Here is a 72,089-nt window from a genome sequence, read left to right as displayed (position 1 = left end):
AGAAGTAGATTGGAATTGCATTTTAAGCACAGGAAATGCGGCCCAATTTTGACAAGGATGCACTTGGCCAAAAATGGCATATGTGGTTTCCCGCAATATATTCAAGGAAACACGCATATACCCTTTTTGGCCAACCAAGCAAGTGGGAAAAGCAAATCCTTACTACAAAGCAGTCTGATTTCCTACCGGTTAAACAGAACATCCAAAAGAATTGTAAAAACTAGAAAGGCAGCACAGATGTGTGGAACAGGGAGTCTTTTGACAATGATGTGCGGGATGTAAATTGACAAGAGCCACTCTGGAGAAGTCCATGGTGTTTCCAGAAACATCTAAAAACAGAGCTACAGAGCCTAGGGTACTTCCACTCATGGGCTAATACATTGGGCAAACAGAAAATCAACGAGAAACAGCAACACCAATGTTTAGGGTGGCTCCATTTATAAGAAAAATGACTTCAGTAAACCTTAAATATCCCAGGAAAGAAAAAAGTTGTGGTACTTATATACTATGGGAAATCCCTCAGCCATGGAATCAATGTCATAAAGCCAGTAGCAGCATAATGACTGGATTTAGGTACAATGTTTCTAAGTGAAATAAGTAACACAGAAAAAGGAACTTATCATAAGATATCACTTATAAAGGGAATGTAAACATGTCTACACATGATCTGAATTAGAAAACAGAACAGAGTCTCACATTTAGAAAAAAAAAACTCTTATATCTGCTAAAAGTGAAAGGTGAGGTGGGGTGATGCAAAACATCCGAGTTTGATATTAGCACACGTACAGTTCCATAAACCAAACGTGTAATAGACAAGACCTACTCCTTGCTCAGTGAACTGGACTCAACATCCCCTTTTCCCTGCAGAGGAATATATCTGACTAGTATGAAGTTTAATTCCTATGTATTCAAATATGTCCGTAAGGGAATCAAACGTGTATAGAATAGCATAAACACGGCAGGGAAAATCAGCTCAACCCCATTATAAAAATTAATTTCAAAAACAATACACAAAAACCACAAAATTCTTACGAAATTCATTCAGGAGCTCTGAAGCAACCTGGATTGACCACATCTACACCCACAGGGGGATGAGACATAACGTTGGACACTTGGGGTTGAGAGCATTGGTGAGATTGTGAGCAAATGCAGACCATTTAAAGCAATAATGCATGCAACCCATTCCAAGGGTCACAACACTCTAGATTCAAGGGAATCTTATGACAGCTAAAACACGCATGGGAAACCCAGCGGATGGGACAGCATGTGATCCGGACAGCTTTCTAAAACGCTTCTCCTTTTTTGTCTCCTTGTGCTCGGGTTTGCCATTCCACTCACTTTACTATAAATCTCCCGTCTTGGAGAATGAGCACATTTAACCTCATGTTTCACACTGTTCACAAATTGTGTGGAGAATGAATGGGAAGAGGTGAAAGTAATAAGAGATTTGCTGTAAGCATTTGGACGGGCACATGGCACTCTAATTTCCCATCACGAAGAAGAGTTAACCCAAACCTCATTCTGCCACCCCAGAAACCAGAGAAGGCCTAAAGCAACCCTCCGGGTCTGTGGCAAGCTCAGAAAAAAAGCGAGTTATAAAATGGAGCTCAGGGTCTCAGGAACTCACAAACTTTCCGAGTTATAATGGACAACTATCATCCAAAAATCTGTAGAGGGAGGGAAACGAGGAGGACCAGAAATTGAGGCAGGACTGCAGGAATCATATTTGAACAGGTAAATAGGAATCACCTTTTAAGCACAGGAAATGTGGCACAACTTCGACAATGATGCCCTTGGCCAAAAGAGCGGATGCGTTTTTTCCTCAATATATTCAAGAAAACACGCATACGCACTTTTGGACCAACGAATCAAGTGGGCAATGCAAAGCCGGACTACAAATAAGTCTCATTTGCCAATGGTGAAACAGAACATCCAAAAAAAAATGTAAAATCTAGAAATACAGCAGAGCCGTGTGGAACAGTGAGCCTTGTTACGCTGATAGGAGGGATGTAAATTGCCAAGAGCCACTCTGGAGAAGTCCACTGTGTTTCCTTAAACATCTGAAAACTGAGCTAAAGAGTTTATGGTACTTCCACTCATGGGCGTATACATTGGGAAAACTGAAAATCAACAAGAAACAGCCACCCCAAAGTTTAGGGCTGCTTTGCTTACAATAAAAAGCACTTCAGTACACCACAAATATCCCAGGAAAGACAAAAGTGGATAATGAAGTTGTGGTACTTAGGTACTATGGGATATCCCTCAGCCATGGAATCAATGTCATAAAGTCAGTAGCAGCATAATGACTGGAGTAAGGTACGATGATTCTAAGGGAAAAAAGTTACACAGAAAAAGAAACTTATCATAAGATATCACTTATGAAGGGAATGTAAACATGGCTACACATGAGCTGAATTAGAAAATAGAACAGAGTCTCACATTTAGAAAAAAAAATAAAACACACTTATGCCTGCTTAAGGGGAAAGGTGAGGTGGGTTAATGCATAAAACCAGAGTTTGATATTAGCACAGGTAGCGTTCCATAAAACACATGTGTAGTAGACAAGACCTACTCCTTGCTCAGTGAACTGAACTCAACATCCCCTATTCCCTGCAGATTAATATTTCTGACTAGTAAGAATCTTAATACCTATGTATTGATATGTCTCCATAAGGGAATCAAGAGTGTATAGAGGGGCTTAAACACGGCAGTGAAAATCAGCTCAACCCAATTATAAAAATAAATTTCAAACTAAAATGCAAAAACAGCGAAGTCCTTACAGAATTTGTTAAGGGACTCTGATGCAATTGGGACTGACCACATCTACACCCACAGCTGGATGAGACATAAGGCTGGACACTTGGGGCTGAGAGGATTGGTGAGGTTGTGTGAGCAAATGCAGACCTTTTTAAGCAATAGTGTGTGAAATACATTCCTTGGGTGCCACCTGTCTGGGGTCCAGGGAATCTTATTACAGCTAAAACATGCATGGGAAACCCAGAGGATGGGACAACGTGTGACCTGGAGAGCTTTCTACAATACACCTCTTTTATCTCTCCTTGTGCTCGGGTTCACCATTCCAGCCACTTTCCTATAAATCTCCCCACTTAGAGAGTCAGTGTATATAACCTCCTGTTTCACACAGTTTGCAATTTGTGTGGAGATTAAAAGGGAATAGGGGGAACCAATGAGAGACATGCTGTAAGCATTTGGATGGGCACACGCCCCTCTAATTTCCCATCACGAAGAATATTTAACCAAATGCTCAGCCTGCTGCAGCAGAAGACGGATATGGCCTGATGCAATCCAGCGTGGTTGTGGCCAGCTCACAAACAAAGCGAGTTGAAAAACTGAGCTCAGGTTCTCTGGAATTCACAAACCAGCAGAGTTATAATGGAAAACTATCGTCCAAAAATCTGTAGATGGAAAGAAACGAGGAAGACTATAATTCGAGGCAGGATTACAGGAAACATATTTCAAGATGTAGATTGGAATCGCATTTTAAGCATAGGAAATGCGGCCCAATTTTGAAAATGATGCCCTTGGCCAAAAATGGCGTATGTGGTTTCCCGCAATATATTCAAGGAAACACGCATATGCACTTTTTGGCCAACCAAGCAAGTGGGCAATGCAAATCTTCACTACAAAGTAGTCTCATTTCCAACCGGTTAAACAGAACATCCATAAGAATTGTAAAAACTAGAAAGGCAGCACAGATGTGTGGAACAGGGAGTCATTTGACAATGATGAGAGGGATGTAAATTTACAAGAGACACTCTGGAGAAGTCCATCGTGTTTCCTGAAACATCTCAAAACAGAGCTACAGAGCCTAGGGTACTTCCACTCATAGGCAAATACATTGGGCAAACAGAAAATCAACAAGAAACAGCAACACCAATGTTTAGGGCTGCTCCGTTTATAAGAAAAATGATTTCAGTTCACCTTAAATATCCCAGGAAAGAAAAAAGTTGTGGTACTTATATACTATGGGATATCCCTCAGCCATGGAATCAATGTCATAAAGCCAGTAGCAGCATAATGACTGTATTTAGGTATGATGTTTCTAAGTGAAATAAGTAACACAGAAAAAGAAACTTATCATAAGATATCACTTATGAAGGGAATGCAAACATGGCTACACATGAGCTGAATTAGAAAACAGAACAGAGTCTCACATTTAGAAAAAAAATAAAGCACACTTATGCCTGCTTAAGGGGAAAGGTGAGGTGGGTTGATGCATAAAACCAGAGTTTGATATTAGCACAGGTAGCGTTCCATAAAACACATGTGTAGTAGACAAGACCTACTCCTTGCTCAGTGAACTGAACTCAACATCCCCTATTCCCTGCAGATTAATATATCTGACTAGTAAGAATCTTAATACCTATGTATTGATATGTCGCCATAAGGGAATCAAGAGTATATAGAGTGGCTTAAAAATGGCAGTGAAAATCAGCTCAACCACAATATAAAAATAAATTTCAAATTAAAACACAAAAACAGCGAAATCCTTACAGAATTTGTTAAGGGCCTCTGATGCAATTGGGACTGACCACATCTACACCCACAGCTGGATGAGACATAAGGCTGGACACTTGGGGCTGAGATGATTGGTGAGGTTGTGTGAGCAAATGCAGACCATTTAAAGCAATAATGTGTGCAACCTATTCCATGAGTCCCAACTCTCTGGGGTCCAGGGAATCTTATTACAGCTAAAACATGCATGGGAAACCCAGAGGATGGGACAACATGGGACCCCTACATCTTTCTAAAATACACCTCCTTTATCCTCTCCTTGTGCTCGGGTTCACCATTCCAGGCACTTAACTATAAATCTGCCTGCTTAGAGAGTCAGTGCCTTTAACCTCCTGTTTCACACAGTTTGCAAGTTGTGTGGAGATTAAAAGGGAATAGGGGAACCAATTAGAGACATGCTGTAAGCATTTGGATGGGCACACGCCCCTCTAATTTCCCATCATGAAGAATATTTAACCAAATGCTCAGCCTGCTGCAGCAGAACACGGATATGGCCTGACACAATCCTGTGGGTTTGTGGCCAGCTCACAAACAAAGCGAGTTGAAAAACTGAGCTCAGGTTCTCTGGAATTCACAAACCTGCAGAGTTATAATGGACAACTATCGTCCAAAAATCTGTAGATGGAAGGAAACGAGGAAGACTTAAATTCGAGGTAGGATTACATCAAACATATTTCAAGAAGTAGATTGGAATTGCATTTTAAGCACAGGAAATGCGGCCCAATTTTGACAAGGATGCACTTGGCCAAAAATGGCATATGTGGTTTCCCGCAATATATTCAAGGAAACACGCATATACCCTTTTTGGCCAACCAAGCAAGTGGGCAAAGCAAATCCTCACTACAAAGCAGTCTGATTTCCTACCGGTTAAACAGAACATCCAAAAGAATTGTAAAAACTAGAAAGGCAGCACAGATGTGTGGAACAGGGAGTCTTTTGACAATGATGTGCGGGATGTAAATTGACAAGAGCCACTCTGGAGAAGTCCATGGTGTTTCCAGAAACATCTAAAAACAGAGCTACAGAGCCTAGGGTACTTCCACTCATGGGCTAATACATTGGGCAAACAGAAAATCAACAAGAAACAGCAACACCAATGTTTAGGGCGGCTCCGTTTATAAGAAAAATGACTTCAGTAAACCTTAAATATCCCAGGAAAAAAAAAGTTGTGGTACTTATATACTATGGGAAATCCCTCAGCCATGGAATCAATGTCATAAAGCCAGTAGCAGCATAATGACTGGATTTAGGTACGATGTTTCTAAGTGAAATAAGTAACACAGAAAAAGGAACTTATCATAAGATATCACTTATAAAGGGAATGTAAACATGTCTACGCATGAGCTGAATTAGAAAACAGAACAGAGTCTCACATTTAGAAAAAAAAAACTCTTATATCTGCTAAAAGTGAAAGGTGAGGTGGGGTGATGCAAAACACCCGAGTTTGATATTAGCACACGTACAGTTCCATAAACCAAACGTATAATAGACAAGACCTACTCCTTGCTCAGTGAACTGGACTCAACATCCCCTTTTCCCTGCAGAGGAATATATCTGACTAGTATGAAGTTTAATTCCTATGTATTCAAATATGTCCGTAAGGGAATCAAACGTGTGTAGAATGGCATAAACACGGCAGGGAAAATCAGCTCAACCCCATTATAGAAATTAATTTCAAAAACAATACACAAAAACAACAAAATTCTTACGAAATTCATTCAGGAGCTCTGCGGCAAACTGGATTGACCCCATCTACACCCACAGGTGGATGAGACATAACGTTGGACCCTTGGGGTTGAGAGCATTGGTGAGATTGTGAGCAAATGCAGACCATTTAAAGCAATAATGCATGCAACCCATTCCAAGGGTCACAACACTCTAGATTCAAGGGAATCTTATGACAGCTAAAACACGCATGGGAAACCCAGCGGATGGGACAGCATGTGATCCGGACAGCTTTCTAAAACGCTTCTCCTTTTTTGTCTCCTTGTGCTCGGGTTTGCCATTCCACTCACTTTACTATAAATCTCCCGTCTTGGAGAATCAGCACATTTAACCTCATGTTTCAAACTGTTCACAAATTGTGTGGAGAATGAATGGGAAGAGGTGGAAGTAATAAGAGATTTGCTGTAAGCATTTGGACGGGCACATGGCACTCTAATTTCCCATCACGAAGAAGAGTTAGCCCGAAACTCATTCTGCCACCCCAGAACACAGATAGGGCCTGAAGCAATCCTACGGGTCTGTGGCAAGCTCAGAAAAAAAGCGAGTTAAAAAATGGAGCTCAGGGTCTCAGGAATTCACAAACTTTCAGAGTTATAATGGATAACTATCGTCCAAAAATCTGTAGAGGGAAGGAAACGAGGAGGACCAGAAATTGTGGCAGGACTGCAGGAAACATATTTGAAAAGGTAGATAGTTATCGCCTTTTAAGCACAGGAAATGTGTCACAAATTCGACAATGATGCCCTTGGCGAAACGGGCGGATGTGTTTTTTCCTCAATATATTCAAGAAAACACGCATATGCACTTTTTGACCAACGAACCAAGTGGGGAATGCAAAGCTGTACTACAAATAAGTCTCATTTGCCAATGGTGAAACAGAACATCCAAAAAAATGTAAAATCTAGAAATACAGCAGAGCCCTGTGGAACAGTGAGCCTTGTTACGCTGATAGGAGGGATGTAAATTGCCAAGAGCCACTCTGGAGAAGTCCACTGTGTTTCCTTAAACATCTGTAAACTGAGCTAAAGAGTTTAGGGCACTTCCACTCATGGGCGTATACATTGGGAAAACTGAAAATCAACAAGAAACAGCCACCCCAAAGTTTAGGGCTGCTTTGTTTACAAAACAATGCACTTCAGTACACCACAAATATCCCAGGAAAGACAAAAGTGGATAAAGAAGTTGTGGTACTTACGTACTATGGGATATCCCTCAGCCATGGAATCAATGTCATAAAGTCAGTAGCAGCATAATGACTGGAGTAAGGTACGATGATTCTAAGGGAAAAAAGTTACACAGAAAAAGAAACTTATCATAAGATATCACTTATGAAGGGAATGTAAACATGGCTACAAATGTGCTAAATTAGAAAACAGAACAGAGTCTCACATTTAGAAAAATAATAAAACACACTTATGCCTGCTTAAGGGGAAAGGTGAGGTGGGTTGATGCATAAAACCAGAGTTTGATATTAGCACAGGTAGCGTTCCATAAAACACATGTGTAGTAGACAAGACCTACTCCTTGCTCAGTGAACTGAACTCAACATCCCCTATTCCCTGCAGATTAATATATCTGACTAGTAAGAATCTTAATACCTCTGTATTGATATGTCTCCATAAGGGAATCAAGAGTGTATAGAGTGGCTTAAACATGGCAGTGAAAATCAGCTCTACAACATTATAAAAATAAATTACAAACTAAAACACAAAAACAGCGAAATCCTTACAGAATTTGTTAAGGGCCTCTGATGCAATTGGGACTGACCACATCTACACCCACAGCTGGATGAGACATAAGGCTGGACACTTGGGGCTGAGAGGATTGGTGAGGTTGTGTGAGCAAATGCAGACCTTTTTAAGCAATAATATGTGCAACACATTCCTTGGGTGCCACCCGTCTGGGGTCCAGGGAATCTTATTACAGCTAAAACATGCATGGGAAACCCAGAAGATGGGACAACGTGTGACCGGGAGAGCTTTCTACAATACACCTCTTTTATCCTCTCCTTGTGCTCGGGTTCACCATTCCAGCCACTTACCTATAAATCTCCCCGCTTAGAGAGTCAGTGCATATAACCTCCTGTTTCACACAGTTTGCAATTTGTGTGGAGATTAAAAGGGAATGGGGGAACCAATGAGAGACATGTTGTAAGCATTTGGATGGGCACACGCCCCTCTAATTTCCCATCACGAAGAATATTTAACCAAATGCTCAGCCTGCTGCAGCAGAAGACGGATATGGCCTGATGCAATCCTGCATGGTTGTGGCCAGCTCACAAACAAAGCGAGTTGAAAAACTGAGCTCAGGTTCTCTGGAATTCACAAACCAGCAGAGTTATAATGGACAACTATCGTCCAAAAATCAGTAGATGGAAGGAAACGAGGAAGACTATATTTCGAGGCAGGATTACAGGAAACATATTTCAAGATGTAGATTGGAATCGCATTTTAAGCACAGGAAATGGGGCCCAATTTTGACAATGATGCCCTTGGCCAAAAATGGCGTATGTGGTTTCCCGCAATATATTCAAGGAAACACGCATATGCACTTTTTGGCCAACCAAGCAAGTGGGCAATGCAAATCCTCACTACAAAGTAGTCTCATTTCCAACCGGTTAAACAGAACATCCAAAAGAATTGTAAAAACTAGAAAGGCAGCAGAGATGTGTGGAACAGGGTGTCTTTTGACAATGATGAGAGGGATGTAAATTGACAAGAGACACTCTGGAGAAGTCCATCGTGTTTCCTGAAACATCTAAAAACAGAGCTACAGAGCCTAGGGAACTTCCACTCATAGGCTAATACATTGGGCAAACAGAAAATCAACAAGAAACAGCAACACCAATGTTTAGGGCTGCTCCGTTTATAAGAAAAACGATTTCAGTTCACCTTAAATATCCCAGGAAAGAAAAAAGTTGTGGTACTTATATACTATGGGATATCCCTCAGCCATGGAATCAATGTCATAAAGCCAGTAGCAGTATAATGACTGGATTTATGTACGATGTTTCTAAGTGAAATAAGTAACACAGAAAAAGAAACTTATCATAAGATATCACTTATGAAGGGAAGGTAAACATGGCTACACACGAGCTGAATTAGAAAACAGAACAGAGTGTCACATTTAGAAAAAAAAAATAAAACACACTTATGCCTGCTTAAGGGGAAAGGTGAGGTGGGTTGATGCATAAAACCAGAGTTTGATATTAGCACAGGTAGCGATCCATAAAACAAATGTGTAGTAGACAAGACCTACTCCTTGCTCAGTGAACTGTACTCAACATCCCCTATTCCCTGAAGATAAATATATCTGACTAGTAAGAATCTTAATACCTATGTACTGATATGTCTCCATAAGGGAATCAAGAGTGCAAAGAGTGGCTTAAACAAGGCAGTGAAAATCAGCTCATCCCCATTATAAAAATAAATTTCAAACTGAAACACAAAAACAGCGAAATCCTTACAGAATTTGTTAAGGGCCTCTGATGCATTTGGGACTGACCACATCTACACCAACAGCTGGATGAGACATAAGGCTGGACACTTGGTGCTGAGAAGATTGGTGAGGTTGTGTGAGGAAATGCAAACCATTTAAAGCAATAATGTGTGCAACCTATTCCTTGAGTCCCAACTCTCTGGGGTCCAGGGAATCTTATTACATCTAAAACATGCATGGGAAACCCAGAGGATGGGACAACATGTGACCCGGACATCTTTCTAAAATACACCTCCTTTATCCTCTCCTTGTGCTCGGGTTCACCATTCCAGGCACTTAACTATAAATCTCCCTGCTTAGAGAGTCAGTGTCTTTAACCTCCTGTTTCACACAGTTTGCAAGTTGTGTGGAGATTAAAAGGGAATAGGGGGAACCAATGAGAGACATGCTGTAAGCATTTGGACGGGCACACGCCCCTCTAATTTCCCATCACGAAGAATATTTAACCAAATGCTCAGCCTGCTTCAGCAGAACACGGATATGGCCTGACGCAATCCTGTGTGTTTGTGGCCAGCTCACAAACAAAGCGAGTGGAAAAACTGAGCTCAGGTTCCCTGGAATTCACAAACCTGCAGAGATATAATGGACAACTATCGTCCAAAAATCTGTAGATAGAAGGAAACGAGGAAGACTTTAATTCGAGGCAGGATTACAGGAAACATATTTCAAGAAGTCGATTGGAATTGCATTTTAAGCACAGGAAATGCGGCCCAATTTTGACAATGATGTCCTTGGCCAAAAATGGCATATGTGGTTTCCCGCTATATATTCAAAGAAACACGCATATACCCTTTTTGTCCAACCAAGCAAGAGGGTAATGCAAATCCTCACTACAAAGTAGTCTCATTTCCAACCAGTTAAACAGAATATCCAAAAGAATTATAAAAACTAGAAAGGCAGCACAGATGTGTGGAACAGGGAGTCTTTTGACAATGATGGGAGGGATGTAAATTGACAAGAGCCACTCTGGAGAAGTACATGGTGTTTCCAGAAACATCTAAAAACAGAGCTACAAAGCCTAGGGTACTTCCACTCATGGGCTAATACATTGCACAAACAGAAAATCAACAAGAAACAGCAACAGCAATGTTTAGGGCTGCTCCGTTTATAAGAACAATGACTTCAGTACACCTTAAATATCCCAGGAAAGAAAAAAATTTGTGGTACTTATATACTATGGGATATCCCTCAGCCATGGAATCAATGTCATAAAGCCAGTAGCAGCATAATGATTGGCTTTAGGTACAATGTTTCTAAGTGAAATAAGTAACACAGAAAAAGAAACTTATCATAAGATTTCACTTATGAAGGGAATGTAAACATGGCTACACATGAGCTGAATGAGAAAACAGAACAGAGTCTCACATTTAGAAAAAAACAACTCTTATATCTGCTTAAAGCGAAAGGTGAGATGGGGTGATGCAAAACACCCGAGTTTGATATTAGCACATGTACAGTTCCATAAACCAAACGTGTAATAGACAAGACCTACTTCTTGCTCAGTGAACTGGACTCAACATCCTCTATTCCCTGCAGAGGAATATATCTCACTAGTATGAAGTTTAATTCCTATGTATTCAAATATGTCCTTAAGGGAATCAAACGTGTATAGAGGGGCATAAACACGGCAGGGAAAATCAGCTCAACCCCATTATAAAAATTAATTTAAGAAACAATACACAAAAACAAGAAAATTCTTACGAAATTCATTCAGGATCTCTGAAGCAACCTGGATTGACCCCATCTACACCCACAGGTGGATGAGACATAACGTTCGACACTTGGGGCTGAGAGCATTGGTGAGGTTTTGAGCAAATGCAGACCATTTAAAGCAATAATGCATGCACCCCATTCCAAGGGTCCCAACACTCTAGCTTCAAGGGAATCTTGTGACAGCTAAAACACGCATGGGAAACCCAGAGAATGGGGCAGCGTGTGATCCGGACAGCTTTCTAAAACGCTTCTCCGTTTTTGTCTCCTTGTGCTCAGGTTTGCCATTCCACTCACTTTAATATAAATCTCCCGTCTTGGAGAATCAGCACATTTAATCTCATGTTTCACACTGTTCACAAATTGTGTGGAGGATGAATGGGAAGAGGTGGAAGTAATAAGAGATTTGCTGTAAGCATTTGGACGGGCACATGGCACTCTAATATCCCATCACAAAGAAGAGTTATCCCAAAACTCATTCTGCCACTCCAGAACTCAGAGAGGGCCTGAAGCCAGGCTACGGGTCTGTGGCAAGCTCAGAAAAAAAGCGAGTTAAAAAATGGAGCTCAGGGTCTCAGGAATTCACAAACATTCAGAGTTATAATGGACAACTATCGTCCAAAAATCTGTAGAGAGAAGGAAACGAGGAGGACCGGAAATTGAGGCAGGACGGCAGGAAACATATTTGAAGAGGTAGATAGGAATCACCTTTTAAGCACAGGAAATGTGGCACAACTTCGACAATGATGTCCTAGTCAAAAGGGCGAATGCGTTTTTTCCTCAATATATTCAAGAAAACACGCATAAGCAATTTTTGGCCAACGAATCAAGTGGGCAATGCAAACCCAGACTACAAATAAGTTTCATTTGCCAATGGTGAAACAGAACATCCAAAAAAAAAGGTACAATTTAGAAATGCAGCATAGCCGTGTGGAACAGTGAGCCTTGTTACGCTGATAGGAGGGATGTAAATTGCCAAGAGCCACTCTGGAGAAGTCCACTGTGTTTCCTTAAACATCTGTAAACTGAGCTAAAGAGTTTAAGGCACTTCCACTCATGGGCGTATACATTGGGAAAACTGAAAATCAACAAGAAACAGCCACCCCAAAGTTTAGGGCTGCTTTGTTTACAAAACAATGCACTTCAGTACACCACAAATATCCCAGGAAAGACAAAAGTGGATAAAGAAGTTGTGGTACTTACGTACTATGGGATATCCCTCAGCCATGGAATCAATGTCATAAAGTCAGTAGCAGCATAATGACTGGAGTAAGGTACGATGATTCTAAGGGAAAAAAGTTACACAGAAAAAGAAACTTATCATAAGATATCACTTATGAAGGGAATGTAAACATGGCTACAAATGTGCTAAATTAGAAAACAGAACAGAGTCTCACATTTAGAAAAATAATAAAACACACTTATGCCTGCTTAAGGGGAAAGGTGAGGTGGGTTGATGCATAAAACCAGAGTTTGATATTAGCACAGGTAGCGTTCCATAAAACACATGTGTAGTAGACAAGACCTACTCCTTGCTCAGTGAACTGAACTCAACATCCCCTATTCCCTGCAGATTAATATATCTGACTAGTAAGAATCTTAATACCTCTGTATTGATATGTCTCCATAAGGGAATCAAGAGTGTATAGAGTGGTTTAACCATGGCAGTGAAAATCAGCTCTAAAACATTATAAAAATAAATTACAGACTAAAACACAAAAACAGCGAAATCCTTACAGAATTTGTTAAGGGCCTCTGATGCAATTGGGACTGACCACATCTACACCCACACCTGGATGAGACATAAGCCTGGACAGTTGGGGCTGAGATGATTGGTGAGGTTGTGTGAGCAAATGCAGACCATTTAAAGCAATAATGTGTGCAACCTATTCCATGAGTCCCAACTCTCTGGGGTCCAGGGAAACTTATTACAGCTAAAACATGCATGGGAAACCCAGAGGATGGGACAACATGTGACCCGGACATCTTTCTAAAATACACCTCCTTTATCCTCTCCTTGTGCTCAGGTTCACCATTCCAGGCACTTAACTATAAATCTGCCCGCTTAGAGAGTCAGTGCCTTTAACCTCCTGTTTCACACAGTTTGCAAGTTGTGTGGAGATTAAAAGGAAATAGGGGAACCAATTAGAGACATGCTGTAAGCATTTGGATGGGCACACGCCCCTCTAATTTCCCATCATGAAGAATATTCAACCAAATGCTCAGCCTGCTGCAGCAGAACACGGATATGGCCTGACGCAATCCTGTGGGTTTATGGCCAGCTCACAAACAAAGCGAGTTGAAAAACTGAGCTCAGGTTCTCTGGAATTCAAAAACCTGCAAAGTTATAATGGACAACTATCGTCCAAAAATCTGTAGATGGAAGGAAACGAGGAAGACTTAAATTCGAGGTAGGATTACATCAACCATATTTCAAGAAGTAGATTGGAATTGCATCTTAAGCACAGGAAATGCGGCCCAATTTTGACAAGGATGCACTTGGCCAAAAATGGCATATGTGGTTTCCCGCAATATATTCAAGGAAACCCGCATATACCCTTTTTGGCCAACCAAGCAAGTGGGCAATGCAAATCCTCACTACAAAGCAGTCTCCTTTCCAACCGGTTAAACAGAACATCCAAAAGAATTGTAAAAACTAGAAAGGCAGCACAGATGTGTGGAACAGGGAGTCTTTTGACAATGATGTGCGGGATGTAAATTGACAAGAGCCACTCTGGAGAAGTCCATGGTGTTTCCAGAAACATTTAAAAACAGAGCTACAGAGCCTAGGGTACTTCCACTCATGGGCTAATACATTGGGAAAAGAAAATCAACAAGAAACAGCAACACCAATGTTTAGGGCGGCTCTGTTTATAAGAAAAATGACTTCAGTAAACCTTAAATATCCCATGAAAGAAAGAAAGTTGTGGTACTTATATACTATGGGAAATCCCTCAGCCATGGAATCAATGTCATAAAGCCAGGAGCAGCATAATGACTGGATTTAGCTACGATATTTCTAAGTGAAATAAGTAACACAGAAAAAGGAACTTATCAAAAGATATCACTTATAAAGGGAATGTAAACATGTCTACACATGAGCTGAATTAGAAAACAGAACAGAGTCTCACATTTAGAAAAAAAAAATTCTTATATCTGCTAAAAGCGAAAGGTGAGGTGGGGTGATGCAAAACACCCGAGTTTGATATTAGCACACGTACAGTTCCATAAACCAAAGGTGTAATAGACAAGACCTACTCCTTGCTCAGTGAACTGGACTCGACATCCCCTTTTCCCTGCAGAGGAATATATCTGACTAGTATGAAGTTTAATTCCTATGTATTCAAATATGTCCGTAAGGGAATGAAACGTGCATAGAATGGCATAAACACGGCAGGGAAAATCAGCTCAACCCCATTATAAAAATAAATTTCAAACTAAAACGCAAAAACAGCGAAGTCCTTACAGAATTTGTTAAGGGACTCTGATGCAATTGGGACTGACCACATCTACACCCACAGCTGGATGAGACATAAGGCTGGACACTTGGGGCTGAGAAGATTGGTGAGGTTGTGTGAGCAAATGCGGACCTTTTTAAGCAATAATGAGTTCAACACATTCCTTGGGTGCCACCTGTCTGGGGTCCAGGGAATCTTATTACAGCTAAAACATGCATGGGAAACCCAGAGGATGGGACAACGTGTGACCTGGAGAGCTTTCTACAATACACCTCTTTTATCCTCTCCTTGTGCTCTGGTTCACCATTCCAGCCACTTTCCTATAAATCTCCCCGCTAAGAGAGTCAGTGCATATAACCTCCTGTTTCACACAGTTTGCAATTTGTGTGGAGATTAAAAGGGATTAGGGGGACCAATGAGAGACATGCTGTAAGCATTTGGATGGGCACACGCCCCTCTAATTTCCCATCACGAAGAATATTTAACCAAATGCTCAGCCTGCTGCAGCAGAACACGGATATGGCCTGATGCAATCCTGCGTGGTTGTGTCCAGCTCACAAACAAAGGGAGTTGAAAAACTGAGCTCAGGTTCTCTGGAATTCACAAACCTGCAGATTTATAATGGACAACTATCGTCCAAAAATCTGTAGATGGAAGGAAACGAGGAAGACTATAATTCGAGGCAGGATTACAGGAAACATATTTCAAGATGTAGATTGGAATTGCATTTTAAGCACAGGAAATGCGGCCCAATTTTGACAATGATGCCCTTGGCCAAAAATGGCGTATGTGGTTTCCCGCAATATATTCAAGGAAACACGCATATGCACTTTTTGGCCAACCAAGCAAGTGGGCAATGCAAATCCTCACTACAAAGTAGTCTCATTTCCAACCGGTTAAACAGAACATCCAAAAGAATTGTAAAAACTAGAATGGCAGCACAGATGTGTGGAACAGCGAGTCTTTTGACAATGATGAGAGGGATGTAAATTGACAAGAGCCACTCTGGAGAAGTCCATGGTGTTTCCTGAAACATCTAAAAACAGAGCTACAGAGCCTAGGGTACTTCCACTCATAGGCTAATACATTGGGCAAACAGAAAATCAACAAGAAACAGCAACACCAATGTTTAGGGCTACTCAGTTTATAAGAAAAACGATTTCAGTTCACCTTAAATATCCCAGGAAAGAAAAAAGTTTTGGTACTTATATACTATGGGATATCCCTCAGCCATGGAATCAATGTCATAAAGCCAGTAGCAGCATAATGACTGGATTTAGGTACGAGGTTTCTAAGTGAAATAAGTAACACAGAAAAAGAAACTTATCATAAGATATCACTTATGAAGGGAAGGTAAACATGGCTACACACGAGCTGAATTAGAAAACAGAACAGAGTCTCATATTTAGAAAAAAATATAAAACACACTTATGCCTGCTTAAGGGGAAAGGTGAGGTGGGTTGATGCATAAAACCAGAGTTTGATATTAGCACAGGTAGCGATCCATAAAACAAATGTGTAGTAGACAAGACCTACTCCTTGCTCAGTGAACTGTACTCAACATCCCCTATTCCCTGCAGATAAATATATCTGACTAGTAAGAATCTTAATACCTATGTATTGATATGTCTCCATAAGGGAATCAAGAGTGTATAGAGTGGCTTAAACAAGGCAGTGAAAATCAGCTCATCCCCATTATAAAAATAAATTTCAAACTAAAACACCAAAACAGCGAAATCCTTACAGAATTTGTTAAGGGCCTCTGATGCAATTGGGACTGACCACATCTACACCCACACCTGGATGAGACATAAGGCTAGACACTTGGTGCTGAGAAGATTGGTGAGGTTGTGTGAGCAAATGCAGACCATTTAAAGCAATAATGTGTGCAACCTATTCCTTGAGTCCCAACTCTCTGGGGTCCAGGGAATCTTATTACAGCTAAAACATGCATGGGAAACCCAGAGGATGGGACAACATGTGACCCGGACATCTTTCTAAAATACACCTCCTTTATCCTCTCCTTGTGCTCGGGTTCACCATTCCAGGCACTTAACTATAAATCTCCCTGCTTAGAGAGTCAGTGCATTTAACCTCCTGTTTCACACAGTTTGCAAGTTGTGTGGAGATTAAAAGGGAATAGGGGGAACCAATGAGAGACATGCTGTAAGCATTTGGACGGGCACACGCCCCTCTAATTTCCCATCACGAAGGATATTTAACCAAATGCTCAGCCTGCTTCAGCAGAACACGGATATGGCCTGACGCAATCCTGTGTGTTTGTGGCCAGCTCACAAACAAAGGGAGTGAAAAAACTGAGCTCAGGTTCTCTGGAATTCACAAACCTGCAGAGATATAATGGACAACTATCGTCCAAAAATCTGTAGATGGAAGGAAACGAGGAAGACTTTAATTCGAGGCAGGATTACAGGAAACATATTTCAAGAAGTAGATTGGAATTGCATTTTAAGCACAGGAAATGCGGCCCAATTTTGACAATGATGCCCTTGGCCAAAAATGGCATATGTGGTTTCCCGCAATATATTCAAGGAAACACGCATATACCCTTTTTGCCCAACCAAGCAAGAGGGTAATGCAAACCATCACTACAAAGTAGTCTCATTTCCAACCGGTTAAACAGAACATCCAAAAGAATTATAAAAACTAGAATGGCAGCACAGATGTGTGAAACAGGGAGTCTTTTGACAATGATGGGAGGGATGTAAATTGACAAGAGACACTCTGGAGAAGTCCATGGTGTTTCCAGAAACATCTAAAAACAGAGCTACAGAGCCTAGCGTACTTCCACTCATGGGCTAATACATTGCACAAACAGAAAATCAACAAGAAACAGCAACAGCAATGTTTAGGGCTGCTCCGTTTATAAGAAAAATGACTCCAGTACACCTTAAATATCCCAGGAAGGAAAAAAATTTGTGGTACTTATATACTATGGGATATCCCTCAGCCATGGAATCAATGTCATAAAGCCAGTAGCAGCATAATGATTGGCTTTAGGTACAATGATTCTAAGTGAAATAAGTAACACAGAAAAAGAAATTTATCATAAGATTTCACTTATGAAGGGAATGTAAACATGGCTACACATGAGCTGAATGAGAAAACAGAACAGAGTCTCACATTTAGAAAAAAAAAACTCTTATATCTGCTTAAAGCGAAAGGTGAGATGAGGTGATGCAAAACACCCGAGTTTGATATTAGCACATGTACAGTTCCATAAACCAAACGTGTAATAGACAAGACCTACTCCTTGCTCAGTGAACTGGACTCAACATCCCCTATTCCCTGCAGAGGAATATATCTCACTAGTATGAAGTTCAATTCCTATGTATACAAATATGTCCTTAAGGGAATCAAACGTGTATAGAGGGGCATAAACACGGCAGGGAAAATCAGCTCAACCCCATTATAAAAATTAATTTAAGACACAATACACAAAAACATGAAAATTCTTATGAAATTCATTCAGGAGCTCTGAAGCAACCTGGATTGACCCCATCTACACCCACAGGTGGATGAGACATAATGTTGGACACTTGGGGCTGAGAGCATTGGTGAGGTTGTTCAAATGCAGACCATTTAAAGCAATAATGCATACACCCCATTCCAAGGGTCCCAACACTCTAGCTTCAAGGGAATCTTATGACAGCTAAAACACGCATGGGAAACCCAGAGAATGGGGCAGCGTGTGATCCGGACAGCTTTCTAAAACGCTTCTCCTTTTTTTTCTCCTTTTGCTCGGTTTGCCATTCCACTCACTTTACTATAAATCTCCTGTCTTGGAGAATCAGCACATTTAATCTCATGTTTCACACTGTTCACAAATTGTGTGGAGGATGAATGGGAAGAGGTGGAAGTAATAAGAGATTTGCTGTAAGCATTTGGACGGGCACATGGCACTCTAATATCCCATCACGAAGAAGAGTTATCCCCCAAAACTCATTCTGCCACCCCAGAACAGAGAGAGTGCCTGAAGCCAGGCTACGGGTCTGTGGCAAGCTCAGAAAAAAAGCGAGTTAAAAAATGGAGCTCAGGGTCTCAGGAATTCACAAATTTTCAGAGTTATAATGGACAACTATCGTCCAAAAATCTGTAGAGTGAAGGAAACGAGGAGGACCGGAAATTGAGGCAGGACTGCAGGAAACATATTTGAAGAGGTAGATAGGAATCACCTTTTAAGCACAGGAAATGTGGCACAACTTCGACAATGATGTCCTTGGTCAAAAGGGCGAATGCGTTTTTTCCTCAATATATTCAAGAAAACACGCATACACACTTTTTGGCCAACGAATCAAGTGGGCAATGCAAAGCCAGACTACAAATAAGTTTCATTTGCCAATGGTGAAACAGAACATCCCAAAAAAATGTAAAATCTAGAAATACAGCAGAGCCGTGTGGAACAGTGAGCCTTGTTATGCTGATAGTAGGGATGTAAATTGCCAAGAGCCACTCTGGAGAAGTCCACTGTGTTTCCTTAAACATCTGAAAACTGAGCTAAAGGGTTTATGGTACTTCCACTCATGAGCGTATACATTGGGAAAACTGAAAATCAACAAGAAACAGCCACCCCAAAGTTTAGGGCTGCTTTGTTTACAAAATATGCACTTCAGTACACCACAAATATCCCAGGAAAGACAAAAGTGGATAAAGAAGTTGTGGTACTTAGGTACTATGGGATATCCCTCAGCCATGGAATCAATGTCATAAAGTCAGTAGCAGCATAATGACTGGATTTAGGTACGATGATTCTAAGGGAACAAAGTTACACAGAAAAAGAAACTTATCATAAGATATCACTTATGAAGGGAATGTAAACATGGCTATAAATGTGCTAAATTAGAAAACAGAACAGAGTGTCACATTTAGAAAAAGAATAAAACACACTTATGCCTGCTTAAGGGGAAAGGTGAGGTGGGTTGATGCATAAAACCAGAGTTTGATATTAGCTCAGGTAGCGTTCCATAAAACAAATGTGTAGTAGACAAGACCTACACCTTGCTCAGTGAACTGAACTCAACATCCCCTATTCCCTGCAGATTAATATATCTGACTAGTAAGAATCTTAATACCTATGTATTGATATGTCTCCATAAGGGAATCAAGAGTGTATAGAGTGGCTTAAACAAGGCAGTGAAAATCAGCTCATCCCCATTATAAAAATAAATCTCAAACTAAAACACAATAACAGCGACATCCTTACAGAATTTGTTAAGGGCCTCTGATGCAATTGGGACTGACCACATCTACACCCACAGCTGGATGAGACATAAGGCTGGACACTTGGTGCTGAGAAGATTGGTGAGGTTGTGTGAGCAAATGCAGACCATTTAAAGCAATAATGTGTGCAACCTATTCCTTGAGTCCCAACTCTTTGGGGTCCAGGGAATCTTATTACAGCTAAAACATGCATGGGAAACCCAGAGGATGGGACAACGTGTGACCCGGACATCTTTCTAAAATACACCTCCTTTATCCTCTCCTTGTGCTCGGGTTCACCATTCCAGGCACTTAACTATAAATCTCCCTGCTTAGAGAGTCAGTGCCTTTAACCTCCTGTTTCACACAGTTTGCAACTTGTGTGGAGATTAAAAGGGAATAGGGGGAACCAATGAGAGACATGCTGTAAGCATTTGGACGGGCACACGCCCCTCTAATTTCCCATCACGAAGAATATTTAACCAAATGCTCAGCCTGCTGCAGCAGAACACGGATATGGCCTGACGCAATCCTGTGTGTTGGTGGCCAGCTCACAAACAAAGCGAGTGGAAAAACTGAGCTCAGGTTCTCTGGAATTCACAAACCTGCAGAGATATAATGGACAACTATCGTCCAAAAATCTGTAGATGGAAGGAAATGAGGAAGACTTTAATTCGAGGCAGGATTACAGGAAACATATTTCAAGAAGTAGATTGGAATTGCATTTTAAGCACAGGAAATGCGGCCCAATTTTGACAATGATGCCCTTGGCCAAAAATGGCATATGTGGTTTCCCGCAATATATTCAAGGAAACATGCATATACCATTTTTGGCCAACCAAGCAAGAGGGTATTGCAAATCCTCACTACAAAGTAGTCTCATTTCCAACCGGTTAAACAGAACATCCAAAAGAATTATAAAAACTAGAAAGGCAGCACAGATGTGTGGAACAGGGAGTCTTTTTACAATGATGGGAGGGATGTAAATTGACAAGAGACACTCTGGAGAAGTCCATGGTGTTTCCAGAAACATGTAAAAACAGAGCTACAGAGCCTAGGGTACTTCCACTCATGGGCTAATACATTGCACAAACAGAAAATCAACAAGAAACAGCAACAGCAATGTTTACGGTGGCTCCATTTATAAGAAAAATGACTTCAGTACACCTTAAATATCCCAGGAAAGAAAAAAATGTGTGGTACTTATATACTATGGGATATCCCTCAGCCATGGAATCAATGTCATAAAGCCAGTAGCAGCATAATGATTGGCTTTAGGTACAATGTTTCTAAGTGAAATAAGTAACACAGAAAAAGAAACTTATCATAAGATTTCCCTTATGAAGGGAATGTAAACATGGCTACACATGAGCTGAATTAGAAAACAGAACAGAGTCTCACATTTAGAAAAAAAAACTCTTATATCTGCTTAAAGCGAAAGGTGAGAAGGGGTGATGCAAAACACCCGAGTTTGATATTAGCACATGTACAGTTCCATAAACCAAACGTGTAACAGACAAGACCTACTCCTTGCTCAGTGAACTGGACTCAACATCCCCTATTCCCTGCAGAGGAATATATCTCACTAGTATGAAGTTTAATTCCTATGTATTCAAATATGTCCTTAAGGGAATCAAACGTGTATAGAGGGGCATAAACACGGCAGGGAAAATCAGCTCAACCCCATTATAAAAATTAATTTAAGAAACAATACACAAAAACAAGAAAATTCTTACGAAATTCATTCAGGAGCTCTGAAGCAACCTGGATTGACCCCATCTACACCCACAGGTGGATGAGACATAACGTTGGACACTTGGGGCTGAGAGCATTGGTGAGGTTGTGAGCAAATGCAGACCATTTAAAGCAATAATGCATGCACCACATTCCAAGGGTCCCTACACTCTAGCTTCAAGGGAATCTTATGACAGCTAAAACACGCATGGGAAACCCAGAGAATGGGGCAGCGTGTGATTCAGACAGCTTTCTAAAACGCTTCTCCTTTTTTGTCTCCTTGTGCTCGGGTTTGCCATTCCACTCACTTTACTATAAATCTCCCGTCTTGGAGAATCAGCACATTTAACCTCATGTTTCACACTGTTCACAAATTGTGTGGAGAATGAATGGGAAGAGGTGGAAGTAATAAGAGATTTGCTTAAGCATTTGGAAGGGCACATGGCACTCTAATTTCCCATCACGAAGAAGAGTTAACCCAAACCTCATTCTGCCGCCCCAGAAACCAGAGAAGGCCTAAAGCAACCCTCCGGGTCTGTGGCAAGCTCAGAAAAAAAGCGAGTTAAAAAATGGAGCTCAGGGTCTCAGGAACTCACAAACTTTCAGAGTTATAATGGACAACTATCATCCAAAAATCTGTAGAGGGAGGGAAACTAGGAGGACCAGAAATTGAGGCAGGACTGCAGGAATCATATTTGAAGAGGTAGATAGGAATCACCTTTTAAGCACAGGAAATGTGTCACAACTTCGACAATGATGCCCTTGGCCAAAAGGGCGGATGCGTTTTTTCCTCAATATATTCAAGAAAACACGCATACGCACTTTTGGGCCAACGAATCAAGTGGGCAATGCAAAGTCGGACTACAAATAAGTCTCATTTGCCAATGGTGAAACAGAACATCCAAAAAAAAATGTAAAATCTAGAAATACAGCAGAGCCGTGTGGAACAGTGAGCCTTGTTACGCTGATAGGAGGGATGTAAATTGCCAAGAGCCAATCTGGAGAAGTCCACTGTGTTTCCTTAAACATCTGAAAACTGAGCTAAAGGGTTTATGGTACTTCCACTCATGGGCGTATACATTGGGAAAACTGAAAATCAACAAGAAACAGCCACCCCAAAGTTTAGGGCTACTTTGTTTACAAAAAAAATGCACTTCAGTACACCACAAATATCCCAGGAAAGACAAAAGTGGATAAAGAAGTTGTGGTACTTAGGTACTATGGGATATCCTTCAGCCATGGAATCAATGTCATAAAGTCAGTAGCAGCATAATGATGGAGTAGGGTACGATGATTCTAAGGGAAAAAAGTTACACAGAAAAAGAAATTTATCATAAGATATCACTTATGAAGGGAATGTAAACATGGCTACACATGAGCTGAATTAGAAAACAGAACAGAGTCTCACATTTAGAAAAAAAAATAAAACACACTTATGCCTGCTTAAGGGGAAAGGTGAGGTGGGTTGATGCATAAAACCAGAGTTTGATATTAGCACAGGTAGCGTTCCATAAAACACATGTGTAGTAGACAAGACCTACTCCTTGCTCAGTGAACTGAACTCAACATCCCCTATTGCCTGCAGATTAATATTTCTGACTAGTAAGAATCTTAATACCTATGTATTGATATGTCTCCATAAGGGAATCATAAGTGTATAGAGTGGCTTAAACACGGCAGTGAAAATCAGCTCAACCCCATTATAAAAATAAATCTCAAACTAAAACGCAAAAACAACGAAGTCCTTACAGAATTTGTTAAGGGCCTCTGATGCAATTGGGACTGACCACATCTACACCCACAGCTGGATGAGACATAAGGCTGGACATTTGGGGCTGAGAGGATTGGTGAGGTTGTGTGAGCAAATGCAGACCTTTTTAAGCAATAGTGTGTGAAACACATTCCTTGGGTGCCACCTGGCTGGGGTCCAGGGAATCTTATTACAGCTAAAACATGCATGGGAAACCCAGAGGATGGGACAACGTGTGACCTGGAGAGCTTTCTACAATACACCTCTTTTATCCTCTCCTTGTGCTCGGGTTCACCATTCCAGCCACTTTCCTATAAATCTCCCCGCTTAGAGAGTCAGTGCATATAACCTCCTGTTTCACACAGTTTGCAATTTGTGTGGAGATTAAAAGGGAATAGGGGGAACCAATGAGAGACATGCTGTAAGCATTTGGATGGGCACACGCCCCTCTAATTTCCCATCACGAAGAATATTTAACCAAATGCTCAGCCTGCTGCAGCAGAACACAGATATGGCCTGATGCAATCCTGCGTGGTTGTGGCCAGCTCACAAACAAAGCGAGTTGAAAAACTGAGCTCAGGTTCTCTGGAATTCACAAACCTGCAGAGTTATAATGGAAAACTATCGTCCAATAATCTGTAGATGGAAGGAAACGAGGAAGACTATAATTCGAGGCAGGATTACAGGAAACATATTTCAAGATGTAGATTGGAATCGCATTTTAAGCACAGGAAATGCGGCCCAATTTTGACAATGATGCCCTTGGCCAAAAATGGCGTATGTGGTTTCCCGCAATATATTCAAGGAAACACGCATATGCACTTTCTGGCCAACCAAGCAAGTGGGCAATGCAAATCCTCACAACAAAGTAGTCTCATTTCCAACCGGTTAAACAGAACATCCAAAAGAATTGTAAAAACTAGAAAGGCAGCACAGATGTGTGGAACGGGGTGTCTTTTGACAATGATGAGAGGGATGTAAATTGTCAAGAGCCACTCTGGAGAAGTCCATGGTCATTCCTGAAACATCTAAAAACAGAGCTACAGAGCCTAGGGTACTTCCACTCATAGGCTAATACATTGGGCAAACAGAAAATCAACAAGAAACAGCAAGACCAATGTTTAGGGCTGCTCCATTTATAAGAAAAACGATTTCAGTTCACCTTAAATATCCCAGGAAAGAAAAAAGTTGTGGTACTTATATACTATGGGATATCCCTCAGCCATGGAATCAATGTCATAAAGCTAGTAGCAGCATAATGACTGGAATTAGGTACGAAGTTTCTAAGTGAAATAAATAACACAGAAAAAGAAACTTATCATAAGATATCACTTATGAAGGGAAGGTAAACATGGCTACACACGAGCTGAATTAGAAAACAGAACAGAGTGTCACATTTAGAAAAAAAAATAAAACACACTTCTGCCTGCTTAAGGGGAAAGGTGAGGTGGGTTGATGCATAAAACCAGAGTTTGATATTAGCACAGGTAGCGTTCCATAAAACAAATGTGTAGTAGACAAGACCTACTCCTTGCTCAGTGAACTGTACTCAACATCCCCTATTCCCTGCAGATAAATATATCTGACTAGTAAGAATCTTAATACCTATGTATTGATATGTCTCCATAAGGGAATCAAGAGTGTATAGAGTGGCTTAAAAAAGGCAGTGAAAATCATCTCATCCCCATTATAAAAATAAATCTCAAACTAAAACACAATAACAGCGAAATCCTTACAGAATTTGTTAAGGGCCTCTGATGCAATTGGGACTGACCACATCTACACCCACAGCTGGATGAGACATAAGGCTGGACACTTGGTGCTGAGAAGATTGGTGAGGTTGTGTGAGCAAATGCAGACCATTTAAAGAAATAATGTGTGCAACCTATTCCTTGAGTCCCAACTCTTTGGGGTCCAGGGAATCTTAATATAGCTAAAACATGCATGGGAAACCCAGAGGATGGGACAACGTGTGACCCGGACATCTTTCTAAAATACACCTCCTTTATCCTCTCCTTGTGCTCGGGTTCACCATTCCAGGCACTTAACTATAAATCTCCCTGCTTAGAGAGTCAGTGCCTTTAACCTCCTGTTTCACACAGTTTGCAACTTGTGTGGAGATTAAAAGGGAATAGGGGGAACCAATGAGAGACATGCTGTAAGCATTTGGACGGGCACACGCCCCTCTAATTTCCCATCACGAAGAATATTTAACCAAATGCTCAGCCTGCTGCAGCAGAACACGGATATGGCCTGACGCAATCCTGTGTGTTGGTGGCCAGCTCACAAACAAAGCGAGTGGAAAAACTGAGCTCAGGTTCTCTGGAATTCACAAACCTGCAGAGATATAATGGACAACTATCGTCCAAAAATCTGTAGATGGAAGGAAACGAGGAAGACTTTAATTCGAGGCAGGATTACAGGAAACATATTTCAAGAAGTAGATTGGAATTGCATTTTAAGCACAGGAAATGCGGCCCAATTTTGACAATGATGCCCTTGGCCAAAAATGGCATATGTGGTTTCCCGCAATATATTCAAGGAAACATGCATATACCCTTTTTTGCCAACCAAGCAAGAGGGTAATGCAAATCCTCACTACAAAGTAGTCTCATTTCCAACCGGTTAAACAGAACATCCAAAAGAATTATAAAAACTAGAAAGGCAGCACAGATGTGTGGAATACGGAGTCTTTTGACAATGATGGGAGGGATGTAAATTGACAAGAGACACTCTGGAGAAGTCCATGGTGTTTCCAGAAACATGTAAAAACAGAGCTACAGAGCCTAGGGTACTTCCACTCATGGGCTAATACATTGCACAAACAGAAAATCAACAAGAAACAGCAACAGCAATGTTTAGGGCTGTTCCGTTTATAAGAAAAATGACTTCAGTACACCTTAAATATCCCAGGAAAGAAAAAAAATTTGTGGTACTTATATACTATGGGATATCCCTCAGCCATGGAATCAATGTCATAAAGCCAGTAGCAGCATAATGATTGGCTTTAGGTACAATGTTTCTAAGTGAAATAAGTAACACAGAAAAAGAAACTTATCATAAGATTTCCCTTATGAAGGGAATGTAAACATGGCTACACATGAGCTGAATTAGAAAACAGAACAGAGTCTCACATTTAGAAAAAAAAACTCTTATATCTGCTTAAAGCGAAAGGTGAGATGGGGTGATGGAAAACACCCGAGTTTGATATTAGCACATGTACAGTTCCATAAACCAAACGTGTAATAGACAAGACCTACTCCTTGCTCAGTGAACTGGACTCAACATCCCCTATTCCCTGCAGAGGAATATATCTCACTAGTATGAAGTTCAATTCCTATGTATTCAAATATGTCCTTAAGGGAATCAAACGGGTATAGAGGGGCATAAACACGGCAGGGAAAATCAGCTCAACCCCATTATAAAAATTAATTTAAGAAACAATACACAAAAACAAGAAAATTCTTACGAAATTCATTCAGGAGCTCTGAAGCCACCTGGATTGACCCCATCTACACCCACATGTGGATGAGACATAACGTTGGACACTTGGGGCTGAGAGCATTGGTGAGGTTGTGAGCAAATACAGACCATTTAAAGCAATAATGCATGCACCCCATTCCAAGGGTCCCAACACTCTAGCTTCAAGGGAATCTTGTGACAGCTAAAACACGCATGGGAAACGCAGAGGTTGGGACAGCGTGTGATCCGGACAGCCTTCTAAAACGCTTCTCCTTTTTTGTCTCCTTGTGCTCGGGTTTGCCATTCCACTCACTTTAATACAAATCTCCCGTCTTGGAGAATCAGCACATTTAACCTCATGTTTCACACTGTTCACAAATTTTGTGGAGGATGAATGGGAAGAGGTGGAAGTAATAAGAGATTTGCTGTAAGCATTTGGACGGGCACATGGCACTCTAATATCCCATCACGAAGAAGAGTTAACCCCAAACTCATTCTGCCACCCCAGAACACAGAGAGGGCCTGAAGCCAGGCTACGGGTCTGTGGCAAGCTCAGAAAAAAAGCGAGTTAAATAATGGAGCTCAGGGTCTCAGGAATTCACAAACTTTCAGAGTTATAATGGACAACTATCGTCCAAAAATCTGTAGAGTAAAGGAAACGAGGAGGACCGGAAATTGAGGCAGGAGTGCAGGAAACATATTTGAAGAGGTAGATAGGAATCACCTTTTAAGCACAGGAAATGTGGCACAACTTCGACAATGATGTCCTTGGTCAAAAGGGCGAATGCGTTTTTTCCTCAATATATTCAAGAAAACACGCATACGCACTTTTTGGCCAACGAATCAAGTGGGCAATGCAAAGCCAGACTACAAATAAGTTTCATTTGACAGTGGTGAAACAGAACATCCAAAAAAAAAAGGTACAACTTAGAAATGCAGCAGAGCCGTGTGGAACAGTGAGCCTTGTTACGCTGATAGGAGGGATGTAAATTGCCAAGAGCCACTCTGGAGAAGTCCACTGTGTTTCCTTAAACATCTGAAAACTGAGCTAAAGAGTTTAGGGCACTTCCACTCATGGGCGTATACATTGGGAAAACTGAAAATCAACAAGAAACAGCCACCCCAAAGTTTAGGGCTGCTTTGTTTACAAAAAAATGCACTTCAGTACACCACAAATATCCCAGGAAAGACAAAAGTGGATAAAGAAGTTGTGGTACTTACGTACTATGGGATATCCCTCAGCCATGGAATCAATGTCATAAAGTCAGTAGCAGCATAATGACTGGAGTAAGGTACGATGATTCTAAGGGAAAAAAGTTACACAGAAAAAGAAACTTATCATAAGATATCACTTATGAAGGGAATGTAAACATGGTTACAAATGTGCTAAATTAGAAAACAGAACAGAGTCTCACATTTAGAAAAAGCATAAAACACACTTATGCCTGCTTAAGGGGAAAGGTGAGGTGGGTTGATGCATAAAACCAGAGTTTGATATTAGCACAGGTAGCGTCCCATAAAACACATGTGTAGTAGACAAGACCTACTCCTTGCTCAGTGGACTGAACTCAACATCCCCTATTCCTTGCAGATTAATATTTCTGACTAGTAAGAATCTTAATACCTATGTATTGATATGTCTCCATAAGGGAATCAAGAGTGTATAGAGTGGCTTAAACACGGCAGTGAAATTCAGCTCAACCCCATTATAAAAATAAATTTCAAACTTAAACGCAAAAACAGCGAAATCCTTACAGAATTTGTTAAGGGACTCTGATGCAATTGGGACTGACCACATCTACACCCACAGCTGGATGAGACATAAGGCTGGACACTTGGGCCTGAGAGGATTGGTGAGGTTGTGTGAGCAAATGCAGACCTTTTTAAGCAATAATGTGTGCAACACATTCCTTGGGTGCCACCCGTCTGGGGTCCAGGGAATCTTATTACAGCTAAAACATGCATGGGAAACCCAGAGGATGGGACAACGTGTGACCGGGAGAGCTTTCTACAATACACCTCTATTATCCTCTCCTTGTGCTCGGGTTCACCATTCCAGCCACTTACCTATAAATCTCCCCGCTTAGAGAGTCAGTGCATATAACCTCCTGTTTCACACAGTTTGCAATTTGTGTGGAGATTAAAAGGGAATAGGGGGAACCAATGAGAGACATGCTGTAAGCATTTGGATGGGCACACGCCCCTCTAAATTCCCATCACGAAGAATATTTAACCAAATGCTCAGCCTGCTGCAGCAGAACACGGATATTGCCTGATGCAATCCTGCGTGGTTGTGGCCAGCTCACAAACAAAGCGAGTTGAAAAACTGAGCTCAGGTTCTCTGGAATTCACAAACCTGCAGTTATAATGGACAACTATCGTCCAAAAATCAGTAGATGGAAGGAAACGAGGAAGACTATATTTCGAGGCAGGATTACAGGAAACATATTTCAAGATGTAGATTGGAATCGCATTTTAAGCACAGGAAATGCGGCCCAATTTTGACAATGATGCCCTTGGCCAAAAATGGCGTATGTGGTTTCCCGCAATATATTCAAGGAAACACGCATATGCACTTTTTGGCCAACCAAGCAAGTGGGCAATGCAAATCCTCACTACAAAATAGTCTCATTTCCAACCGGTTAAACAGAACATCCAAAAGAATTGTAAAAACTAGAACGGCAGCACAGATGTGTGGAACAGGGAGTCTTTTGACAATGATGAGAGGGATGTAAATTGACAAGAGCCACTCTGGAGAAGTCCATGGTGTTTCCTGAAACATCTAAAAACAGAGCTACAGAGCCTAGGGAACTTCCACTCATATGCTAATACATTGGGCAAACAGAAAATCAACAAGAAACAGCAACACCAATGTTTAGGGCTGCTCCGTTTATAAGAAAAACGATTTCAGTTCACCTTAAATATCCAAGGAAAGAGAAAAGTTGTGGTACTTATATACTCTGGGATATCCCTCAGCCATGGAATCAATGTCATAAAGCCAGTAGCAGCATAATGACTGGATTTACGTACGATGTTTCTAAGTGAAATAAGTAACACAGAAAAAGAAACTTATCATAAGATATCACTTATGAAGGGAAGGTAAACATGGCTACACACGAGCTGAATTAGAAAACAGAACAGAGTGTCACATTTAGAAAAAAAAATAAAACACACTTTTGCCTGCTTAAGGGGAAAGGTGAGGTGGGTTGATGCATAAAACCAGAGTTTGATATTAGCACAGGTAGCGTTCCATAAAACAAATGTGTAGTAGACAAGACCTACTCCTTGCTCAGTGAACTGTACTCAACATCCCCTATTCCCTGCAGGTAAATATATCTGACTAGTAAGAATCTTAACACCTATGTATTGATATGTCTCCATAAGGGAATCAAGAGTGCATAGAGTGGCTTAAACAAGGCAGTGAAAATCAGCTCATCCCCATTATAAAAATAAATTTCAAACTAAAACACAAAAACAGCGAAATCCTTACAGAATTTGTTAAGGGCCTCTGATGCATTTGGGACTGACCACATCTATACCCACAGCTGGATGAGACATAAGGCTGGACACTTGGTGCTGAGAAGATTGGTGAGGTTGTGTGAGCAAATGCAGACCATTTAAAGCAATAATGTGTGCAACCTATTCCTTGAGTCCCAACTCTCTGGGGTCCAGGGAATATTATTACAGCTAAAACATGCATGGGAAACCCAGAGGATGGGACAACATGTGACCCGGACATCTTTCTAAAATACACCTCCTTTATCCTCTCCTTGTGCTCGGGTTCACCATTCCAGGCACTTAACTATAAATCTCCCTGCTTAGAGAGTCAGTGCCTTTAACCTCCTGTTTCACACAGTTTGCAAGTTGTGTGGAGATTAAAAGGGAATAGGGGGAACCAATGAGAGACATGCTGTAAGCATTTGGACGGGCACACGCCCCTCTAATTTCCCATCACGAAGAATATTTAACCAAATGCTCAGCCTGCTGCAGCAGAACACGGATATGGCCTGAGGCAATCCTGTTGTTTGTGGCCAGCTCACAAACAAAGCGAGTGGAAAAACTGAGCTCAGGTTCTCTGGAATTCACAAACCTGCAGAGTTATAATGGACAACTATCGTCCAAAAATCTGTAGATGGAAGGAAAAGAGTAAGACTTTAATTCGAGGCAGGATTACAGGAAACATATTTCAAGAAGTAGATAGGAATTGCATTTTAAGCACAGGAAATGCTGCCCAATTTTGACAATGATGCCCTTCGCCAAAAATGGCATATGTGGTTTCCCCCAATATATTCAAGGAAACACGCATATACCCTTTTTGGCCAACCAAGCAAGAGGGTAATGCAAATCCTCACTACAAAGTAGTCTCATTTCCAACCGGTTAAACAGAACATCCAAAAGAATTATAAAAACTAGAAAGGCAGCACAGATGTGTGGAATAGGGAGTCTTTTGACAATGATGGGAGGGAGGTAAATTGACAAGAGACACTCTGGAGAAGTCCATGGTGTTTCCAGAAACATCTAAAAACTGAGCTACAGAGCCTAGGGTACTTCCACTCATGGGCTAATACATTGCACAAACAGAAAATCAACAAGAAACAGCAACACCAATGTTTAGGGCTGCTCCGTTTATAAGAAAAATGACTTCAGTACACCTTAAATATCCCAGGAAAGAAAAAAAATTGTGGTACTTATATACTATGGGATATCGCTCAGCCATGGAATCAATGTCATAAAGCCAGTAGCAGCATAATGATTGGCTTTAGGTACAATGTTTCTAAGTGAAATAAGTAACACAGAAAAAAGAAATTTATCATAAGATTTCACTTATGAAGGGAATGTAAACATGGCTACACATGAGCTGAATGAGAAAACAGAACAGAGTCTCACATTTAGAAAAAAAAAAACTCTTATATCTGCTTAAAGCGAAAGGTGAGATGGGGTGATGCAAAACACCCGAGTTTGATATTAGCACACGTAAAGTTCCATAAACCAAACGTGTAAAAGACAAGACCTACTCCTTGCTCAGTGAACTGGACTCAACATCCCCTATTCCCTGCAGAGGAATATATCTGACTTGTATGAAGTTTAATTCCTATGTATTCAAATAATCCTTAAGGGAATCAAACGTGTATAGAGGGGCATAAACACGGCAGGGAAAATCAGCTCAACCACAGTATAAAATTTAATTTAAGAAACAATACACAAAAAGAAGAAAATTCTTACGAAATTCATTCAGGAGCTCTGAAGCAAACTGGATTGACCCCATCTACACCCACAGGTGGATGAGACATAACGTTGGACACTTGGGGCTAAGAGCATTGGTGAGGCTGTGAGCAAATGCAGACCATTTAATGCAATAATGCATGCACCCCATTCCAAGGGTCCCAACACTCTAGCTTCAAGGGAATCTTATGACAGCTAAAACACGCATGGGAAACCCAGAGGATGGGGCAGCGTGTGATCCGGACAGCTTTCTAAAACGCTTCTACTTTTTTGTCTCTTTGTGCTTGGGTTTGCCATTCCACTCACTTTACTATATATCTCCCGTCTTGGAGAATCAGCACATTTAATCTCATGTTTCACACTGTTCACAAATAGTGTGGAGGATGAATGGGAAGAGGTGGAAGTAATAAGAGATTTGCTGTAAGCATTTGGACGGGCACATGGCACTCTAATATCCCATCACGAAGAAGAGTTAACCCAAAACTCATTCTGCCACCCCAGAACCCAGAGAGGGCCTGAAGCCAGGCTACGGGTCTGTGGCAAGCTCAGAAAAAAAACGAGTTAAAAAACGGAGCTCAGGTTCTCAGGAATTCACAAACTTTCAGAGTTATAATGGACAACTATCGTCCAAAAATCTGTAGAGTAAAGGAAACGAGGAGGACCGGAAATTGAGGCAGGACGGCAGGAAACATATTGGAAGAGGTAGATAGGAATCACATTTTAAGCACAGGAAATGTGGCACAACTTCGACAATGATGTCCTTGGTCAAAAGGGCGAATGCGTTTTTTCCTCAATATATTCAAGAAAACACGCATACGCACTTTTTGGCCAACGAATCAAGTGGGCAATGCAAAGCCAGACTACAAATAAGTCTCATTTGCCAATGGTGAAACAGAACATCCAAAAAAAAAGGTACAATTTAGAAATGCAGCAGAGCCGTGTGGAACAGTGAGCCTTGTTACGCTGATAGGAGGGATGTAAATTGCCAAGAGCCACTCTGGAGAAGTCCACTGTGTTTCCTTAAACATCTGAAAACTGAGCTAAAGAGTTTAGGGCACTTCCACTCATGGGCGTATACATTGGGAAAACTGAAAATCAACAAGAAACAGCCACCCCAAAGTTTAGGGCTGCTTTGTTTACAAAAAAATGCACTTCAGTACACCACAAATATCCCAGGAAAGACAAAAGTGGATAAAGAAGTTGTGGTACTTACGTACTATGGGATATCCCTCAGCCATGGAATCAATGTCATAAAGACAGTAGCAGCATAATGACTGGAGTAAGGTACGATGATTCTAAGGGAAAAAAGTTACACAGAAAAATAAACTTATCATAAGATATCACTTTTGAAGGGAATGTAAACATGGCTACACATGAGCTGAATTAGAAAAAAAAAGAGTCTCACATTTAGAAAAAAATAATAAAACACACTTATGCTTGCTGAAGGGGAAAGGTGAGGTGGGTTGATGCATAAAACCACAGTTTGATATTAGCACAGGTAGCGTTCCATAAAACAAATGTGTAGTAGACAACACCTACTCCTTGCTCAGTGAACTGAACTCAACATCCCCTATTCCCTGCAGATAAATATATCTGACTAGTAAGAATCTTAATACCTATGTATTGATATGACTCCATAAGGGAATCAAGAGTGTATAGAGTGGCTTAAACACGGCAGTGAAAATCAGCTCAACACCATTATAAAAATAAATTTCAAACTAAAACACAAAAACAGCGAAATCCTTACAGAATTTGTTAAGGGCCTCTGATGCATTTGGGACTGACCACATCTACACCAACAGCTGGATGAGACATAAGGCTGGACACTTGGGGCTGAGAGGATTGGTGAGGTTGTGTGAGCATATGCAGACCATTTAAAGCAATAATGTGTGCAACCTATTCCTTGATACCCAACTCTCTGGGGTCCAGGGGATCTTATTACAGCTAAAACATGCATGGGAAACCCAGAGGATGGAACAACGTGTGACCCGGACATCTTTCTAAAATACAGCTCCTTTATCCTCTCCTTGTGCTCGGGTTCACCATTCCAGGCCCTTAACTATAAAGCTGCCCGCTTAGAGAGTCAGTGCCTTTAACCTCGTGTTTCACACAGTTTGCAAGTTGTGTGGAGATTAAAAGGGAATAGGGGGAAACAATGAGAGACATGCTGTAAGTATTTGGATGGGCACACGCCCCGCTAATTTCCCATCACGAAGAATATTTAACCAAATGCTCAACTTGCTGCAGTAGAACACGGATATGGCCTGACGCAATCCTGTGTGTTTGTGGCCAGCTCACAAACAAAGCCAGTTGAAAAACTCAGCTCATGTTCTCTGGAATTCACAAACCTGCAGAATTATAATGGACAACTATCGTCCAAAAATGTGTAGATGGAAGGAAATGAGGAAGACTTTAATTCGAGGCAGGATTACAGGAAACATATTTCAAGAAGTAGATTGGAATTGCATTTTAAGCACAGGAAAGGCGGCCCAATTTTGACAATGATGCCCTTCGCCAAAAATGGCATATGTGGTTTCCCCCAGTATATTCAAGGAAACACGCATATACCCTTTTTGGCCAACCAAGCAAGTGGGCAATGCAAATCCTCACTACAAAGTAGTCTCATTTCCAACCGGTTAAACAGAACATCCAAAAGAATTGTAAAAACTAGAAAGGAAGCACAGATGTGTGGAACAGGGAGACTTTTGACAATGATGGGAGGGATGTAAATTGACAAGAGCCACTCTGGAGAAGTCCATGGTGTTTCCTGAATCATCTAAAAACAGAGCTACCGAGCCTAGGGTACTTCCACTCATGGGCTAATACATTGGGCAAACAGAAAATCAACAAGAAACAGCAACACCAATGTTTAAGGCTGCTCAGTTTATAAGAAAAATGAATTCAGTAAACCTTAAATATCCCAGGAAAGAAAAAGTTGTGCTACTTATATACTACGGGAAATCCCTCAGCTATGGAATCAATGTCATAAAGCCAGTAGCAGCATAATGACTGGATTTAGGTACAATGTTTCTAAGTGAAATAAGTAACACAGAAAAAGAACCTCATCATAAGATATCACTTATGAAGGGATTGTAAACATGGCTACACACGAGCTGAATTAGAAAACAGAACAGAGTCTCACATTTAGAAAAAAAAAAAACTCTTATATCTGCTAAAAGCGAAAGGTGAGGTGGGGTGATGCAAAACACCCGAGTTTGATATTAGCACACGTACAGTTCCATAAACCAAACGTGTAATAGAAAAGACCTACTCCTTGCTCAGTGAATTGGGCTCATCATCCCCTATTCCCTGCAGAGGAATATATCTGACTAGAATGAAGTTTAATTCCTATGTATGAAAATATGTCCGTAAGGGAATCAAACGTGTATAGAATGGCATAAACACGGCAGGGAAAATCAGCTCAACCCCATTATAAAAATTAATTTAAAAAAAAAATACACAAAAACAACAAAATTCTTACGAAATTCATTCAGGAGCTCTGAAGCAACCTGGATTGACCCCATCTACACCCACAGGTGGATGAGACATAACGTTGGACACTTGGGGCTGAGAGCATTGGTGAGGTTGTGAGCAAATGCAGACCATTTCAAGCAATAATGCATGCAACCCATTCCAAGGGTCCCAACACTCTATCTTCAAGGGAATCTTATGACAGCTAAAACACGCATGGGAAACTCAGAGGTTGGGACAGCGTGTGATCCGGACAGCCTTCTAAAACGCTTCTCCTTTTTTGTCTCCTTGTGCTCGGCTTTGCCATTCCACTCACTTTACTATAAATCTCCCGTCTTTGAGAATCAGCACATTTAACCTCATGTTTCACACTGTTCACAAATTGTGTGGAGGATGAATGGGAAGAAGTGGAAGTAATAAGAGATTTGCTGTAAGCATTTGGACAGGCACATGGCACTCTAGTTTCCCATCACGAAGAAGAGTTAACCCAAAACTCATTCTGCCACCCCAGAACCCAGATAGGGCCTGAAGCAATCCTAAGGGTCTGTAGCAAGCTCAGAAAAAAAGCGAGTTAAAAAATGGAGCTCAGGGTCTCAGGAATTCACAAACTTTCAGAGTTATAATGGATAACTATTGTCCAAAAATCTGTAGAGGGAAGGAAACGAGGAGGACCAGAAATTGAGGCAGGACTGCAGGAAACATATTTGAAGAGGTAGATAGTAATCGCCTTTTAAGCACAGGAAATGTGTCACAACTTCGACAATGATGCCCTTGGTCAAACGGGCGGATGCGTTGTTGCCTCAATATATTCAAGAAAACACGCATATGCACTTTTTGACCAACGAACCAAGTGGGGAATGCAAAGCTGAACTACAAATAAGTCTCATTTGCCAATGGTGAAACAGAACATCCAAAAAAAAATGTAAAATCTAGAAATACAGCAGAGCCGTGTGGAACAGTGAGCCTTGTTACGCTGATAGGAGGGATGTAAATTGCCAAGAGCCACTCTGTAGAAGTCCACTGTGTTTCCTTAAACATCTGAAAACTGAGTTAAAGAGTTTAGGGCACTACCACTCATGGGCGTATACATTGGGAAAACTGAAAATCAACAAGAAACAGCCACCCCAAAGTTTAGGGCTGCTTTGTTTACAAAAAAATGCACTTCAGTACACCACAAATATCCCAGGAAAGACAAAAGTGGATAAAGAAGTTGTGGTACTTACGTACTATGGGATATCCCTCAGCCATGGAATCAATGTCATAAAGTCAGTAGCAGCATAATGACTGGAGTAAGGTACGATGATTCTAAGGGAAATAAGTAACACAGAAAAAGAAACTAATCATAAGATATCACTTATGATGGGAATGTAAACATGGCTACACATGAGCTGAATTGGAAAATAGAACAGAGACTCACATTTAGAAAAAAAAACACTCTTATGCCTGCTTAAGGGGAAAGGTGAGGTGGGTTGATGCATAAAACCAGAGTTTGATATTAGCACAGGTAGCGTTCCATAAAACAAATGTGTAGTAGACAAGACCTACTCCTTGCTCATTGAAGTGAACTCAACATCCCCTATTCCCTGCAGATTAATATATCTGACTAGTAAGAATCTCAATACCTATGTATTGATATGTCTCCGTAAGGGAATCAAGAGTCTATAGAGTGGCATAAAAATGGCAGTGAAAATCAGCTCAAACCCATTATAAATATAAATTTCAAACTAAAATGCAAAAACAGCGAAGTCCTTACAGAATTTGTTAAGGGACTCTGATGCAATTGGGACTGACCACATCTACACCCACAGCTGGATGAGACATAAGGCTGGACACTTGGGGCTGAGAGGATTGGTGAGGTTGTGTGAGCAAATGCAGACAATTTTTAGCAATAATTCGTGCGACCCATTCCTTGGGTGCCACCTCTCTGGGGCCCAGGGTATATTATTACCGCTAAAACATGCATGGGAAACACAGAGGATGGGACAACGTGTGACCCGGACATCTTTCTAAAATACACCTCCTTAATCCTCTGCTTGTGCTCGGGTTCACCATTCCAGCCACTTTACTATAAATCTCCCCACTTACAGATTCAGTGCCTTTAACCTCAAGTTTCACACAGTTTGCAAATTGTGTGGAGATTAAAAGGGAATAGGGGGAACCAATGAGAGACATTGTGTAAGCATTTGGACAGGCACACGCCCCTCTAATTTTCAATCACGAAGAATATTTAACCAAATGCTCAGCCTGCTGCAGGAGAACACGGATATGGCCTGACGCATTCCTGCGGGTTTGTGGCCAGCTCACAAACAAAGCGAGTTGAAAAAGTCAGCTCAGGTTCTCTGGATTTCACAAACCTGGAGAGTTATAACGGACAACTATCGTCCAAAAATCTGTTGAAGGAAGGAAATGAGGAAGACTTTAATTCGAGGCAGGATTTCAGGAAACATATTTCACGAAGTAGATTGGAATCACATTTAAGCACAGGAAATGCGGCCCAATTTTGACCATGATGCACTTGGACAAAAATGGTGTATGTGTTTGCCGCAATATATTCAAGGAAACACGCATATGCCCTTTTTGGCCATCGAAGCAAGTGGGAAATGCAAATCCACACTTCAAAGTAGTCTCATTTCCAATCGGTTAAACAGAACATCCAAATGAATTGTAATATTGAGAAAGGCAGCACAGCTGTGTGGAACAGGAAGTCTTGTGACAATGATGGGCGGGATGTAAATTGGCAACAGCCACTCTGGAGAAGTACATGGTGTTTCTTGAAACATCTAAAAACAGAGCTACACAGCATAGGGTACTTCCACTCAAGGGCTAATACATTGGGCAAACAGAAAATCAACAAGAAACAGCCACAAGAAAGTTTAAGGCTGCTTTGTTTAAAAGAAAATCGACTTCACTACACCTTAAATATCCCAGGAAAGAAAAAAAAGTTGATAATGAAGTTGTGGTACTTACATACTATGGGATATCCCTCAACCATGGAATCAATGTCATAAAGCCAGTAGCAGCATAATGACTGGATTTAGGTATGATGATTCTAAGTGAAATAAGTAACACAGAAAAAGAAACTTATAATAAGATATCACTTATGAAGGTTGTGTAAACATGGCTCCACATGAGCTGAATTAGAAAACAGAACAGAGTCTCACATTTAGAAAAAAAATACTCTTATATCTGTTTAAAGCAAAAGGTGAGGTGGGGTGATGCATAACACCAGAGTTCGATATTAGCACACGTACAATTCAATAAACCAAACGTGTAATAGGCAAAACCTACTCCTTGTTCAGTGAATTGGACTCAACATCCTCTATTCCCTGCAGAGGAATATATCTGACTAGTGTGAATGTTAATTCCTATGTCTTCAAATATGTCCCTAAGGGAATCAAACGTGTATAGAGTGGCATAAACATGGCAGTGAACATCAGCTCAACCCCATTATAAAAATTAATTTCAAAAACAATACACAAAAACAACAAAATTCTTACGAAATTCATTCAGGGGCTCTGAAGCAACCTGGATTGACCCCATCTACACCCACAGGTGGATGAGACATAATGCTGGACACTTGGGGCTGAGAGCATTGGTGAGGTTGTGAGCAAATGCAGACCATTTAAAGCAATAATGCATGCAACCCATTTCAAGGGCCTCAACAATCTAGATTCAAGGGAATCTTATGACAGCTAAAACACGCATGGGAAACCCAGAGGATGGGACAGCTTGTGATCTGGACAGCTTTCTAAAACGCTTCTCCTTTTTCATCTCCTTGTGCTCGTGTTTGCCTTTCCAGTCACTTTATTATAAATCTCCCGTCTAGGAGAATCACCACATTTAACCTCATGTTTCACACAGTTCACAAATTGTGTGGAGGATGAATGGGCAGAGTTGGAAGTAATAAGAGATTTGCTGTAAGCATTTGGATGGGCACCTGGCACTCTAATTTCCCATGACGAAGAAGAGTTAACACAAACTTCAGTCTGTTGCCCCAGAACCCAGATAGGGCCTGAAGCAATACTATGGGTCTGTGGAAAGCTCAGAAAAAAAGCGAGTTAAAAAATGAAGCTCATAGTCTCAATAATTCACAAAATTTCAGAGTTATAATGGACAACTATCGTCCGAAAATCTGTTAAGGGAAGGAAACAAGGATGACCGGAATTTGAGGCAGGACTGCAGGAAACATATTTGAAAAGGTAGATAGGATTCGCCTTTTAAGTACAGGTAATGTGGAACAACTTCAATAATGATGCACTTGGCCAAAAGGGAGGATGCGTTTTTTCCTCAATATATACAAAAAAACACACATACGCACTTTTTGGCCAACGAATCAAGTGGGCAATGCAAAGCCGGACTACAAATAAGACTCATTTGACAATGGTCTAACAGAACATCCAAAAAAAATTGTAAAATCTAGAAATGCAGCAGAGCCCTGTGGAACAGTGAGCCTTGTTACGCTGATGGGAGGGATGTAAATTGCCAACAGCCACTCTTGAGAAGTCCACTGTGTTTCTTAAAACATCTGAAAACTGAGTTAAAGAGTTTAGGGTACTTCCACTCATGGGCGTATACATTGGGAAAACTGAAAATCAACAAGAAACAGCCACCCCAAAGTTTAGGGCTGCTTTGTTTACAAAGAAATCCACTTCAGTACACCTCAAATATCCCAGGAAAGACAAAAGTGGATAAAGAAGTTGTGGTACTTACGTACTATGGGATATCCCTCAGCCATGGAATCAATGTCATAAAGTCAGTAGCAGCATAATGACTGGAGTAAGGTACGATGATTCTAAGGGAAATAAGTAACACAGAAAAAGAAATTTATCATAAGATATCACTTATGAAGGGAATGTAAACATGGCTAAACATGAGCTGAATTAGAAAACAGAACAGTCTCACATTTAGAAAAAAAAAATAAAACACTCTTATGCCTGCTTAAGGCGAAAGGTGATGTGGGTTGATGTTTAAAACCAGAGTTTGATATTAGCACAGGTAGCGTTCCATAAAACAAATGTGTAGTAGACAAGACCTACTCCTTGCTCAGTGAACTGAACTCAACCTCCCCTATTCCCTGCAGATTAATATATCTGATTAGTAAGAATCGTAATACCTATGTATTGATATGTCGCCGTAAGGGAATCAAGAGTGTATACAGTGGCATAAACACGACAGTGAAATTCAGCTCAACCCCATTATAAAAATAAATTTCAAACTAAAACACAAAAACAGCGAAATCCTTACCGAATTTGTTTAGGGGCTCCGATGCAATTGGGACTGACCACATCTACACCCAGAGCTGGATGAGACATAAGGCTGGACACTAGGCGCAGAGAGGATTGGTGAGGTTGTGTGAGCAAATGCAGAGCATTTAAAGCAATAATGCGTGCAACCCATTCCTTGGGTCACAACTCTCTGGGTTCCAGGGAATCTTATTACAGCAAAACATGCATGGGAAACCCAGAGGATGGGACAACGTGTGACAAGGACAGGTTTCTAAAATACACCTCCTTAATCCTCTCCTTGTGCTCGGGTTCACCATTCCAGCCACTTTACTATAAATCTCCCCACTAACAGAGTCAGTGCCATTAACCTCCTGTTTCAAACAGTTTGCAATTTGTGTGGAGATTAAAAGGGAATAGGGGGAACCAATGAGAGACATGCTGTAAGCATTTGGACAGGAACATGCCACTCTAATTTCCCATCACGAAGAATATTTAACCAAATGCTCAGCCTGCTGCAGCAGAACACGGATATGGCCTGACGCAATCCTGCGGGTTTCTGGCAAGCTCACAAACAAAGCGAGGTGAAAAACTGAGCTCAGGTTCTCTGGAATTCACAAACCTGCAGAGTTATAATGGACAACTATCGTCCAAAAATCTGTTGAAGGAAGGGAACGAGGAGGACTTAAATTCGAGGTAGGATTTCAGGAAACATATTTCAAGAAGTAGATTGGAATCACATTTTAAGCACCGGAAATGTGGCCCAATTTTGACAATGATGCACTTGGCCAGAAATGGCGTATGTGTTTTTCCGCAATATATTCAAGGATACATGCTTATGCACTTTTTGGCCAAACAAGCAAGTGGGCAATGCAAATCCTCACTACAAATTAGTCTCATTTCATACAGGTTAAACAGAACATGCAAAAGAATTGTACAAACTAGAAAGGCAGCACAGCTGTGTGGAAAAGGGACTCTTGTGACAATGATGGGCGGGATGTAAATTGACAAAATGCACTCTGAGAAGTCCATGGTGTTTCCTAAAACATCTAAAAACAGAGCTACAGAGATTGGGTACTTCCACTCATGAGCTAATACATTGGGCAAACAGAAAATCAACAAGAAACAGCCACACCAAAATTTAGGGCAGCTACATTTAAAATAAAATCGACTTCAGTACACTTTAAATATACCAGGAAAGAAAAAAGTTGATAAAGAAGTTGTGGTACGTACATACTATGAGATATCCCTCAGCCATGGAATCAATGTCATAAAGCCAGTATAAGCATAATGACTGGATTTAGGTACGATGTTTCTAAGTGAAATAAGTAACACAGAAAAAGAAACATAATAAGATGTCACTTATGAAGGGTATGTAAACATGGCTACACATGAGCTGAATTAGAAAACAGAACAGAGTCTCACATTTATAGAAAAATCTCTTATATCTACTTAAAGCGAAAGGTGAGGTGGGATGATGCATAACACCAGAGTTTGATATTAGCACAGGTAGCGTTCCATAAAACAAATGTGTAATAGACAAGACTTACTACTTGCTCAGTGAACGGAACTCAACATCCCCTATTCCCTGCAGATTAATATATCTGACTAGTCAGAATCTTAATACCTATGTATTGATATGTCTCCGTAAGGGAATCAAGAGTGTATAGAATGGCATAAACATGGCATTGAAAATCAGCTCAACCCCATTATAAAAATAAATTTCAATCTAAAACACAAAAACAGCGAAATCCTTACAGAATTTGTTAAGGGGCTCTGATGCAATTGGGACTGACCACATCTCCACCCACAGCTGGATGAGACATAAGGCTGGACACTTGGGGCTGAGAAGATTGTTGAGGTTGTGTGAGCAAATGCAGACCATTTAAAGCAATAATACGTGCAACACATTCCTTGGGTCCCAACTCTCCGGGGGCCAGGGAATCTTATTACAGCTAAAACATGCATGGGAAACCCAGAGAATGGGACAACGTGTGACCCTGACAGGTTTCTAAAAAACACTTCCTTTAACCTCTCCTTTTGTTCGGGTTCACCATTCCAGCCACTTTACTATAAATCTCTCCACTTACAGAGTCAGTGTTTTTAACTTCCTGCTTCACACAGTTTGCAATTTGTGTGGCGATTAAAAGGGAATAGGGGGAACCAATGAGAAACATGCTGTAAGCATTTGGATGGGCACATGCCCCTCAAATTTCCCATCACGAAAAATATTTAACCAAATGCTCAGCCTGCTACAGCAGAACACGGATATGGCCTGACACAATACTGCGTGTTTGTGGCCAGCTCACAAAGCGAGTTGAAAAACTGAGCTCAGGTTCTCTGGAATTCACAAACCTGCAGAGTTTTAATGGAAAACTACCGTCCAAAAATCTGTTGAAGCAAGTAAACGAGGAGGACTTTAATTCGAGGCAGGATTTCAGGAAACATATTTCAAGAAGTAGATTGGAATCACATTTTAAGCACAGGAAATGCGGCCCAATTTTGACAATGATGCACTTAGCTAAAAATGGCATATGTGTTTTCCCGCAATATATTCAAGGAAACACGCATATGCCCTTTTTGGCCAACCAAGCAAGTGGGAAATGAAAATCCTCACTACAAAGTAGTCTCATTTCCAACCGGTTAAACAGAACATCCAAAAGAATTGTAAAATCTAGAAAGGCAGCAAAGCTGTGTGGAACAGGGAGTCTTTTGAAAATGATGGGTGGGATGTAAATTCACAAGAGCCACTCGGGAGAAGACCATGATGTTTCTTGAAACATCTAAAAAATGAGCTACAGAGCCTAGGATACTTCCACTCATGGGTTAATATATTGGGCAAACAGAAAATCAACAAGAAACAAAAAATAAAAAATAAAAGAAAAAAGAAACAGCCACACCAACGTTTAACACTGCTCCGTTTACAAGAAAATAGACTTCAGTCCACCTTAAATATCCCAGGAAAGAAAAAAAGTTGATAAAGAAGTTGTGGTACTTAAATACTATGGGATATCCCTCAGCTATGGAATCAATGTCATAAAGCCAGTAGCAGCATAATGACTGGATTTAGGTACGATGTTTCTAAGTGAAATAAGTAACACAGAAAAAGAAACTTATCATAATATATCACTTTTGAAGGTTGTGTAAACATGGCTACACATGAGCTGAATTAGAAAACAGAACAGAGTCTCACATTTAGAAAAAAACTCATATCTGTTTAAAGCGAAAAGTTAGTTGCGGTGATGCATAACACCAGAGTTTGATATTAGCACACATACAATTCCATAAACCAAACGTATAATAGAGAAGACCTACTCATTGCTCCGTGAACTGGACTCAACGTCCTCTATTCCCTGCAGAGGAATATATCTGACTAGTAAGAATTTTAATTACGATGTCTTCAAATATGTCCGTAAGGGAATCAAACGTGTATAGAGTGGCATAAACATGGCAGTGAACATCAGCTCAACCCTTTTATAAAAATTAATTTAAAAAACAATACACAAAAACCACAAAATTCTTACGAAATTCATTCAGGGGCTCTGAAGCAACCTGGATTGACCCCATCTACACCCACAGGTGGATGAGACATAACGCTGGACACTTAGGGCTGAGAGAATTGGTGAGGTTGTGAGCAAATGCAGACCATTTAAAGCAAAAATGCATGCAACCCATTCCAAGAGCCCCAACAATCTAGATTCAAGGGAATCTTATGACAGCTAAAACACTCATGGGAAACCCAGAGGATAGGACAGCTTGTGATCTGGACAGCTTTCTAAAACGCTTCTCCTTTTTCGTCTCCTTGTGCTCGGGTTTGCCATTCCACTCACTTTACTATAAATCTCCCATCTTGGAGAATCAGCACATTTAACCTCATGTTTCACACTGTTCACAAATTGTGAACGATGAATGGGAAGAGGAGGAGGTAATAAGAGATTTACTGTAAGCATTTGGATGGACACAAGGCACTCTAATTTCCCATCACGAAGAAGAGTTAACCCAAACCTCATTCTGTCGCCCCAGAACCCAGATAGGGCCTGAAGAAATCCTACGGGTCTGTGGCAAGCTCAGAAAAAAAGCGAGTTAAAAAATGGAGCTCACGGTCTCAGGAATTTACAAACTTTCAGAGTTATAATGGACAACTATCGTCCAAAAATCTGTTGAGGGAAGGAAACGAGGAGGATCGGAAATTGAGGCAGGACTGCAGGAAACATATTTGAAGAGGTGGATAGGAATCGCCTTTTAGGCACAGAAAATATGGCACAACTTCGACAATGATGCACTTGGCCAAAAGGGCAGTTGTGTTTTTTCCTCAATATATTCAAGGAAACACACGTAGGCACTTTTTGGCCAACGAATCAAGTGGGCAATGCAAAGCCGGACTACAAAGAAGTCTCATTTCAAAATTGTCAAACAGAGCATATATAACAAATTATAAAATCTAGAAATGCAGCCCAGCCGTGTGGAACAGTGAGCCTTTTTACGCTGATGGGAGGGATGTAAATTGCCAAGAGCCACTCTGGATAAGTCCACTGTGTTTCCTAACACATCTGAAAACTGAGTTAAACAGTATAGGGTACTTCCACTCATGGGCGTATACATAGGGAAAACTGAAAATCAACAAGAAACAGCCACCCCAAAGTTTAGGGCTGTTTTGTTTACAAAAAAATGCACTTCAGTACACCAAAAATATCCCAGGAAAGACAAAAGTGGATAAAGAAGTTGTGTTACTTACGTACTATGGGATATCCCTCAGCCATGGTATCAATGTTATAAAGTCAGTAGCAGCATAATGACTGGAGTAAGGTACGATGATTCTAAGGGAAAAAAGTTACACAGAAAAAGAAACTTATCATAAGATATCACTTATGAAGGGAATGTAAACATGGCTATACATGAGCTGAATTAGAAAACATAACAGAGTCTCACATTTATTAAAAGAAATAAAACACTCTTATGCCTGCTTAAGGGGAAATGTGAGGTGGGTTTTTGCATAAAACCAGAGTTTGATATTAGCACAGGTAGCGTTCCATAAAACAAATGTTTAGTAGACAAGATCGACTGCTTGCTCAGTGATCTGAACTCAACATCCTCTATTCCCTGCAGATTAATATATCTGATTAGTAAGAATATTAATACCTATGTATTGATATGTCTCCTTAAGGGAACCAAAAGTGTATAGAGTGGCATAAACATGGCAGTGAAAATCAGCTCAACCCCATGATAAAAATAAATTTCAAAAACAATACACAAAAACAGCAAAATTCTTACAAAATTCATTCAGGGGCTCTGAAGCAACCTGGATTGACCCCATCTACACCCACAGCTGGATAATAAATAATGCTGAACACTTGGGGCTGAGAGCATTGGTGAGGTTGTTTGAGCAAATGCAGACCATTTAAAGCAATAATACGTGCAACCCGTTTCATGGGTCCCAACACTCTAGATTCAAGAGAATCTTATTATAGCCAAAACATGCATGGGAAATCCAGAGGATGGGACAACGTGTGATCCAGTTTTCTAAAACGCTCCTCCTTTTTCCTCTCCTTGTGCTCGGGTTTGCCATTCCAGTCACTTTACTATTAATCTCCACTCTTGGAGAGTCAGTACATTTAACCTCATGTTTCACACAGTTTGCAAATTGTGTGGAGGATGAAAGGGAAGAGGTGGAACCAATGAGAGAGTTGCTGAAAGCATGTGGACGCGCACATGTCACTCTAATTTCCCGTCATGAATAAGAGTTAACCCAAACCTCAGCCTGCCGCCCCAAAACCCAGATAGGGCCTGAAGCAATCCTGAGGATTCGTGGCAAGCTCAGAGAAAAAAGCGAGTTGAAAAATGGAGCTCAGGGTCTCAGGAATTCACAAACTTTCAGAGTTATAATGGACAACTAACGTCCAAAAATCTGTTGAGGGAAGGAAGCGAGGAGGACCAGAAATAGAGGCAGGACTGCAGGAAACATATTTGAAGAGGTATATTGGAATCGCCTTTTAAGCAGAGGAAATGTGGCACAACTTCAACAATGATGCACTTGGCCAAAAGGGTGTATGTGTTTTTTCCACAATATATAAAAGAAAACACGCATACACACTTTTAGGCCAACGAAGCAAGAGGCCAATGCAAAACCGGACTACAAATAAGTCTCATTTCCAAATGGTCAAACAGAATATCCCCCCAAAAATTGTAAAATGTAGAAAGGCTGCACAGCCGTGTGGAACAGTGAGCCTTGTTACGCTGATGGGAGGGATGTAAATTGTCAAGAGCCACTCTGGACAAGTCCACGGTGTTTCCTAAAACATCTGAAAACTGTGCTACAGAGCTAAGGGTACTTCCATTCATGGGCGTATACATTGGGAAAACTGAAAATCAACAAGAAACAGCCACCCCAAATTACAAGGCTGCTCTGTTTACAAAAATATCAACTTCGGTACACCTTAAATATCCCAGGAAAGACAAAAGTGGATAAAGAAGTTGTGGTATTTACATACTATGGGGTATCCCTCAGCCATGGAATCAATGTCATAAACCCAGGAGCAGCATAATTACTGGATTTAGGTACAATGTTTCTAAGTGAAATAAGTAACACAGAAAAAGAAACTTATCATAAGGTATCACTTTTGAAGGGAATATAAACATGGCTACACCTGAGCTGAATTAGAAAACAGAACACAGTCTCTCATTTACAAAAAATACTCTTATATCTGCTTAAAGGGAATGGTGAGATGGGGTGATGCATAAAACCAGAGTTTGATATAAGCACAGGTACAATTTCTTAAACCAAACATGTAATAGACAAGACCTACTCCTTGCTCAGTGAACTGCACTCAACATCCCCTATTCCCTGCAGAGGAATATATATGACTAGTAAGAATTTTAATTCCTATGTATTGAAATATCTCCATAAGGGAATCAAGAGTGTATAGAGTGGCATAAACATGGTAGTGAAAATCAGTTCAACAACATTATAAAAATTAATTTCAAAACAATACACAAAAACAGCAAAATTTTTACAAAAGTCATTCAGGGTCTCTGAAGAAACATAGATTGACCACATCAACACCCACAGCTGGATGTGACATAACTCTGGACACTTTGGACTGAGAGCATTGGTGAGGTTGTGTGATGAAATGCAGACCATTTAAAACAATAAGGGGTTCAACCCGTTCCATGGGTCCCAACAATCTAGATCCAAGGGAATCATATTACAGCTAAAACATGCCTGGGAAACCCAGAGATCGGGACTACTTGTGATCTGGACAGGTTTCGGAAACACACCTCATTTTTCCTCTCCTTGTGCTCAGGTTCACCATTCCAGCCACTTTACTATAAATCTCCCCGCTTAGAGAGTCATTGCCTTTAACCTCCTGTTTCACACAGTTTGCAAATTGTGTGGAGATTAAAAGGGATTAGGGGCAACCAATGAGAGACATGCTGTAAGCATTTGGACAGGCACATGCCACTCTAATTTCCCATCACGAAGAAGAGTTAACCAAATGCTCAGCCTGCTGTACCAGAACAAGGATATGGCCTGACACAATCCTGCGGTTTTGTGGCCAGCTCACCAACAAAGCGAGTTGAAAAATGGAGCTCAGGTACTCAGGGACTCAAAAACCAGCAGAATTATAATGGACAACTATCGTCCAAAAACCTGTTCAAGGAAGGAAACGAAGAGGACTTGAAATTGAGGCACGATTGCAGGAAACATATTTCAAGAAATAGATTGGAATCGCATTTTAAACACAGAAAATGGGTCCCAATTTTGACAATGATGCACTTGGCCAAAAATGGCATATGTGGGTGCCCTGAATATATTCATGAAAACACGCATATGACCTTTTTGGCCAACCAAGCAAGTGGGCAATGCAAATCCGCACTACAAAGTAGTCTCATTTCCCACTGGTCAAACAGAACATCCAAACAAATTGTAAAAACTAGAAAGGCAGCAGAGCCGTGTGGTACAGGGAGTCCTGTGACGCTGATGGGTGGGATCGAAATTGCCAAGAGCCACTCTGGAGAAGTACATGGTGTTTCCTAAAACATCTAAAAACAGATCTACGGAGCCTAGGGTACTTCCACTCATGGGCGAATACATTGGGCAAACAGAAAATCAACAAGAAACAGCCACACCAAAGTTTAGGGCTGCCCTGCCCTGTTTAGAAGAAAATCGACTTCAGTACACCTTAAATATCCCAGGAAAGACAAAAAGTTGATAAAGAAGTTGTGGTACTTACATACTATGGGATATCCCTCCGCCATGGAATCAATGTCATAAAGCCAGTAGCAGCATAATGACTGGATTTAGGTACGATGTTTCTAAGTGAAATAAGTAACACAGAAAAAGAAACTTATCATAAGATATCACTTATGAAGGGTATGTAATCGTGGGTACACATGAGCTGAATTAGAAAACAGAACAGAGTCTCACATTTAGAAAAAAAAATCTCTTATTACTGCTTAAGGGGAAAGGTGAGGTGGGGTGATGCATAAAACCAGAGTTTGATATTAGCACAGGTAATTCCATAAACCAAACGTGTAATAGACAAGACCTACTCCTTGCTCAGTTAACTGGACTCAACATCCCCTATTCCCTGCAGAGGAATATATCTGACTCGAATGAATTTTAATTCCTATATATTCAAATATGTCTGTAAGGGAATCAAACGTGTATAGAGTGGCATAAACACAGCAGTGAAAATCAGCTTAACCCCATTATAAAAATTAATTTCAAAAAGAAAACACAGAAACAGTGAAATCCTTACAGAATTTAAGGTGTTCTGATGCAATGTGGACTGACCACATCTACACCCACAGCTGGATGAGACATAATGCTGGACACTTGAGGCTGAGAGGATTGGTGAGATTTTGTGAGCAAATGCAGACCATTTAAAGCAATAATGCATGCAACCCATTCCATTGGTCCCTAATCTCTGGGGTCCAGGGAATCTTATTACAGCTAAAACATGCATGGGAGACCCAGAATATGGGACAACGTGTGATCCAGATAGGTTTCTAAAACGCACCTCCATTTTCCTCTCCTTGTGCTCAATTTCACCATTCCAGCCACTTTACTATAAATCTCCTGGCTTAGAGAGTCAGCACCTTTAACCTCCTGTTTCACACCGTTTACAATTTGTGCGGAGATTAAAAGGGAATAGCGCGAACCAATGAGACACATGCCTTAAGCATCTGGATCGGCAAATGCCACTCTAATTTCCCATCACTAAGTAGATTTAACCAAATGGTCAGCCTGCCGCACCAGAACACATATATGGCCTGACGCAATCCTGTGGGTTTGCGGCCAGGTCACAAACAAAGCGAGTTGAAAAACTGAGCTCAGTTTCTCAGGATTTCACAAACCTGCCGAGTTATAATGGACAACTATCGTCCAAAAATCTGTTGAAGGAAGGAAACGAGGAGGACTTGAAATTGTGCAATGATTGCAGGAAACATACTTCAAGAAGTATATTGGAATCACATTTCAAGCACAGGAAATGCGGCCCAATATTAAGAATGATGCACTTGTCCAAAACAGTGTATGCGTTTTTTCCTCAATATTTTCAAGAAATCCTGCAAAGGCAATTTTTGGCCAACGAAGCAACTGGGCAATGCAAATCACTACTACAAATAAGTCTCATTTCCCACTGGTCAAACAGAACATCCAAAAAAGATTGTAATATCTAGAAACGCAGCACTGCCTTGTGGAACAGTCAGCCTTGTTACGCTGATATGAGGGATGTAAACTGCCAAGAGCCACTCTGGAGAAGTCCATCGAGTTTCCTAAAACATTTGAAAAACTGAGCTACAGAGTTTACCGTACTTCCACTCATAGGCGTATACACTGTGAAAACTAAAATTCACAAAGAATCAGCCCCCAGAAGTTTAGGGGTGTTCTGTTTACTAAAAAATCAAATTCGGTAAACCTCAAATATCCCAGGAAAGACAAAAGTGGATAAAGGAGCTGTGGTGCTTACGAAGGATGGGAAATAACTCAGACATGGAATCAATGTCATAAAGCCAGTAGCAGCATAATGACTGGATTAAGGTACGATGATTCTAAGGGAAATAAGTAACACAGAAAAAGAAAAGTATCATAAGATATCATTTATGAAGGGAATGTAAACGTGGCTACACATGAGCTGAATTAGAAAACAGAACAGTGTGTCACATTTAGAAAAAAAAATCTCTTATATCTGCTTAAGGGGAAAGGTGAGGTGGGTTGATGCATAAAACCATTGTTTGATATTAGCACAGGTACAATTCCATAAACCTAACGTATAAAAGACAAGGCCTACTCCTTGCTCAGTGAACTGGACTCAACATCCCCTATTCCCTGCATATTATTATATATGACGAGAAAGAATCTTAATACCTATGTATTGATATGTCTCCGTAAGGGAATCAAGAGTGTATAGAGTGGCATAAACGTGGCAGTGAAAATCAGATCAACCCCATTATAAAAATTAATTTCAAAAACAATACGTAAAAACAGCAAAATTCTTATAGAATTCGTTCAGGGGCTCTGAAGCAACCTGGATTGACCACATCTACACCCACAGCTGGATGAGACATAAGGCTGGACACTTGGGGCTGAGAGGATTGGTGAGGTTGTGTGAGCAAATGCAGACAATTTAAAGCAATAATGCGTGCAAATCATTCCATGGGTCCCAACTGTCTGGGGTCCAGGGAGTCTTATTATACCTAAAACATGCATGGGAAACCTAGAGGATCGGACAACGTGTGATCCGGACAGCTTTCTAAAACGCTCCTCATTTCTCCACTCCTTGTGCTTGTGTTCGCCATTCCAGTCCTTTTACTCTTAATCTCCCCTCTTGGAGACTTACCATCTTTAACCTCATGTTTCACACATTTGGCAAATTGTGTGGAGGATGAAAGGGAAGATGTGGAACCAATGAGAGATTTGCTGTAAGTATCTGGAAGGGCACATGTCACTCTAATTTCCCGTAACAAAGAAGATTTAACCAAAAGCTCAGCCTGCTGCCCCAGAACCCAGATAGGGCCTGAAACAATCCTGCGGGTTTGCAGCAAGCTCAGAATAAAAGTGAGTTGAAAAATGGAGATCAGGGTCTCAGGAATTCACAAACTTTCAGAGATATAATGGACAAGTATTGTCCAAAAATCTGCTGAGGGAAGGAAACGAGGAGGACAGGAAATCGAGGAAGGATGGAAGGAAACATATTTCAAGAGGTAGACAGGAATTGCCTTTTAAGCACAGGAAATGTGGCACAACATCGACAATGATGCACTTGGTCAAAAGGCCGTATGCGTATTTTCCTCAATATATTCAAGAAAACATGCATACGCACTTTTTGGCCAACAAAGCAAGTGTGCAATGCAAATCCACTCTACAAATAATTCTCATTTCCCACTGGTCAAATAGAATATCAAAAAAAATTGTAAACTCTAGAAACGCAGCACAGCTGTGTGGAGCAGTGAGCCTTGTTACGCTGATGGGAGGGGTATAAATAGACAAGAGCCATTCTGGAGAAGTCCATGGTGTTTCCTAAAATGTCTGAAAACTGCGCTACAGAGCTTAGGGTACTTCCATTCATGGGCGTATACATTGGGAAAACCGAAAATCAATGAGAAACAGCCTCCTCAAAGATTAGGGCTGCTCTGTTTACAAAAAAAAATTGAGTTCGGTACAGCTTAAATATCCCAGGAAAGACAAAAGTGGATAAAGAAGTTCTGGTACTTACATACTATGGTATATCACTCAGCCATGGAATCAATGTCATAAAGACAGTAGCAGCATAATGACTGGATTAATGTACGATGATTCTAAGGGAAATAAATAACACAGAAAAAGAAACTTATCATAAGATATCACTTATGAAGGGAATGTAAACATGGCTACACATGAACTGAATTAGAAAACAGAACAGAGTCTCACATTTAGAAAAAAATATAAATATCTTATGCCTGTTTATGAGGAAAATGAGGTTGGGTGATGCATAAAATAAGAGTTTAATATTAGCACAGGTACTCTTCCATAAACAAACGTATAATAGAAAAGGCCTGCTCATTGCTCAGTGAACTGTACTCAACATCCCATACTCACTGCAGATTAATATATCTGACTAGTAAGTATCTTAATACCTATGTATTTATATCTCTCCGTAAGGGAATCAAGGGTGTATAGAGTGGCAAAAACACGGCCTTGAAAATCAGCTGAACCCCATTATAAAAATAAATTTCAAAAACAAAACACAAAAACAGTGAAATCCTTACAGTATTCGTTTAGGGGCTCTGATGCAATCTGGACTGACCACATATAAACCCACAGCTGGTAGAGACATAAGGATGGACACTTGGGGCTGAAAGGATTCCTGAGGTTTTGTGAGCAAATGCACACCATTTAAAGCAATAATGCATGCAACCCATTCCATGGGTCCCATCTCTCTAGGGTCGCGGGAATCTTATTATTGCTAAAACATGCATGGGAAACCCAGAGGATGGGACAACTTATGATCCGGACAGGTTTCTAAAACGTTCCTCCTTTTTCCTCTCCTTGTGCTCGGGTTCTGCATTTCAGCCACTTTAATATAAACCTCCCATCTTGGAGAGTCAGTGCCTTTAACCTGTTTCTCACAGTTTACAATTTGTGCGGAAGATGAAAGTGAAGAGGTGGGACCAATTAGAGACACGCTGTAAGCATTTGGACGGGCACATGTCATTCTAAATTCCCGTCATGAAGAAGAGTTAACCAAATGCTCAGCCTGCTGCACCAGATCCCGGATAGGGCCTGAAGAAATCCTGCGGGTTTGCGGCCAGCTCACAAAAAAAGTGAGTTGAAAAATGGAGCTCAGGGGCTCAGGAATTCACAAACCTGCCTAGTTATAATGTACAACCAACGTCCAAAATTCTATTGAGGGAAGGCAAGGTGGAGGACTTGAAATTGAGGCAGGATTTCAGGAAATATAATTCAGGAGGTAGATTGGAATCACCTTTTAAGCACAGGGAATGCAGCACAATTTTGACATTGATGCACTTGGCCTAAAATGGCGTATGCCTTTTTCCCTCAATATATTCAAGAAAACAGGCATATGATCTTTTTGCATAACCAAGCAAGTGGGCAATGCAAATCCGCACTACAAAGAAGGATCACTTCCAACCAGTCAAAAGGGACATCCGAAAAATATGTAAAAACCAGATAGGCAAGACTGGCCCTGGAGAACAGGCAACCTTGTTATGCTGATGGGCAGGATGTATACTGCCAACAGCCACTCTGGTGGAGTGCATTGTGCTCCCTAAAAGAAGTAAACAACAGAGCTTCAGAGCCTAGGGCACTTCCAGTCATGGGAATATACATTGGGAAAACTGAAAATCAATAATTCACAGCCACCCCAAATTTACGCCTGCATTGCTTAGAAGAACCTCGACTTCGATACACCTTAAATATTCCAGGAAATACAAAAATGGGTAAAGAAGTTGTGGTACTTACATACGATGGAATACCCCTCAGCCACGAAATCAGTGTCATAAGGCCAGTATCAGCATAATGAGTGGATTTAGGTTCGATGATTCTAAGTGAAATAAGTCACACAGAAAAACAAACTTACCATATGATATCAAGTAAGAAGGGAATGTAAACATGGCTACACATGAACTGAATTAGGAAAGAGAAGAGAGTCTCACATTTAGAAAACACTCTTATGCCTGTTTCAGGGGAAAGGAGAGGTGGGTGATGCATAAAAACAGAGTTGGATATTAGCACAGGTACCGTTCCATAAACCAAATATGTAATACACACGACCTACTCCTTCCTCAGTGAGTGGGATTCAAAACCCCAAATTCCCCACAGAGGAATATATCTGACTAGTAAGAATCTTATAACCAAGGTATTGATATGTCTCCGTAAGGGAATCAAATGTGTATAAACTGGCATAGACACGGCAGTAAAAATCAGCTCAACACCATTATAAAAATGAATTTCAAAAACAAAAGGAAAAACAGTGAAATTCTTACACAATTCCTTCTGGAGCTCAGATGAAACGTGGAATGTCCCTACCTACACTGACAGCTGGATGAGACATAAGGCTGGACACTTGGAACTGAGAGGATTGGTGAGATTAGGTGACTAAATGCAGACCCATTAAAGCAATAATGCTTGCCACCCATTCCATGGGTCCCAACTCTCCAGGTTGAAGGGAATATTACTACAGCTATAACATGTATGGGAAACCTAGAGAATGGATACCCTGTGTTGGCAAAATGTTTCTAAAACTTTCCTAATTTTTCCTCTCCTTGTGCTCCGGTGTGACATTCCAACTGCTTTACTATCAATCTCCCAACTTGGAGAGTCAGCTCCTTTAACCTCCTGGTTCCACAGTTTGCAAATTTTGCAGAGGATGAAAGGGAAGAGGGAGAACCAATGAGATCGTATCTGAAGACATTTGGACGGACACATTTCACTCTAATTTGCCATCAGCAAAAAGAATTAACCAAACTCTCAGCCTGCCCCCCAAAAAACAGTATAGGTCCTGAAGTAAAATTATGAATTTGCAGTTAGCTCACAAAAAAGCGAGTTGAAAAATGGAGCTTAGGGTGGCAGCATTTCACAAACCTGTAGAGTTATAAAGGAGAAATATCATCCAAAAATCTTTTGAGGGAAGGCAAAGAGGTGGACCTGAATGTGAGGAAGGATTTCAGGAAACAGATTTCAAGAGGTAGACTGGAATCCCCTTTATACCACAGGAAAAGCACCACAACTTCAACAATGATGCACTTGCCCAAAAAGTGCGTATGCATTTTTCCCTGAATATATTCAGGAAAAAACACATACTCCCTTTTAGGCCAACCAAGCAAGCGGACAATGCAAATCAGGGCTACACAGAAGTATCACTACCCACCAGTCAAAAGGAACATCCAAAATATGTGTAAACACCAGAAAGGCAATATAGGCCCTGGGGAACAGGGAGCCTTGTTATGCTGATGGGCGGGATGTAAATTGATAACAACCACTCTGGAGGAGGGCATTCTTTTCACTAAAAGAAGTAAACAACAAAGCTACAGAGCCCAGGGCACTTCCAGTCACAGAAATATACCTTGCGAAAACAGAAAATCAATAAGACACTGCCACCCCAACATTTACGGCTGCACTGCTTACAAGAACCTCGATTTCGGTACACCTTAAATATCCCAGGAAAGACAAAAATGGTTCAAGAAATTGTGGAACTTACGTATGATGGAATATCCCTCAACCATTAATTCAATGTCATAAGGCCAGTGGCAGCATAATGAGTGGATTTAGGTACAATGATTCTAAGTGAAATAAGTGACAGAGAAAAAGAGACCTGTCATAAGATACCACTAATGAAGGGAATGTAAACATGGCTACACATGAACTGAATTATGAAAGAGAACAGAGTCTCACATTTAGAAAACACTCTTATGCCTGCTTAAGGGGAGAAGAGAGGTGGGGTGATGCATAAAACCAGAGTTTAACATTAGCACAGGTACTGTTCCATAAAAAAAAATATGTAATAGTCAGGACCTGCTCCTTGCTGAGTGAATGGGACTCAACACCCCCTATTCCCCACAGAGGAATATATCTGACTAGTAAGTATCTTAAAACATATGTACTGATATGTCTCCATAAGGGAATCAAGTGTTTTTGGACCGGCATAAACACAGCAGTGAAAATCAGCTCAACCCCATTATAAAAAGGAGTTTCAAACACAGAACAGAAAAAACTGCGAAATTCTTACACAATTCCTTCAGGGGCTCTGATGAAACCTAGAATGACCCTGTCTACACCAACAGCTTGATGAGACATAAGGCTGGACACCTGGGACTGAGAGGATTAGTGAGATTGGGTGAGCAAATACAGACCCTTTAAAGCAATAATGCATGGCACCCATTCCATGGGTCCCAACTCTCCAGGTTGAAGGGAATATTACTACAGCTATAACATGTACGGGAAACCTAGAGAATGGACACACTGTGAATACAAAAGGTTTCTAAAACTCAATGAATAGTCCCTCTCCTGGTGCTCCTGTTTGACTTTCCAACTGCTTTGCTATCAATCTCCCATCTTGTAGAGTCAGCCCCTTTAACCTCCTGTTTCACACAGTTTGCAAATTGTGCAGAGGATGAAGGAGAAGAGGGAGAACCAATGAGAGAGTAGCTGTAGGTATTTGGACGGGAATATGTCACTGTAATTTCCCGTCAGGAAGAATAATTAACCAAAGTATCATCCTGTCCCCCCCCCAGAACCAGTATAGGTACTCAAGCAAACTTGTGGTAAAAACTAAAAATAGAATTACCATATAATCCAGCAATCCCACTACTGGGCATATACCCAGAGAAAACCAGAAATCAAAAAGACACATTCACCACACTCTTTATTGCAGCACTATTTACAATACCCGGGTAATGAAAGTGACCTAAGTGCCCACAGACAGACGAATGGATAAAGATGTGGTACATATATAAAATGGAATATTACTCAGCCATACATAGGAATGAAATTGGGTCATTTCTAGAGATGTTGATGGACCTAGAGACTGTCATACAGCGTGAATTATGTCAAAAACAGAAAAAAAACAAGTATTGCATATTAATGCACATATGTGGAACCTAGAAAAATGGTACAGATGAACCGTTTGCAGTTCAGAGATAGAGACACAGATGTAGAGAACAAACATATGGACACCAAGGGGGGAACGCCATGTGAGGTTGGTGGTGGTATGAATTGGGAGACTGGGATTCACATATGCACACTTATATGTATAAAATAGATATCCAATAAGAACCTGCTGTATAAAAGAAATAAATCAATTTTTAAAAATTAAAAATAAATAAATAACATTTAATAAAATAAAACAGAAAAAAAAGTTTTTCCCTTCACATAGATTTATTTATATGAATGCATTTCTCCATGCTTATATCTCTAAATAAAAAAGATAATAAATAAAATCTATCTTGAAACAAAAAGAAAAGAGAAAAAAGAAATAAAACAGAACCCCCCAGTTTTACAGAGGAAAATCGTATCAGGGCACTTGCTCCAGTTATAAAAAAGTCTTAAGTTTGTCAGAGTTGGGAAATCGTCTCCCATGCAGCCAGCAGCCCACCCCCAACAAGGAGCCTCCTCATCGCAAAGCTGGGGGACTGTGCCGAGGAGTCTGTGAGTAAATGTGAGATGAGCCCCAGGCCTGCTGCAGCTGAACTGTTCCCACCCTTCCCAGGTAATACACCTGAATATGTATAAAAACTTGCAAGCCTAGAGGAAGGGATGTGGAGCCACACCAGCGACAGCACGCAGGACGACTTGGCACCTGTAGGCCAGCCAGGATGGTCCTGGCCCCAGACGCTCTTCTGGAAGCTTTCCTATTCCCTGCCTGAGATACCCTTCCTGCCATGGCACCCACTGCTTTTTTACTTCCTCACCTCTGCCCAGGGAGAAATTCCAGCGGCAGGTATGGGTGACACATCCCCTTCTTTAGCAGGTGGCAGCCTGGCCACTCCTGCAGAAAGTCCAGCAGAGCCCCACTCACACCGGGCCACCCACAATTCCGAGGCTCCTCACTCCCTCCCACCACCCCAGCCCCGACACTGCTGACGGGGCAGAGAATATGGCGTCAGGCACAGCTGCAGGGACTCTGGCTGACTGGAGAGGTGGTTATATTGACCTCAACCCAGGCACACCTGGGGAGGCCAGGCAGGCAGTGTCAGGCCGCCCAAATCAGCCAATCCTCACCACTCAGGGGCTCACAGTTGCAGAAAATGAACCTTGCTAAATGGGCCAGGACCAAGGAACAGGTGCGTGCTCCTGAGAGTCAGGATAGACAAGGGGCTGCAGCTCCGGCTAGTTTTCTTATCGTATTATCAGGCCCATGAGTGGGAAACAACATCAAGAAGACCCGATCCTAATAAGAGGAACCCAGGAGTCAGGGAAAGGAGTGATGGTGGGTGGAGACAGAGGCTTGGTGCCCTGCCTGCAGTGGAAGTGTCTGGAAGACCAGGCAGAGAGAGGCCACACAGAGTGCTACCCAGTGTCACAGACCTATCAAAGCTGTTGTTTGTTAGTTCAAGTCCTGCTCTGAGGTGGTCTGTGTCATCTGTGAGTGACAGGTGAGGTGGGGGTTCTCTGCAAGGCAGGCTATGTGAACGGTTCCTGCGTGCCCAGCCCTACCGGGGTACCTGCCCAGGGGAGCTCCGTATCCTGGGAAGGGCCTGACTATGAGAGCCCCATGGGCTGCTGGGTAGCTGCGCAGGTGAGCCCTGTACGCTGAGAGGGACTTGACCACGAGAGCTGCATGGGCTGTGGGGGTGGGGTGGACCAGCCCAGGTGAGCTCCGTATCCTGGGATTGCCCTGACCACGAGAGCCCCGTGGGCTTCTGTAGACCTGGTAAAGGATATCAGGACAGTCAGTGAAGCAACAGAGGATATCCATCCAGTAGCTCCTATTTCCTACACCCTGCTGGTCATTCTACCATCCACCAGGTCACGGCATTCTGTATTAGACTTCAATGATGCCTTCCTCTGTATTCCATTCGTCCAAGAGTCACAAGAATTTTTGGCTTGTGAGTGGCAGGACACAACTTACAACAAAAGCAATAATGCTGGGGCGTCCTGCTGCAATGGTTCAAAAATCTCCTCACCATCATTGGGAAAACATTATCTAAAGACCTAAAAGTTCTACCTCTGTAAAAGGGAACCCTCCTTCAATATGCAGAGGACATTCTGATCGCCAGCCCTACTAAAGACGCCTCTGAACTACCTAGCCAAGAAAGCATAGAAGGTGTCTAAGAAAAATACTCAAATATCCACGGCTAAGGTGACTTGCCTGGGCTTCATTCTCACAGATGTTCAGAGAAGCACATCCCAGGAAAGGGAAGAAGCCATTTGCAGGCTTACCTCTTCTAAAACTAGAAGACAGCTTAGGGGTTACTGGGGAGGCCAAGGTTTTCTGCATCTGGATCCCTAACTACAGTCTAATAGCTGGGCCTCTATATGAAACACTGACATGAAAAGATGATGATCCTTTTGAATAGAATCCAGAAGCAGCCTTTCAAGAATGGAAAGAGCAGTCAATTCAGACCCTTGCCCAGGAACTCCCTAATTTAGCTAAACCCTTTGACCTTTACATACCCAGTCAAAGATTAATCGCCCTTGGAGCATTAGTGCAAAAACTGGGACCACTTGAAATGGATCAACAAAAGAATGCCCTCCAGGTATGATAAACTATGGTCACCAAGGCCTTTGCCTGCCGCCCCATCAGGCCAGGATACTGTGGTATCTAAAAACCTGGAAATCAGCAGCCCGCAAGGCCAGCTCGATCCTAAGGGAAAAGGAACCCATTTGGTGATCCTAACCTCCCATCATGCCCTGAAGTTGCAGGGGTCACTCCATGGACACACTGGACTCGAATGTGTAAGCCCTCCAACTCCAACTTCCAGAGGCACAAACGGGGTCAATGGGCCCCCATGATGACTTGTGTGACCATCACTTGACCTGGAGTTTCTCTCAGAAAATAACAAGAGTGTGCCCCGAAAGAGCAGACAAGTGCTTGCAGGAGTTACTGCACCCAGAGTGGAGTTAATAAGCTTGGTGGGGGAAAGGTATATCACACATTCACCATAGAAAACCATAAAGACTCCACGGAGACAGTGGCCAATGTGACCGGCTGTACTCCTGGCTACTTCAAAAGGCCTTTGACTCAGTGGCCGTCATGGTCCTGGGTCACCACTGTCCGTGGACTCTCTGGCAGTTGAGAAGGCAGGGCTCTGACACCTGGTGCTATTTGTACGTTAATTCAGGGACCTAATTAAAGAAAGCACAGACTACTGGTCAGAGCATCTAGGCTGGCGGAATCTGTCAGCTTAAGGTCGCCAAACAAATGTGGGGTGGGATGAAAACTGCCACCACAGCGTCTCTGTGCATCTCTTTCCTGGACCTTTAAAGGTCATTAGAATCTATAACACTTCCAATGCTGGTGCTCAGGAGGACAAACAGTGAAGCAGGAGACCTGGGGACAATCAACATCACCTGGAGGCTGCTGGGGAGAAGTTTTGTCCCTCCCCCCGTGTATGAGAACTCCCAATTCAGCATGAAGCAGTTACAGAAGAAGGGTCTGCACCCTCAATACCCCAAGAATGAGGAACAGGACAAAAAGCAGAGGAGGTGTTCATCTCCGGCAAAGTTCATTAAAAATTCCTGGGAGATAAAGATAGAATCTGGGCAATAAAATAATGTCTAACCATTTTTTCCTTTGTGCTTTCTCTAATTTCACATGCTCCTAGGGTTCCGCATGCAGAGGTCCCACACCCGGCACTTCAGACCCGATTTCCTAGTGCAGAATGGCTGGGTCGACACTTCAGCTAACGGGACCCCATGCAGACTCCGCAACATAGAGCCTGAGCTGCAGCCATCCAGGCCCTCGAGAGCTCCATCCCCTCCCTCCTGCTGATGGTACAGGGATCCCTACACAGCAGCCCAGCACACAGCCCATGGGGGAGTGCACGCTCTCATCTCTCCATTCTGTTGTCAAAATATAAAGTTTCCTTTGCTCCTGAACCAAACTCAGTCTTGATCTGTTGGCTCCAATGACACTGGGCACGGGGACTCCTGTTGGGGTCCACTCTGGAGGATCAGTAACAGAAATTGAGAACATTGTAACATCAATGAACAGATGTGTGAGCCAAACTGTAGTTAACATAGAGCAGTGTGTAAGTCTCAGGTAAAATACGATGTTTCAAAGACTTACATTTGATATTTCCATCACTTTCCTATAAGCAAGTTTAGTGAAGATGTCTGTCTTATTTGTCAGGTCAACATTAGAGAAATGAAGTGATTTATTTCCAAGGATGTACATCGAATACTCTTGGCTGAAGCTTCAATCTTGTTTTGAATGCTTTTCCATTGAAAATGATACATCCCTTTCAACTCCCCCATTTATGAGAAGTATAAAACCTTATAATTTATTATTACCAAAGGGGAAAGGTAGCAGGAGGGATAAATTAACAGTTTGGGATTAACACATACACACTGCTATGTATAAAATAAATCATCAACAAGGAACTACTGTATAGCACAGGGAACTACACTGAATATTTTGCAATAACCTATAAAGGGAAATAATCTGAAAAAGAATAGATATTTTTATCGACATCATCTATAAATGACAGATAAAATGTAAACTAAGCGAGGCCAAAGATGAGTGTTTCTGAACCTGAAGACTTCAATCATCTAAAGTTCGGACTCTGCCTATTTCACAAGGCCCTTAATGGACATACGTGTAGCCATAGCTTACAAATTCCCCAGTTTGGGGTTCGGGGAGGCACTGATTTGGAAAAATCCCTGGTGTTCCCCTTACATTTATGGGACCCTTCCTACTGTTAAAGCATACCTGTCACACCTAGAGGATGGTACACCATTTGATCGGAAAGAGTTTGGAAAAGGCACCTCATCTCCTTGTCGCCTGGTGCTCGGGTTCACCACCCCCAGCATCTTTCCTAACAATCTCCTCACTTCGGGATATCAGCACTGTCCATATCCTGTTGCTCACAGTTTGGAATTTGTCCAGAGGATGAAGCGGAAGGATGAGAAAAAATTAAAGACAAGTCCTAGGTGTTCGGACAGGTACATGCCACTCTAATTTCCAATCCAGAAGGCAAATTCATCAAAGGCTAGAATTGACCACGGAAACAGAATAGGGCTAGAGGAAATCCCGGTGTTTTGTGGCCAGTTTCCAAAAACACAAGTTGAAAAATGGAACTCAGGGGCACTAAAATTCATGAAACTGCAGAGTTGAAAATATCTATCGTCGAAAAATGTCTTGAGGTAAGTCACAGAAAAGGACTTGTAAGCAAGGGAGAGTGGCAGGAAAGAGATTTGAAGAGGTCGAAAGGACTCCCCATTAAAGCACAAGAAAAGGGGCTGAACATCGCCAATGATGCAGTTGGCCAAAAAAGGCATATGCAGTTTTTTCTGAATATATTCAAGTAAAGGCCATACACACTTTTTATCCAACCAAACAGGTGGGCACTGGAAATCAATACTACAAAATGTATCACTTCACATCAGTCAGAAGGGCCATCCACATAACGTGTAAATACCAGAAATGCAGGATGGGGTGGGGAGAAAAGGGAGCCCTGTGAGGCTGATAGTGGAAATGTAATTTGCCAATGGCCAGTGTAAAGAAGTGTATTGTTTTTGTAAAACATGTAAAAAATGAGCTACAGAGCATAGGGCACTTGCACTCATGGGCGTATACCTTGCGAAAAAGAAAAATCAACAGGAAACAGGCCCCCCAACGTTTACCACTACTCTGTTAAAAAGAGCCTCGACTTGGATATAACCTAAATGTTCCTGAAAGCATAAAAGGGATAAAAGAGATGTGGTACTTATGTAGAGTGGAATATTACTCAGCCAGAAATCAATGGAATAAGGTTAGTTGTAACAACTCTGGAGGAGTTACATACGATCGTTCTAAGTGACATATGTCAGAAAGAAAAAGACACATATCATAAGATGTCACTTAAAGGTGGAATGAAAAATGGCTACACATGAAATAAATGACAAAACAGAAACATAGTCAAATATGTAAAATCAGACATAAGGCTGCTAAATGGGAAAGGTGGAGAAGGGTGAGGCATTACCCAGGAGGTTGAAATTAGCAAAGATACTGTTCCAAGTACCAAATTGAGTAATCGACAAGGCATAAAAGGTACCTCAAAGAACTGCACTCAGCGCACTCAAATCACTGGAAAATAATATATATGACTGGTAAGAATCTGAAAAATAATTTATTGATGTCTCATAGTACATGAATCAAGTGGATGTACAGCAGCAAAAAACAGAGCTTTGAAAATCAGTTGTAACCAATATAATAATAAATATTAAAATATTTGTAAAAACAGTGAAACACACAAAAATTTTTACAACTTTTGTTGAAGGGCTACGATGTAACATGGATTGAACACATCTAGACACACAGCAGGATGATATATAAGGCAGGAAGCTATGCACGCTAAGAGATGTTAGAGAGGCTGGGTGAGGAAATGCAGACCTTTTAAAGTAATACTTCCTGGTACCCATTCCATGGGTCCCAAATCTGCAGGTTCAAGGGAATCTTCCTACAGTGAAAACATGCATGGGAAACCGAGACAAATGTACACCGTGTGATCAGGAAAGGTGTCTAAAATGCACCTCATTTTTGATCTCCTGGTGCTGGGGTTCACCATTCCAGCCTTGTTATTAACAATCTCCTCACTTGGAGAATCAGCACCTTTAACCTCCTGTTTCACAGAGTTTGCTATTTGTGCAGAGGATGAACGGGAAGAGGGGGAACCAATGAGAGACTAGCTGTAGGAGTTTCGACAGGCACATGTCACTCTAATTTCCCATTAGGAAGAAGAATTAACCAAAAGCTCAGCCTGCCTCCCCACAACCAGAATAGGGTCTGAAGCAATCCAGTGGCTTGCCGGCCAGCTCACATAAAAAGCGAGTTGAAAAATGGAGCTCAGGGGCAGGTAATTCAAAGACCTGTAAAAATATTAATGATAACCAACGTCCAAAAATATATTCAGGTAAGGCAACGAAGAGGATCTGAATGAGAGACAGAATTGCAGGAAACAGATTTCAAGAGATAGATTGGACTCACATTTAAAGCACATGAAAAGCATCCGCATTTCTAAAACAATGCATTTGGGCAAAGGGGTGTCTGCGTTTTTTGCTGAATACCTTCAGGAAAAAACACATACACTGTTTTTGGACAACCAAGCAAGCGAGCAATGCAAAACTGCACAACAAAGAAGTCTCTATTTCCACTGCTCAGAAGGGCCATCAGAATAAAGTGTACAAACCAGAAATGCAGGAGGGACCATGGAGAACAAGGAGCCTTGTCACGCTGATGGGTGGGGTATAAATATCCAACAGCTGCTCTGGAGAAGAGTATGGTGTTTCTTAAAACATCTAAAAAACAAAGCTACCGAGCATAGGGGACTTCCACTCACGGGCATATAACTTGGGAAGACTAAATATCAACAAGAAACAGCCACCTCAAAGTTTAGGGCTGCTTTGTATACAAAAAAAATCGACTTCAGTACACATTAAATATCCCAGGAAAGACAAAAGTGAATAAAGAAATTGTGGTACTTATGCACTATGGTATATACCTCAGTAATGGAATGAAAGTCAAAAAGACAGTAGCAGCATAATGACTGGAGTAAGGTACGATGATTCTAAGGGAAATAAGTAACACAGAAAAAGAAATTGATCATATGATATCACTTACGAAGGGAATGTATACATGGCTACACATGAGATGAATTAGAAAACAGAACAAAGTCTCACATATAGAAAAAAAAAACTCTTATGCCTGCTTAAGGGGAAAGGTGGGGTGGGTTGACGCATAAAACCAGAGTTTGATATTAGCACAGATACCGTTCCATAAAACAAATGTGTAATAGACAAGACCTACTCCTTACTCAGTGCACTTAACTCAACATCCCCTGTTTCCTGCAGATTAATATATCTGACTAGTAAGAATCTTAATACCTCTGTATTGATAAGTCTCCGTAAGGGAATCAAGGGTGTATAGAGTGGCATAAACATGGCAGTGAAAATCAGCTTAACCCCATTATAAAAATAAATTGCAAAAACAAACAAAAAAAGCAGGGAAATTCTTACGAAGTTCATTCAGGGGCTCTTATGCAATCAGGACTGACCACCTCTACAATCACAGCTGGATGAGACATAAGGCTGGACACTTGGGGCTGAGAGGATTGGTGAGGTTGTGTGAGCAAATCCAGACCATTTAAGCAATAATGTGTGCAACCCATTCCATGTGTCCCAAATCTCTGGGATCGAGGGAATCTTATTACAGCTAAAACATACATGGGAATCCCAGAGGATGGGACAACGTGTAATCTGGATAGGTTTCTAACACACACTTCTTTTTCCTCTCATTGTGCTCGGGTTCAACATTCCAGCGACTTTACTATAAATCTCCCCGCTTAGAGAGTCAGCGCCTTTAACCTCCTGTTTCACACAGTTTGCAATTTATGCAGAGATTAAAAGGGAATAGGGGAAAACAATGAGAGACATGCTGTAAGCATTTGGATGGGCACATGCCACTCTAATTTCCCATCACGAAGAAGAGTTAACCAAATGCTCACCCTGCCGCACCAGAACATTGATATGGACTGACACAATCCTGCAGGATTGTGGCTAGCTCACAAACAAAGCGAGTTGAAAAATGGAGCTCAGGTTCTCAGGAATTCACAAACATGCAGATTTATAATGGATAACTATCGTCCAAAATCCCTTGAAGGAAAGAAACGAGGAGGACTTGAAATTGAGGCATGATTGCAGGAAACATATTTCAAGAAGTAGATTGGAATCGCATTTTAAGCACTGGAAATGGGGCCCAATTTAGACAATGATGCACTTGGGCAAAAATAGCATATGTGTTTTCTAGCAATATATTCAAGAAAACACACATATGCCCTTTTTGGCCAACCAAGCAAGTGGGCAATGCAAATCCGCAAAGAAGTCTCATTTCTCACCGGTCAAACAGAACATCCAAAAAAATTGTAAAAACTAGAAAGGCAGAACAGCTGTGTGGAACAGGGAGTCTTGTGACGCTGCTGGGTGGGATGTAAATTGACAAGAACCACTCTGGAGAAGTCCATGGTGTTTCCTAAAACATCTAAAAACAGACCTACAGAGCCAAGGGTACTTGCATTCATGGGCTAATAAATTGGGCAAACAGAAAATCAAAAAGAAACAGCCACCCCAAAATTTAGGGCTCCTCTGTTTACAAGAAAATCGACTTCAGTACACCTTAAATATCCGAGCAAAGAAAAAAAATGATAAAGAAGTTGTGGTACTTACATATTATGGTATACCCCTCAGCCATGGAATCAAAGTCATAAAGCCAGTAGCAGCATAATGACTGGATTTAGGTACGATGTTTCTAAGTGAAATAAGTAACAAAGGAAAAGAAACTTCTCATAAGATATCACTTATGAAGTGCATGTAAACATGGCTACACATGAGCTGAATTAGAAAACAGAACAGTCTTACATTTAGAAAAAAAACCCTCTTATATCTGCTTAAAGGGAAAGGTGAGGTGGGGTGATGCATAAAACCAGAGTTTGATATTTGCTCAGGTACAATTCCATAAACCAAACGTGTAATAAACAAGACCTACTCCTTGCTCAGTGAACTGGACTCAACATCCCCTATTCCCTGCAGAAGAATATATCTGACTAGTATGAATTTTAATTCCTATGTACTCAAATATCTCCGTAAGGGAATCAAGGGTGCATAGAGTGGCATAAATACGGTAGTGAACATCAGCTCAACCCCATTATAAAAATTAATTTCAAAAACAGTACACAAAAACAGCAAAATTCTTACAAAATTCATTCAGGGTCTCTGAAGCAACCTTGATTGACCCATCTACACCCACAGCTGGATGAGACATAACGCTGGACACTTGGGGCTGAGAGCATTGGTGAGGTTGTGAGCAAATGCAGACCATTTAAAGCAATAATGCATGCAACCCGTTCCATGGGTCCCAACACTCTAGATTCAAGGGAATGTTATTACAGATGAAACATGCATGGGAAACCCAGAGGATGGGACAACGTGTGATCTGGACAGCTTTCTAAAACGCTCCACCTTTTTCCTCTCCTTGTGCTCGGGTTTGCCATTCCAGTCACTTTACTATTAATCTCCCCTCTTGGAGAGTCAGCTCATTTATCCTCATGTTTCACTGTGTTCACCAATTGTGTGGAGGATGAAAGGGAAGAGGTGGAATCAAGGAGAGAATTGCTGTAAGCATTTGGACGGGCACATGTCACTCTAATGTCCGATCAAGAAGAAGAGTTAACCCAAACCTCAGCCTGCCACCCCAGAACCCAGATAGGGCCTGAAGCAATCATGTAGGTTCGTTGCAAGCTCAGAAAACAAGCGAGTTGAAAAATGGAGCTCAGGTTCACAGGAACTCACAAATTTTCAGAGTTATAATGGACAACTATCGTCCAAAAATCTGTTGAGGGAAGGAAACGAGGAGGACTGGAAATTGAGGCAGGACTGCAGGAAACATATTTGAAGAGGTAGATAGGAATCGCCTTTTAAGCACAGGAAATATGGCACAACTTCGACAATGATGCACTTGGCCAAAAGGGCGTATGTGTTTCTTCCTCAATATATTCAAGAAAACACACAAACACACATTTTGCCCAATGAAACAAGTGGGCAATGCAAATCTTCACTACAAATAAGTCTCATTTACCACTGGTCAAACAGAACATCCCCCCAAATTTGTAAAATCTAGAAATGCAGCACAGCCTTGTGGAACAGTGAGCCTTGTTACGCTGATGGGAGGGATGTCAGTTGCCAAGAGCCACTCTGGAGAAGTCCATGGTGTTTCCTAAAACATCTGAAAACTGAGCTACAGAGCTTAGGGTACTTCCACTCATGGGCCTGTACATTGGGAAAACTGAAAATTAACAAGAAACAGCCACCCCAAAGTTTAGGGCTGCTCTGTTTACAAGAAGTAAACTTCGGTACACCTCAAATATCCAAGGAAAGAAAAAAGTTGATAAAGAAGTTGTGGTACTTATGTAGGATGGGAAATCCCTCAGCCAGGGAATCAATATCATAAAGCCAATAGCAGCATAATGACTGGATTTAGGTTCAATGATTCTTAGGGAAATAAGTAACACGGAAAAAAACCTTATCATAAGATATCACTTATGAAGGGAATTTAAACATGGCTACACAGGAGCTGAATTAGGAAATAGAAAAGAGTCTCACATTTAGAAAAAAACTCTTATCCCTGCTTAAGGGGAAAGGGGATGTTGGCTGATGCATAAAACCAGAGTTTGATATTAGCACAGGTACCATCCATAAAACAAATGTGTAATAGACAAGACCTACTCCTTGCTCAGTGAACTGAATTCAACATCCCGTATTACCTGCAGATTAATATATCTGACTAGTAAGAATCTTAATACCTCTGTTTCGATATGTCTCCGTAAGGGAATCAAGGGTGTATAGAGTGCCAAAAACACGGCAGTGAAAATCAGCTCAACACCATTAGAAAGATAAATTTCAAAAACAAAACACAAAAACAGAAAAATCCTTACAGAATTTGTTAAGGGGCTCAGATGCAATCTGGACTGACAACGTCTACACCCACAGCTGGATGAGACATAAGTCTGGACACTTGGGGCTGAGAGGATTGCTGAGGTTGTGTGAGCAAATGCAGACCATTTAAAGAAATAATGCGTGCAACCCATTCCATGTGTCCCAAATCTCTGGGGTCCACGGAACCTTATTACAGCTAAAACATGCATGGGATTCCCAGAGGATAGGACAACGTGTGATCTGGACAGGTTTGTAAAACACACCTTTTTTTCTCCTTGTGTTCAGGTTCAACATTCCAGTGACTTTACTATAAATGTCCCCGTTTAGAGAGTCATCACATTTAACCTCCTGTTTCACACAGTTTGCCAATTGTGTGGAGGTTAAAAGGGAATAGGGGGAACCAATGAGAGACATGCTGTAAGCATTTGGACGGGCACATGCCACTCTAATTCCCCATCAGGAAGAAGAGTTAACCCAAACCACATTCTGCCGCCTCAGAACCCAGATAGGGCCTGAAGCACACCTACGGGTCTGTGCCAAGCTCAGAAAAAAAGCGAGTTGAAAAATGGAGCTCAGCGTCTCAGGAATTCACAAACTTTCAGAGTTATACTGGACAACTATCATACAAAAATCTGTTGAGGGAAGGAAACGATAAGGACGGGAAATTGAGGCAGGACAGCAGGAAACATATTTGAAGATGTAGATAGGAATCACATTTAAGCCAAGGAAATGTGGCACAACTTCTACAATGATGCACTTGTCCAAAAGGGCATATGTGCTTTTTCCACAATATATAAAAGCAAACACGCATACGCACATTTTGGCCAACGAATCTAGTGGGGAATGCAAAGCCAGACTACAAATAAGTCTCATTTGCCAATGGTCAAACCGAACACCTCCCAGAAAATTGTAAAATCTAGAAATGCAGCACAGCCGTGTGGAACAGTGACACTTGTTACGCTGATGGTAAGGACGTAAACTGCCAAGAGCCATTCTGCACAAGTCCATCGTGTCTCCTAAAACATCTGATAACTGAGCTACAGAGCTCAGGGTACTCCCACTCATGGGCGTAAACATTGGGAAAACTTAATATCAACAAGAAACAACAACACCAAAGTTTAGGGCTGCTTTGTTTACAAAAAAATCGACTTCAGTACACCATAAATATGCCAGGAAAGACAAAAGTGGATAAAGAAGTCGTGGTACATACGTACTATGGGATATCCCTCAGCCATGGAATCAATGGCATAAAGACAGTAGCAGCAAAAGGACTGGATTAAGGTAGGATGATTCTAAGGGAAATAAGTAACACAGAAGAAGAAACTTATCATAAGCTATCACTTATGAAGGGAATGTAAACATGGCTACACATGAGCTGAATTAGAAAACAGAACAGAGTCTCACATTTAGGGAAAAAAAAACTCTTCTGCCTGCTTAAGGGGAAAGATGAGGTGGGTTGATGCATAAAACCAGAGTTTGATATTAGCACAGGTAGCGTTCCATAAAACAAATGTGTAATAGACAAGACCTACTCCTTGCTCAGTGAACTGAACTCAACATCCCTTATTCCCTGCAGATTAACATATGTGACTAGTAAGAATCTTAATACCTATGTATTGATATGTCTCCGGAAGGGAATCAAGAGTGTATAGAGTGGCATTAACAGGGCAGTGAAAATCAGCTCAAGCCCATTATAAAAATAAATTTCAAACTAAAACACAAAAACAGCGAAATCCTTACAGAATTTGTTAAGGGCCTCTGATGCAATTGGGACTGACCACATCTACACCAACAGCTGGATGAGACGTAAGGCTGGACACTTGGGACTGAGAGGATTGGTGAGGTTGTGTGAGCAAATGCAGACCATTTAAAGCAATAATGTGTGCAACCTATTCCTTGAGTCCCAACTCTGTGGGGTCCAGAGAATATTATTAGAGCTAAAACATGCATGGGAAACCCGGAGGATGGGACAACGTGTGAACCGGATATCTTTCTAAAATACACCTCCTTTTTCCTCTCCTTGTGCTCAGGTTCACCATTCCAGGCACTTATATACTATGGGAAATCCCTCAGCCATGGAATCAATATCATAAAGCCAGTAGCAGCATAATGACTGGATTTAGGTACGATGTTTCTAAGTGAAATAAGTAACACAGAACAAGAAACTTATCATAAGGTATTACTTATGAAGGTTATATAAACATGGATACACATGAGCTGAAATAGCAAACAGAACAAAGTCTCACATTTAGAACAAAATAACTCTTATATCTGCTTAAAGGGTAAGGTGAGGTGGGGTGGTACATAAAACCAGAGTTTGATATTAGCACAGGTACAATACCATAAACCAAACATGTAATAGACAAGACCTACTCCTTGCTCAGTGAACTGGACTCAACATCCCCTATTCCCTGCAGAGGAATATATCTGACTAGTACGAATTTTAATTCCTATGTATTCAAATATGTCTGTAAGGGAATCAAACGTGTATAGAGTGGCATAAACATGGCAGTGAACATCAGCTCAACCCTATTATAAAAATTAATTTAAAAAACTATACACCAATACAACCAAATTCTTAAAAAATTCATTCAGGGGCTCTGAAGCAACCTTGATTGACCATATCTACACCCACAGGTGGATGAGACATAATGCTGCACACTTGAGGCTGAGAGCATTGGTGAGGTTGTGAGCAAATGCAGACCATTTAAAGCAATAAGGCATGCAACCCATTCCATGGGTCCCAACACTCTAGATTCAAGGGAATCTTATTACTGCTCAAAAATGCATGGGAAACCCAGAGGATGTGACAATGTGTGATCAGAACAGCTTTATAAAACCCTCCTTTTTTCTCTCCTTGTGATCTGGTTTGCCATTCCAGTCACTTTACTATTAATCTCCCTTCTTGGAGAATCAGCACATTTAACCTCATATTTCACACTGTTCACAAATTGTGT

The sequence above is a fragment of the Mesoplodon densirostris genome, unplaced genomic scaffold, assembly GCF_025265405.1.
Source record: "Mesoplodon densirostris isolate mMesDen1 unplaced genomic scaffold, mMesDen1 primary haplotype scaffold_46, whole genome shotgun sequence".
In the NCBI taxonomy this organism is placed as follows: Eukaryota; Metazoa; Chordata; class Mammalia; order Artiodactyla; family Ziphiidae; genus Mesoplodon; species Mesoplodon densirostris.
Note: the sequence above shows the minus strand (reverse complement) of the source record.